At 50.7% G+C, this 61,919-nt stretch overlaps 3 protein-coding genes across 17 annotated transcripts; 2 read left to right on the forward strand and 1 right to left on the reverse strand.

Moving 5' to 3' along the window:
- Positions 1-2,338: 2,338 nt before the first annotated feature.
- LOC102422665 (cancer/testis antigen 1) lies at positions 2,339-3,547 on the forward strand. The gene is made up of 3 exons (XM_006087771.1): positions 2,339-2,640; positions 3,004-3,132; positions 3,409-3,547. The coding sequence occupies exons 1-3, from the start codon at positions 2,339-2,341 to the stop codon at positions 3,545-3,547; spliced, it is 570 nt and encodes a 189-aa protein (XP_006087833.1).
- A 23,021-nt stretch (positions 3,548-26,568) lies between these two features.
- On the reverse strand, positions 26,569-42,207 carry IKBKG (inhibitor of nuclear factor kappa B kinase subunit gamma). 9 transcript variants are annotated; one of them, XM_014454853.2, is made up of 10 exons: positions 42,031-42,207; positions 39,904-40,079; positions 38,236-38,447; positions 36,591-36,709; positions 33,231-33,383; positions 32,057-32,153; positions 30,221-30,364; positions 29,801-29,943; positions 29,556-29,608; positions 26,569-29,302 (listed from the first exon to the last, which is right to left on the reverse strand). In XM_014454853.2, the coding sequence occupies exons 2-10, from the start codon at positions 40,049-40,051 to the stop codon at positions 29,166-29,168; spliced, it is 1,206 nt and encodes a 401-aa protein (XP_014310339.1). In that variant the 5' UTR covers positions 40,052-40,079; positions 42,031-42,207; the 3' UTR covers positions 26,569-29,165. The 9 variants fall into 9 exon arrangements, with proteins under 9 accessions (XP_014310339.1, XP_006087699.1, XP_014310338.1 ...); XM_006087637.3 differs by having other exon boundaries at positions 39,904-40,152; XM_014454852.2 differs by having other exon boundaries at positions 41,923-42,207.
- Positions 42,208-42,533: 326 nt separating this feature from the next.
- On the forward strand, positions 42,534-58,394 carry G6PD (glucose-6-phosphate dehydrogenase). 7 transcript variants are annotated; one of them, XM_006087642.3, is made up of 13 exons: positions 42,534-42,673; positions 43,573-43,700; positions 51,583-51,620; positions 51,713-51,821; positions 53,222-53,439; positions 54,403-54,561; positions 54,700-54,825; positions 55,923-56,016; positions 56,502-56,688; positions 56,949-57,184; positions 57,315-57,391; positions 57,506-57,598; positions 57,686-58,394. In XM_006087642.3, the coding sequence occupies exons 2-13, from the start codon at positions 43,581-43,583 to the stop codon at positions 57,774-57,776; spliced, it is 1,548 nt and encodes a 515-aa protein (XP_006087704.1). In that variant the 5' UTR covers positions 42,534-42,673; positions 43,573-43,580; the 3' UTR covers positions 57,777-58,394. The 7 variants fall into 7 exon arrangements, with proteins under 7 accessions (XP_006087704.1, XP_006087705.1, XP_014310335.1 ...); XM_006087643.3 differs by having other exon boundaries at positions 42,545-42,673; positions 43,570-43,700; XM_014454849.2 differs by lacking the exon at positions 42,534-42,673 and adding an exon at positions 42,711-42,732.
- Positions 58,395-61,919: the final 3,525 nt, after the last annotated feature.

Raw genomic sequence — 61,919 nt, forward strand, 5'->3', positions numbered from 1 at the left:
GAGACATTTTTTTACAGACCGAATGGTAAACACAAAACAAAAATCCAGAACTGAGAATAAGAAACATTAAAAAAAAAAAGGAAAGGAAATGGAGGGAGGAAGAAAACATAGAAAACCACAAAACCAATATATCAGGCAGAAACATGAGGGAAAAGAAACAATGGAGATATACAGCAATCAGAAACAAAAGATAAAAGGGCTGTAGTAAGTCCTCATAGTGAGTGAGAATTATAAGAGTTAGAATTCTAATAAACTTCTACACATATGTATATGCATACTTTCCAATTTCCCCACCTGCCCACACACCAAGAACAAGCTGCCAAGCATTTACCGGCATGCCACAGCCACCAAGGGGTGGTCAGGCACCAGGAAAAAAACATCTTCCCAGTTTATTCCGTTTTTGTTAATCCTCACCCCAGGAAAAGCCATCTTCTCTATAGCAAGCCTAAAGGAGCAGGGAGAGGGGTCAGTGCTCCTGCATCCCATGAGAGCTGAGGAATGCAGCCACTCCCAGAACTGCAGGGAGTCCCGGAGGAGGTGTGAGGAGGAGGTGTGACAAATGCCCTTGCTGCTCACTCCTCCCACCCTCTGGTCTCCACTGGCTGAGCCCAACCGGCATCCCGGACAAAGGAGCTTCCTGAGTGGTGCCATCCACCTGGGCCAGCTCTGGGGCACAGAGCAGGGCTGGGTAAGGACAGTCACCAGGACAGCAGGTAGAAGGGGGGCCCAGAAGCAGCAGAGAGGAACCGAGACATGGCCTGCGACACCTCCTGGGCCTGAGATGTGAGGGGTGGGGCCTGGCACAGGAGCAGGAGCGTCAGCACCCCTGGTGCACACAGCTGGGGACACAGGGTCCCCCAGGCCCGGAGCACAGGGGAGGAAAGGGCACTCCAAGGTGAACTTGAGAGGAAGCAGTGTAGCCATCATCACAGGTCTGGACCTCCATAGCTCCTGTGATTCCAGGAGCTTCATGAGGGCTTTTGGGTTTGGATTGCTTTAAAAATTGTATCACAAAATCTTAGTTCACTGTCTCTGTCCTGTCCCTCAGCTGGGAGTACCTGTGAGACCCGAGTACCTCCTCCTGCCACACCTCTCCCAACAGCTAGCTGGATTCCCCATCAGTAAAGACGCTGTTTGCATGCTTGGTCACATCGGTCCTTGGCGCCCCGTTAAAAATAGTCACACCCACATAGATGGAGTCAAGGAGGCGCACTCTGCTATGGACTGAATGCTTGGGTCCTTCCCGCTCCCGGAAAACCCATGGATAGTGAAGCCCTGACCCCCAACAAGATGGTATTTGGAAACGGGGCCTTTGAGAGGTAATGGGGCGCAGATGAGGTCATGAAGGCGGGGCCTGCACGAGGGGATGAGTGCCCAGCCCTGAAGACACCCCTCAGGGCAAACCTCCCAATTTCGGGGGGACCCCTTTTCTTGGAGATCTCGGGCTTGCCCTGATGTTTCTGTTCAGTCTTTGGATTTACGTGGGGGAGGGTCAGGGGGTTGTCGGGGTGAGGCGGTACCCCTTATTGCCTGCCTGGAGCAGCACGGTTTGGAGAGCTGCTGTGGCGGCCGAGGAAGGGAAAGCCTACATTAATCTTTTGGGGTCTCCATGGACACGTGGGCCCTTTCGCCACCCGTCCTCAGGGGCAGTGAGTTTCTGGGTTGCCCCGAGGGAACTGGCTGCTTGTGGGACAGGAGCCCATCAGTACATTCTGAGAAATACTATTTAGTCTCAGATTCCTAAAAGTTTGAGGCTGGCAGAGGCTTTTAATATGGCCAGTTTCCCCCAGCGGGTCACCTGCCCCTCGCCATTTCCCGAGGGACACACAGTGTGCCCACAGGGACGTGGACCATGTCCTTCCCTCAGGGCATGGCTCTCCATGCCCGAGGCATGGTGTCCCTGCACGGCTCAGGCGGCCATGTCTTGACCCTGCTTTCCCTGCCACATTCTACCCACCTTTCTGCTCTCCTTCCTGTGGACTCACTCCGCCTCCAGGCATCCGGGCCTTTCATTCCAACCTGGCTCTTCCAGGATGGGCGGGGCCCGCTGACGCACGCACAGAGGGGCGGGGCTTCGTGAGGACGCCCAGCCGCTCCTCACGCAAGGTTTCCCTGCAGGGCCCTCACGCTCCTCACGCTCCTCATCCAGTGCCAGGAGCCACCTCCTCGCCCCCTGGGCAGACTGTGGACAGGAACCAATCCAGTGCCAGGAGCCACCTCCCTCCCGCCCCCCAGGTCTGTGTGCGCAGGCGCAACCTGAGGGGGCAGGGCTTCTTGGGAAGCCATTGTCTCAGTGTGAGTGAGAGGGGACTTCCGGTGTGTGGCGGGCAGCGCAGCCATGCAGGCTCCCAAGGAGGAGGAGGACGACGGCAGAGGCAGCATGGACGGTGGTGCTGGGTCACCCAATGTCCCAGGGGGCGCCGTGGGCCCTGGAGACCAGGACAGCACCAAAGAGGAAAGCCCTGCCGCCGAGGGAGCCCCCCAGGTTGAAGGGGCCTCACAGGTCGAGGGGACCTCGCAGGTCGAGGGGCCCCCCCTGGTCGAGGCGGCCTCGCAGGTCGAGGCGGCCTCACAGGAGTCGGGGCAGGCTGCAGTGGCCTCTACCTCCCACAGAGGTCCTGGACGCCGACTGTCGGAGTTGTATCTTTTCCAAGGCGCCCCCTCCCCCTCCCGTGGGAGGGAAGGGTGAGGGGATGGGCGGGAGGTGGGGGGGCTCAGGAGAACGGGCAGGATAGGCTTCGGGGGCTGCGGGTGGGGAGGCCTGAGGGGCTCATGGGACCGAGGTGGCTGGGGAAGCAGCTGTGGTGGCCTGGAGACCTGGGGCGTGGCCCGGAGACACGGCAAGTGGCTCACGAGGGGCTGCGGTCCAGAGTCCTTGAAGGGTCATCCTGGAGGGTCTTGGGGGGCCTGAGGGGGGGCCTGGGGCAGGACCGGCCTCTGGTGGGCCAGGGCGCCTGACCCACAAAGTCCGTGTGGATGGAGCCTTTACCTTAACTCCACCAGCGCCCTCACGGTGCCTTTCCTGACCTACGTGGATGCGGAGGTGGCCCGCAGATACCTGATGGCAGGGGCCGAAACCTACCACGGGAGGGTTCACTGGGACCTCAGAGTGGCTGACAGTGACCTGTTCATGTAAGTTCCAGAAGGGACGGGGAGGGAGTAGCAGCAGGAGGCGGGCGGGCGGGCGGGCGGGTCTCGGGCCCAGGGGCGCTCTGTTGGCGATGTGGGGACCCCAAGGATGGGGGTCTGAGGATGGCCGCGGGGCGCCGGGTCACTAGAGGGTCTGCCGCAGCCTGAGGACCTCTCTAATGGAGGAGTAGGTCTGATTGCCACCTGGGGGAGGGGTTGGAGTGAGGACGGCGCCGAGTTCTCGCCTCTAAAATGCTTTTCTTCTCCCTTCACTCTTAGCCGCTTAACTGCTGAAGACGCTGACCTCCTGCAAATTTCTACTGCTTCCTTGCTTCACCGGCTTTCCATCGTGGTGCAGACCATGCAGCATTTTGTGCCCCACTTTCGTCCTAAGAGTCAGTCCCAAAAGGGGAATTGAGGCCCCAGGAGTGTCCCGTCCTAGGAAGTACATCCTTCCCTGGGGCCATGGTTTTTGCAGTAGCTGCCCTTTTATTTGGGGGTGCCGGGTTTGTTGTTTGCCTACACTAGCCCTTGGGCACTCTCTGCCCTCTTGTTTGAGTAATGCTTAAATATTGCCTAAATCCGTAATAAAAGTGAGTTACTATTTTGTATCTGAGTTTCTTTTCAGCATCCAGCCTTTCTTGCCTTTGTCCTTGGGTTGGAGGGGAGGTTCTGGGGTTCAGATAGTCAAGTAGTACAGGCAATGGAAGACGGTTTAATGAATGAAAAGTACTTGGATCTTCTCATTCAACAGTTTGGAACACTTTTATAGTTTTAGAATTGTTGGTCTACATTAAATGTATAACAGTTGTTATGCACAAGTAAGATTTTTCCGTTAGCATTGATTTTTTTTCCCCCTGAAATTTTCTCATCTAATATCTGGGCCTTAGGTCTTATTGAATGGATGCATAGAAGATGCATCATAATGTCATTATTCAACACGTGAATTATTTTCATTTTCCCTATTACACATAGTGTATTAATGGGCTTATTGTATATAATCTCTGCATGAATGGTGGTTTTCTTAAGATAGATTCCAACAGGTAGATGTACAAAGCAAACTTGATTTCCAGAAAATGTGCCCACCCACGCCAGAATGCTGTCCCCACATCCCTGTCACTGCTGGAATTGTTTCCTGCCACCAAACACACACACACACACACACACACACACACACACACACACAAACTCAGTTTGCATGAGCAGAGCAAAGAATCCAGAAACACTAGAATAAGAATTGTGTGCTTGCCCTGGCTGGTTTGGCTCAGTGGATAGAGCGTCGGCCTGCAGAACAAAGGGCCCCAGGTTCAATTCTGATCAAGGGCACATGTCTGGGGTGTGGGCTTGGTCCAACGTGCAGGAGGCAGCCGAGCAATGATTCCCTCATCTTTGATGTTCCTATCTCTCCCTTCCTCTCTGAAATCAATAAAAATATATTTTTTTAAAAGAATTGTGTGCTTTACTGTCCTTGTTCCAGGTCAGAGAAGAAAAGTGCTGGGGCAACTGGTTAAGACTTGGGGAAAATATAACTAAAAACAAAATGCTCTGTATGCCAGCACTGTGCTATGTACTTACCGACATTGTTATATATAATGCTCACAAAAACCCAGTGAGCTAGATACTATTATACCTTTTGAGGCTCAGAGAAGCTAAGTAACTTTCTCAAGGTCACCCAGCTAAGAAGAGTCAGAGGCTGGATTTGAATTTTTATTTGATTCAAGCACCCACCCTCTTAGCCACGGTGTCATACCTACCTGAGCACCGCCACCTGGAGCCACCAGGACGCTGGGGTAGCGCTTTCCCTCCCGGTGGCTCTGGGGGACGGCCATGTGACTAATGCCAAGTGCAGGAATGGACAGATGCAGGGCAAGCAGAAGAGAAAAGAAGGTTGGTAAGAACCCCCGCCCCCTTTCAGGTGGCTTTCCTATTCTCCCAGGTCCTTTAATATCTTGAAACACTTGACCCTCTTTGAACTGGGGGTACAATGCTGATACCTGTTTCCCTGCCCCCCGCCCTCTCCTCAGCTATGAAGAGGGCTCTTTTCGGGTACTTGTAGTAGCTGAGAAATAAAAAATAGAACTAAATCTTCTGCCAACCCAGGAAACGTCTCCAGAAAGGCAGCAGAAAAGCCGTTTTGTTGTTGCGTAACCATTGCACCAGGACCTGGTGGACATCCCAGACAATGTGCTAAGAGATTCCAAGGACAGAAAGAAATGTAACCCTTTTATCTAGCAAGCCGATATTCTCCGAGGTGCGGGGCCATGGGCCCCTCCCCCCCAACCCCGCTCCCACCCCCACCGCCGCCTGTCGGGGGACCTCCGCACTCCGCAGCCCCGCCAGCCCCCGCCACCCCGCGCCCTCGCGCCCTGTAGACCCCGCCACATACAGGTTCTCAACATGTGCGGATCTCGTCCTGAAATAAGAGAACCTGACACCACCAGGGCTCACATGTAGTTCATCCTAAACTTACCTGATAACTGGGGTGACCGTGTGTATCAGATCACTGGGTTTTTCTGTGTTGTTTTGTATTTAAAAACTGTTTTTACTGATTTCATGGATGAAGGAAGAGGGGGAGAGAGAGAGAGAGAGAGAGAGAGAGAGAGAGAGAGAGAGAGACTTCAATGATAAGAGAGAATCATTGATCCGCTGCCTCCTGTCCGCCCCACACTGGAGATCGATCCCGCAGCCCGGGCACATGCCCTGACCAGGAATCCAACCGTGACCTGTTCATAGCTCGGCGCTCAACTGAGTCTCATGGGCGAGGCAGGTCACTGGTGTTTTGGACCGAATGTTTGTGTTCCCCCCATTGCCTCAAAGTCACATATTGAAGCCCTAAACCCCGTGAGGCTGTACTGGGAGATGTGGCCTTTTAGGAAGTAACTCAGGTTAAATGAGGTCCTACAGGATTCGCCTCCTTATAAGAAGACAGCAGAGCTCGCCTGCACTACCTCCCTCGACTCTGACTTTTCCCGTCCCCCTCTTCCTTCTCTCTCTCTCTCTCTCTCTCTCTCTCTCTCTCTCTCTCTCTCTCTCTCCATCCCCTTGCACGGAGGAAAGGCCATGTGAGGACATAGGAGAAGGTGGCCACCCGCAAGCCAGGACGAGTCCTCCCAGAAGCTGAATTTCCTGGCACCTTGATTGTGGGCTTCTAGCCTGCAGATCCCGAAGGAAGTAAATGTCTGTTGTTTAAGCCACCCCCGCGTTGGTATTTTGCTAGAGCAGCTCGCTGGCTAATGCAATTGACATGGTCCAAGCGGGGAAATGAACACCTTGTATCTGTTTGACAGGAGCGAGTTTTGCAACTTGGAGCCAGGTGTCCACTGAAGTTTGGCTTCTACCCTCCCACAGAAACCCCAGGACGGGGCGCCAGCTTGCCTGATGTCTCCATTCCGAAGAGCTGTTTCCCAGGCCCTGGAAAAAGATCTTCCCGGGTCATAAAGCTGGCGAGAGGCCTTCAGCAATAGCGACCTGCCTCCTGCACTGGACCGCGGGTGCGGGCTGCCTGCGCCCTGGGCTGGATGGTGCGGGGAGAGCAGCTGCTGAGGGCATTCCCCCTGTTTGGAGGGCCCACCCCTGTCTCGTCCACACCCTGAGCGTCCTCGCCTGTCTCACCACCTTCTGATGCCCTGGCCCCTGGGGTCTGGCTTATTGAGTGCGTGGCTCAGAGCTGGTTTGTGCGAGGCCTCACCTGGGAGAATGGGAGTGGGTGCTGCCTCAGGCAGCGCACGGGTTGGGTGTGGAGCCACAGCTGTGGTCTCCTGACTCTGGTCCCCAGCTTTGACAGCTCTGGGTCCTTTTCTGTGCCCGCGTTTGACGTGAGGACAGGCTGCCTGTGCCGTGGAACGCAGGCAAAGGACACGTGGGAAGGCTTTCCTCATATTCAGAGGACCCGCCCTTGTCCCTTCCTGTGGGACAGCCTTAGGGGCTGCCAGGGCCTGAGCATGAGCCGCACGGGGGGCACGTGTCAGTGCATTTACACCCTAAGACTTGGACTCCCCAAGTGGCTTTCTGTTGCTGAGCATGCTGGTTTTCTGCACATGTAGGTCGGCCGATTGTCCAGTCACAGGCTGCTTCTTGTCTCCTGCAGGAAACGAAATTTACACGCTTTCCAAGAGGCAGAGAGAGAAGTTACAAGCTTTCTGAAGTAAATGCTTTCTGAAAGGGGGAGTGGGGGTGCCTCCTATGTTAACAGGGAGAACTAAGCCTCTTATTTTTAACTTTTCCACCTTCTTATAGTTGCTCTCTCTAAAAAGATGTTGCATCCTGCAAACTTGCTAAACTCCCTGATGAGTCTAGTAGTTCCTTTGCAGAAACCATCAGATTTTCTCTGCTGCAAATAACGGCCGTGTTTCTTTCTTTCCAGCCTTTTCTTGCATGATTCCTCTCCTCATTATTGGCTGTTGTTGTTGTTTTCTGCTTCTGGTAGGTTTCTGGATGCCAGACATTACGATTTCCCCCTAACTGCTGGTATCTTTATAGTCCTAGACGTACAGTGTAGGGCAAAAGTAGGTTTACAGTTGGGAGTATGTGAAACCGAGTTTATTCTTATGTTATTGTGTATTAGTTATTGTTTAATTTTCCATATGGACAACTGTAAACCTATTTTGCCCCACCCTGCATTTTTTTGAGCTTTGTTCTGGATGCTGTTAAGTGACTTGGAAATAGTTGGATCCTTTAGAGTCTGGCTCCGAAGATTTGCTGTGTTTGTGTTCCCCCCCATTGCCTCAAAGTCACATATTGAAGCCCTAAACCCCGTGAGGCTGTATTGGGAGATGTGGCCTTTTAGGAAGTAACTAAGGTTAAATGAGGTCCTGCAGGATTAGCCTCCTTATAAGAAGACACCAGAGCTCGCCTGCACTACCTCCCCCGATTCTGACTCTTCCCCCCTCTTCCTCCTCCTCCTCCTCCTCCTCCTCCTCCTTCTTCTTCTTCTTCTTCTTCTTCTTCTTCTTCTTCTTTCTTTCTCTCTCTCTCTCTCTCTCTCTCTCTCTCTCTCTCTCTCTCTCTCTCTCTCTCCCCCCCTCACTTCCTCTCTCTCCATCCCCGTGCACCGAGAAAAGGCCATGTGAGGACATTTTCCCCACACTACTGAGGCAAGACCCTTCTGAGTGCCCTGCCCCATGCCTCCCGAATTGTGAGGTCTGCCATCCTGGCCGGTGGGGACAGCCACCAGCCCCTGTCCTGCGTGAGCGCTGGGCAGTAGCACCTCTCACCCCTTCAGTGGCTCTTGCCCAGCCTCACGTAGTCCCCTCACGCACGTGTGCTGATCAGTGGTCAGTGGGATACTCCAGGGGGACCCTCTGTGGATACGCAGGGTTCTCACCCTCTGCCACCTTCCCTCTGCGCCTCAACCCCGCAAACTCCAGGAGCTGAGAACTTCAGCTCCTTCTCCTAAACGCGGGGTGGCCACTGGCCTCTGCCAGGAAACTCCCTCCCCAGACAGTCCTGGGGCAAGTGCTGGGCACACCTCCTGTTTCTCATCGCCCAGACGGCACTGTCCTTCCTTGTTTGATGCCCATTTTCTTTACAGCCTGCGCTTCATACCTGCAGCTGCTGTAGTGGCTACAGGGAGGGTCTCCATCCTTCCTCCCTCCATCCATCCATCCCTCCTTCCCTCCCCTCCATTTTTTTGTAATTGGCTTTTTTTCTTCCTTCCTCCTATTATTCTTGCTTCCCTTCCCCTCTCTTTCTTCCTTCCTTGCTGTCTTCCTCCTTCTCTCTTTCTCTTCCTCCCTTTCTTGCTTTTTTCTTCTTTTTCCTTTCTTGCCTCTTATTTTTTAGAAATTATCACTGAACAGAAGAGAATTCAGCCATTTTACAACACTGCCCACTCTCTTCTGCTCCTCACTCTTCCATTATGGTTCTAGTACATTTTGTTCATTTATGAAAATTTGGATATTTATTGGTTAAAATAGTACAGTGCATGGATGTTCTTTGTGACATTGCCAACAAAGGGCACATGAGGACTCCAGGGCTCCATTCCTCTACGCAAGCAACTAGTGAGCTGGCAAAAATATCAGATCAACATTTACAGAAGTCTGGAATCTAGTCAAAAATGTACCATGAGGGCCTGGCCGGCATAGCTCAGTGGTTGAGTATCAACCTATGAACCTGGAGGTCACAGTTCCATTCCCGGTCAGCACGTACCCAGGTTGTGGGCTCAATCCCCAGTGTGGGGCGTGCAGGAGGCAGCCAGTCAATGATTCCCTCTCATCATTGATGTTTCTCTCTCGCTGTCTTGCTCTCTCTCCCTTCCTCTCTGAAATATATATATATTTAAATGTACCAGTAGGGAAAAGCTTGGTGAAAAAAGAAGGTGCTGATTTGTGGTAGGGGAATGTGGTGACATTTTAAATTGCCTCCCCAACATCCTTAATATCCAAATCAGCAGAGGCTGGAGCAGGCAGCCAGCAAACCTGGTGCAGGTTGCTTGTGCCGTTACCATCCCTGCCCCATTCTCCTTTGAGCGGAGAGGCTTACACAGGGTGTACACAACAGGGATTAGGATCTGTGTGAATATCCTTAAATTCTACCCTCCACGGAAAAGGATTGAGGAAAGGCCATGTCTGTGAATTACAATTTCCGCCTTTTATGCTTTTGTATCATGGAAGTTTTTGACTTAGAGCACTTGTCAGTTTTTAAATGAAGAACCAATGAATATTAAGTGTATCCTATATAATAAAAGCCTAATATGCAAATTGTCCCCTCTGGCGGTCGTTTGCCCAGGAAACCGGGAGTTTGGCCGCTCGCTATGATGTGCACTGACCACCAGGGGGCGGCACGGAACATGGTGGGCATCTGCGACACGCTATGACCTCTCACCGGCTACCTGGAGGCGGGGGTGACAAGGATGGAGGTGCAGTGAGAATGTGGGGTGTCCGCCGAGCTGGCTCTCACTCCCCCTGCTACCCTCCCCTGGGATGCCAGAGCTCACACACCAGGGAAGCCCCTGCACTCAGGTGCCGGGCGCCCACAAGGAGCCCACCCCGCACCCACGTGGCCTCTTCCGGGTGAGCCGGGCCACAGCCACTGGGACCACAGGAGCCAGTCGGGCTTCCCTTGGGTTCATGCAGGAGCCAGCCTGCAAGGCCGGCAGGGAGAGAGCATGCTGCCCTCCCGGCTTCTGTGCAGCGCTGCTGAGTGGCCCATTGGCCCACGCTGCACCCCGGCCTACGGTGTCCAGCCTCACTCACTGCAACTCTGCGTGGGGACTCGGGCACCGTGACTCAGGCAGAGGAGGGTACACAGGGTCCTGGGGACCCAGGTGCTGCCCAGGGCCCAGAGGTCAGCTGGGACCTGCCCTTCCATGCAGATGCTTGCACTTTGATCACCAGCCAGGCCTAGGACCGCACCCATGCACAAATTTTGTGCACCAGGCTTCTAGTGTGTATATATGCATACATGTGAGGAAGTTGGGGCAGTAGGGAGCTTTTGAATGGTGTCAGGGGGGAATCAGGGAAGACTGATAGGTTCCAGGACAGGCCTGTACCATGTACCAGCATTCTCTACTCATCCTGGCTCAGACCCTCCTGTCCTGAACAAGGTGTTTTTCTCCTGGGATCTCTAGACTGGGCCTGCTGTCTGTTTCTCTTTCTTCCCTAGTCATGTGCTGTCAGGCACGCAGGATAGTAAGAGGTTACCGTTGGGCACAATTTACTTAACGTCATGGAGCATCACTGGCTCAAAATAAAAGCTTGCCCTTCATGGAGAGTGTTTGAAGTAAAAACTGTTCTTTTCATTTAAATCACTTCTGATCTTTTTGTTAATCTCTTCCCTTGCTGCCCTGAGACACACTGCCACTTGATCACACTCTCAGGTCTGGTGGTTGAGCTGGAATGTCTGAGGGGTGTCCTAGATCCTAAGACTGGTCAGGAATGTCTGGCCAGCGGGCTGTATAAGGCCCACGAAATAATTTGGTCTGGCCCTGCCAAGGCATTAGGGGTGAGTTAATTAAATGTTTGACCATATATATAGCAGCCTAATTCCTAAGTTGATGATTTTGTATGGCCGGTGAATGATGTTATACAATATCCAAATGGCCCTTGGAGGAAAAAAGGTTCCCCACCCCTGGTCTAAGATAATAAAATCCTGTGAACCCCAGCCTTCTCTTTGCCCCAGAGAGGTCACACTCATCCTTTCCATTTTGGGGGTGAGGCTTTTCGTTTGGCTCTCTAAGGTCCCTCAGCAAGTTTCCTAAATAAAAACTGGAATCCAAATGCCTCCTCTGGCATCGTCCTCTGCCCCAGGGCCTCCCTGCCCACCCAGCCCAAGTTCGGGTGCTGGAAGCAGTCTGACAGGTAGGACAGTGGCTCTGAGCGTGGGCTCTGTAGCCAGACTGCAAGGACTCCGTCCAAGGCCCTCTCCTGGAGAGCTCGGTGACCTTTGACCAATAGCCACCAGCTCTGGACCGAGGCTTCTGGGTCTGGCGACTGGAGATGGTAGAATACCTGCCTGGCAGGGTTGTCTTGAGAAGTAATTCAAGTGAATATGGTTAAGGTGCTTGGAATAAGGACCCACACAAAGTCAGTGTCGTGTGAAGGTTAGCAACCATATTTCATTGTTTTGCTGTTGTAGCCATCACTATAGCTGCATAAGAAATCACCCCCAAAGTTAAGCCATTTAAAACAGCCCCATGTTGGGGTGGGGGGGCTCAAGTTGTTGGCAGAGTAAGTGGATCTTGCTTGCAACTCCTCACAGAACCAAACTGGAAGTTACAACTAAAGTGGAAAAAATCACCCTGAATTACCAACTAAAAACTATCTGAAGAGGAGACTTTTAACCGAGGACTGGCAGAAGAAGCCACCTCGAGACTGTTAGGAAGGGCAGAGACCCTAAAGGGGCTGGCCCTGCTCCTACAGGCGGCAGGCCAAGGTTATGGAGGGATATCTCAGCTGTGGGAGGTTCCCTCTGAGGGGCGTGAAGTCTAAACTCCAGACCAGGCTCCCCAACCCGGAACACAAGAGCCAGGAACAGGCACCCTCATAGCATTCCGCTGTGAAAGGCCGCAGGGTTTATGTCCACCAAGGGGAGGCAGAGCCTGCTGGAGACAGCCACCCTTTTAAAGGGCCAATGCACAATTTTTCACAGCCACTTACCCTGGGCTCCTGCAGAGGAAGGGTGGTGCAGACTGGAGTTGTCTGAAGAGAGTCTGGGTGGCTTTGGGGAGAGATGTGGGAGAGCAGCCGCTAGGATCCCAGGGCTGGGTCATCCTCTACTACTGCAGCGGCTGTTTTTCTTGGAAGAAACAATCCCCTCCAAGCGGCATCAGCCTGGAGAAAAGCAATTACCCCACCCTGCATCTTAAGCCCTGCTGAGGAGTCAGCGGCATCGGCTAGGCAGGCATAGAGGTCTGAGTGGTCTCAGGGGGTGTCATAGACCCGCTTTGGTGGAGGGCATTCCCCCCACTTTCCCATGAATCTGACTGGCACTTCCCCCTCTCAGGAGATCAGATAGAAAGACCCTTCTGGCTTCAGGCAGACCCAACCTCTGTGTTCCAGAAATCCCACCCACTTAACTACTAGGGGCTCCGCCCTACTGAGGTCATGGAAAAAAATCTGGGACAGACTCAGACATGTGGCTCTGGGGCAAAGAACACATCCACCATCTTCCCTGAAGTCTGAACAGCACCTCCCCCTCACAGGAGATCCAATAGTCCCATCCTCCAGATTCTGCCAGAGGCTCTTTCAGAGACAGCCTTTTCAGTGACTAAGCCTAACAGCCAGCTGGCAGGCTGAGGCAGGCAGAGGCGGATTCCTGGGCTGCCTTTGGACATTTGCTGACCTTCCCCTAGGCCCTGTGCTGGTAAAACCAGGCCTTGAAACATGGCTTGGTCCTTCCCATGTTCAACCAAGCCCAGCAGAGGCAGCCACAAATTATGGATCACTTTTCATTTCAGACAGGTTGCCAAGGGCAAAGCATAGACAGTGTCTGACATTGCTTTACACCAGAGAACCTCCCCTGAGGCCTAGAACCAACACACCAAGTGGCCAGCTTCAGACAACATTGGAGTGGGATCCAACAAGCTTCACAAACAGCATACCCACGGGGAGATCACAGCAGGCACTAAACTGCTGCAGAAAACTCCACTTTATTTTTCTTTATTCTTTTCTTTTTTTATACTTTTTTATTTTTTTCTTTTAATCTGTTTTCCTTTATATTTCTTACTAGAGGCCCAGTGCACAAATTCGTGCATGGGTAAGGTCCCTCAGAGTGGCCTGTGGGGATCAGGCCCCAGCTTGCGCCCCCCAGCCTCACAGCTCTGCAGCCCCACCTGGCACCCCGCCTTGGCCTGGCACCGCCCCCTCACCTGCTCCACCATCCCGCCTGTGGGGCGATCAATCAGTGGCCAGCCCCCCCCCCCCTGCTCCCTCATTGCCTGGGAGCTGGGAGGGTGGCCCCGCCCCCTGCCACCGCCACCGCTGCTGGTCACTGTCTGTGGGATGATCAGTGGGGCAATCAGGCCTCTGCTCAAACCCGCCTTGGCCTGGCACTGCCGCTCACCTGCTCCACCATCCTGCCAGGGTCCCACTCTTGTCGGGGCCCATTGGGGCGGCAGCACCTCCACTGCCACCCACTGCCAGCACTGTGTTGCCAACGCCCGCCATATTCCATGCCACCCCCTGGTGATCAGTGCACATCATAGCAAGCAATCGAACTCCTGAGGGAACAATTTGCATATTAGGCTTTTATTATATAGGATTTTTCTCTTTCCTTTTCTTATTCTATTATTTCTTTTCTCATCCTTTCTTTTCCATTTTCTTTTCTATTCTTTATGTTTTTCCTTCTTTCCTTTCATATTCTTTTCTTCTTATATTATTTTTTTCATTTTTCTTTTATTATTCTTTTTTCTTTTTGGTTGTTGTTTTTTGTTGTTAGTGGTGGGGTCTTTTGTTTGTTTGTATTTGTCTGTTGTTTTGTCAGCACCTGTACAACAGCTTGCATGATGTGGTCAGGGTTAAGCCACACAGTCAGTCAGCCTGAGGGTCAATCTCACCCATGAACAGGCCAACAGCAATCAAGACCCAATTACAACAGGAGGGCCCACATAACCCACACAAGGGACATTCCTTGAGCATCCAGCTCAGGAGATTAATGAGACTGCACCACTGGGTCCCACAAGACACCTACTACATAAGGCTACGCCACAAAGACTGGGAGTCATAGCAGGTCCATATAATACATAGAAACAAACAAAGAAACAGCTAAAATGGAGAGACAAAGAAACAAGCTCCATAAGAAAGAACAGGAGAAATCTCCAGAAAAGGAGCTAAATGGAATGGAGGCAAGCAATTTATCGGTTATAGAGTTCAAAGTAATGCTTATAAGAATGCTCAAGGAACTTAGTAAGAATTACAAGGAACTTAGTGGGAACTATAACAACATGAAAAGATGCATAGAAGCTATGAATAAGATTCAATTAGAAAAAAAAAGAGTATCAGTTGGAAATAAAGAATACCATATCTGACATCTAGAATACACTGGAAGGGCACTGCTGGGTGGCTCAGTTGGTTGAAGCTTTGTCTCATAAACCAAAAATCTGTGGGTTCCATTCTTGGTCAGGGGCACATACCTAGGTTGTGGGTTCAGTCCCTAGTCAAAGCGGGTATGGGAGGCAACAGATCAATATTTCTTTCTCATATCAGATTAGTGTTTCTCTCTTTCTCTCTATTCCTCTCTCTCCAAAAATCAATAGAGTCATGTACTCGGGTGAGAATTTTTAAAAAAAGAATATAATGGAAAAAATTAAAAGTAAGTTGAATGAAGCAGAGGATTGAATCAGCTATTTGGAAGACAAGGTAGAAAAAAAACACCTAATCAGGACAGCTAAAAGAAAAAAGGACTAAAAAGAATAAGGATAGTTTAAGGGAACTTTGGGACAATATGAAACATAATACCATCCGCATCATAATGGTACCAGAGGAAGAAAAATGTGAGCAAGGAATAGAGAACCTATTTGAAGAAATAATGACAGAAAACTTCCCTAACTTGGTGAAGGAAAAAGTCACACAAGTTCAGGAAGCACAGAGAGTCCCAATCAAAATGAATCCAAACAGACACGCAACAAGACACATCATAATTAAAATGGCAAAAGCTAAAGACAAAGAGAATCTTAAAGGCAGCAAGAGAGAAATAGTTACCTACAAGGGAGTTCCCATAGGGCTATCAGCTGATTTCTCAACAGAAACACTTCAGGCCAGAAGGGATTGCATGAAATATTCAAAGTAATGAAAATCAAGGACCTGAAACTAAGACTACTCTATCCAGCAAGGCTAGAATTTAAAATAGAAGGTAAAATAATGAGATTCCCAGACAAAAAAAAAGGTCTAAAAGAGTTCTATTACCACCAAACCAGCATTACAAGAAATGTTAAAGGAACTGCTTTAAGAAGATGAAAGAGAGAGAAGAACATAGGTATAAAGGAAAAATGGCAATAAATAAGTACCTATCAATAATAACTTTAAATGTAAAAGGATTAAATGCTCCAATCAAAGGAAATAGGGTAGCTGAATGGATAGGAAAACATGACCCATATGCCCACCTCAGAACAAAAGATTCACAGAGGCTGAAAGTGGAGGGATGGAAAAATATATTCCATGCAAATGGAAACAAACAAACAAAAAAGCTAGGGTACCAATACTCATATCTGACAAAATATACTTCAAAACAAAGGCCATGAACAACAGCCAAAAAGGTCACTACATAATACTAAAGGGATAACTCTAACAAGAAAATATAACCCTTGTAAACATATACACACCCAATATATGAGCATCTAAACAAACTCTTGGTAGACTGCAAGGGAAAGATCAATAGCAATACAGTCATAGTAGAGGACTTTAACACCCCATTGTCATCACTGGATAGATCTTCCAGACAAAAAATCAACAAGGCAATAGTGACTTTAAATGACAAACTAGATCAGATGGATTTAATTATATTACAGAACATTTCATTCCAAAGCTCAGGATATACATTCTTCTCAAGTGCATATGGGACATTCTGAAAGATAGACCACATGTTAGGACACAAAATAAGTCTTAACAAATTCAAGAAGATTGAAATCATATCTTCTTGGATCACAATAGCATGAAATTAGAAATCAACTATGATAAAAATAACTCAAAAACACTTAAACATGTGTAGGCTAAATCACGTTATTAAACAATGAATGGGTTACCAGTGAGATCAAGGAAGAAATTTTAAAATGACCTGAAAACAAATGAAAATGAATACACAACAACCCAAAATCTATGGGGCACAGCGAAAGCAGTCTTGATAAGGAAGTTCATAGCATTACAGGCCTACCTCAAGAAGAAGCAAGAAAAATATCAAATAAATAATCTAACCTTACAACAAAAAGAACTAAAAAGAGGACAAGGAAAGCCCAGAGGAAGCAGAAGGAAGGAAATAATAAAGATCAAAAAGAAAATCAATGACATAGAGACTAAAAACAATACAAAAGATGAATGAAACCAAGAGCTGGCTCTTTGAAAAAATAAACAAGTTTGATGAACCTTTAGCCAGGCGCATCAAAAAAACAAAGAGAGCCCTGTCCAGGTAGCTCAGTTGATTAGAGCATTGTCCCCGAAATGCCAAGGTTGTGGGTTCAATCCTCAGTCAGGGCACATACAAGAAACAACCAATGAATGCATTAATAAATAGAACAACAAATTGATGTTTCTCTCTCTCCCTTCCACTCTCTTTAAAATCAATCTTTTTTTTAAAGAAAAAGGTACACAGAGAGAGGAGCCAAATAAATAAAATCAGAAACGAAAGAAGTAAAATAACAACTGACACCATATAAATACAAATGATTGTAAGAAAATACTATGAACAACTATATGCCAACAAGCTGGACAACCTGGATGAAATGGACAAATTCCTAGAAAAATATAATCTTCCAAAACTGAATCAGGAAGAATGAGAAAGCCTGAATAGGCCAATAACAACTGATGAAATTAAAGCAATAATCAAAAACTCGCAGCAAACAAAAGCCCTGGCCCGGACAGCTTCACAGGGGAGTTTTAACAAATATTCAAAGAACTAACCCTTATCCTCCTCAAACTATTCCAATAAACTCAAGAGAAAGAAAGACTTCCAAGCTCTTTTTTCAAGGCCAGCATTATCCTAATTCCAAAACCAGATGAAGACACTACAAAGAAAGAGAATTACAGGACAATATCCCTGATGAACATAGATGTTAAAATCCTCAACAAAATATTAGTAAATTGGATCCAGCAATACAGTAAAAAGATCATACACCATGATCAAGTGGGATTTATTCCATGGATGCAAGGTTGGCACAATATTTGCAAATCAATAAATGTGATACATCATATAAACAAAATGAAAGATAAAAATCACATTATCATATCAATAGATGCAGAAAAAGTATTCGATAAAATTCAACACCCATTTATGATAAAAACTCTCAGCAAAGTGGGATACAGTGATCATACCTCAACATAACAAAGGCCATATATGAAAAACCTACAGCCAACATTATACTCAATGGACAAATACTAAAAACATTTCCCTTCAGCCCAGCTTGTGTGGCTCAGTGGTTGAACATTGACCTATAAACCAGGAGGTCACAGTTCAATTCTCAGTCAGGGCACAAGCGTGGGTTGCAGGCTCGATTCCCAGTATGGGGGCATGCAGGAGGCAACCAAACAATGATTCTCTCTCAACATTTATGTTTTTAGCCCTCTTCCTTCCCCCCCTGAAATCAATAATTAAAAAAAATTTTTTAAGCATTTCCTTCCAGATCAAGAATAAGATAGGGATGTTCACTTTCTCCACTCTTATTCAATGTGGTACTGGAAGTCCTAGCCACAGCAATCAGACAAGAAGAAAAAATAAAAGGCGTCTAAATTGGAAGGGGGAAGTAAAACTGTCATTATTCATAGATGACATGATATTGTACATAGAAAACCCGAAAGACTCCATTAAAAAACTACTAGCTCTAACAAATGAATTTGGCAAACTAGCAAGACACAAAATTAATATTCAGAAATTGGTGGCATTTTTATATACCAACTAGAGGCCCAGTGCATGAAATTCATGCACTCGGCAGGGGGGAGGGGTCCCTCAGCCCGGTCTGTGCCTTCTTGCAGTCTAAGAGCCCTTGGGGGATGTCCAACTGATGGCTTAGGCCTAAGTCATCAGTCGGACATCCTTAGCGCTGCTGCAGAGGCAGGAGTCACCACTGCGCTTGCCAGTGTGAGCCCGGCTTCTGACTGAGCAGTGCTCCCCCTGTGGAAGTGCACTGACTACTAGGGGGAAGCTCCTGCATTGAGCATTTGCCCCCTGATGGTCAGTGCACATCATAGCAACCAGTCGTTCTGCCATTCGGTTGATTTGCATATTAGCCTTTTATTATATAGGATAATAAGCTATCAGAAAGAGAAACTAAGAAAACAACCCCATTTACTATTGCAACAACAAAAAATAAGTTACCTAGGAATAAATTTAAACAAAGAAGTAAAAGACCTGTACTCAGAAAACTATAGGACATTGAAGAAAGAAATAGAGGAAGACACAAACAAGTGGTAGTATATACCGTGTTCATGGATTGGAAGAAGTAACATCATTATAATGTCCATGCTACCCAAAGCAATATATAGATTCAATGCAATTCCTATTAGAATACCAATGGCATATTTCTCAGATCTAGAACAAATATTCCAAAAGTTTATATGGAACCAAAAAAAGACCCCAAATAGCCTTAGCAATCTTGAGAAAGAAGAACAAAGTTGGAGGTATCACAATACCACATATCAAACTATACTACAAAACCATTATAATCAAAATAGTCTGGTATTGGCACAAGAACAGGCACATAGATCAATAGAACAGAACAGAGAGCCAAGAAATTGACCCACACCTTTATGATCAATTAATATTTGACAAAGGAGACAAGAGCATACAATGGAGTAAAAGCAGTTTCTTACATAAATGGTGTTGGGAAAATTGGACAGATACATGCAAAAAAATGAAACTATACCACCAACTTACACCATACACAAGAATAAATTCAAAATGGGTAAAAGACTTAAATATAAGTTGTGAAACCATAAAAATCCTAGAAGAAACCATAGGCAGCAAAATCTCAGATATCTTTCATAGGAATATGTTTACAGAATATGTTTACAGATATATATCCTAGGGCAAAGGAAACTAAGGAGAAAATAAATAAATGGGACTACTTCAAAATTAAAAGCTTCTGCACAGCAAAAAAAAAAAAAACCATCAACAAAATGAAAAGGGGACCCACTGTATGGGAGAACATATTTGCCAATAATACAGCTAATAAGAACTTATACAACTCAACACCAGGAAGACAAACAATCCAATTTTTAAAAATTGACAAAGGACCAGAATAGACACTTCTTCAGAGGACATATAGATGGATAATAGACATATAAAACAACGCTCAATGTCACTAATCATCAGAGAGATGCAAATTAAAACTACAATGATTAAAACTACAAATCACCTCATATCTGTGAGAATAGCTATCATCAATAAATCAACAAATGGCAAGTGCTAATGAGGATGTACAGAAAAGGGAATCCTCTTGCACTGTTGGTGGAAATGCAAAATAGTGCAGCCACTGTGGAAAACAGTATGGAATATATCCCAAGAATTCTGAAGCATCAATTAGAAAGAACATATGGCCCAGCCAGCGTGGCACAGTGGTTGAGCATTGACCTATGAACTAGGAAGTCAGGGTTCGATTCCCAGTCAGGGCACATGCTGGGTTGTGGGCTCGATCCCTGGTCAGGGATGTGCATGAAGCAGCCAATCAATGATTCCCTCTCATCATTGATGTTTCTATCTCTCTCTCTCTCCTTCTCCCTTCCTCTCTGAAATCAATAAAAATATATTTTTTTAAAAAAAGAAGGAAGCGCAGAGAACCCCAAACAAAAGGAATCCAAAGAGGACCACACCAAGACACATCATAATTAAAATGCCAAGAGCAAAAGACAAAGAGAGAATCTTAAAAGCAGCAAGAGAAAGACAGTCAGTTACCTACAAGGGAGTACCTATACGACTGTCAGCTGATTTCTCAACAGAAACTATGCAGGCCAGAAGAGAGTGGTAAGAAATATTCAAAGTGATGAATAGCAATAACCTACAACCTGGATTACTTTACCCAGCAAAGCTATCATTCAGAATTGAAGGTCAGATAAAGAGCTTCACAGATAAGAAAAAGCTAAAGGAGTTCATCACCACCAAACCAGTATTATATGAAATGCTGAAAGGTATCCTTTAAGAAGAGGAAGAAGAAGAAAAAGGTAAAGATACAAATTATGAACAACAAATACGCATCTATCAACAAGTGAATCTAAAAATCAAGTGAATAAATAATCTGATGAACAGAATAAACCGGTGGATATAATAGAATCAGGGGCATAGAAAGGGAGTGGACTGACTATTCTCAGGGGGGAAAGGGGTGTGGGGGTGTGGGAAGAGACTGGACAAAAACTGTACACCTATGGATGAGAACAGAGGGTGGCGGGGGTAAGGGCAGAGGGTGGGGTGGGAACCGGGTAGAGGGGAGCTATGGGGGGGAAAAAGAGGAACAACTGTAATAATCTGAACAATAAAGATTTAATTAAAAAAATTAAAAAGCTCACTGTTCAAAGCTGTAGACTATTAGGTATCATTGTCTTTATTCTGCTCACTGACACTGCAGAGAAGTTATTCTTCATCACTGCTCAGCAAAATCATATATGCTCACTGCTTAATCATCACTTGTACTTTTTCATTTCATTTTTCCAGCTTCCTTGCATTATTATAGTGTCACTGGATTTTAAGAGCTTGTTTATAACGAAAGATGTTAACCATTTCTCATGCATTGCAAATGATATACCATGTTTTTTGTTACTATTTTACTCTGCTGTTTTACTTTTTGGTTGTATCAAAGTTGTGCATTAAATATAATCATATTCTGTTTTTAAAAAAAAGAAAAGAATATATACACCCCTGTGTTCATAGTAGCGTTATTTATAATAACCAAGATCTGGAAACAGCCCAAGTGACCTGTAAAAAAGGGAAGGAACTCTTACCCTTCGTGAGAGCATGGATGGAACTGGAGATTATTATGCTAAGCAAAATAAACCAAAGAAAGACAAATACCTCATGATCTCACTTATATGTGGAATTTAATGAGCAAAATAAACTGACAAATGAAATACAAGAGGCATGGATGCATGGAATGGTCTGACAAAGGTCAGAGGGGAGCTGGTTGGGAGACTGGATAAAAGAAGATGAAGAGATTAACCAAGAACATATATCCATAGCTCATGGATATAGACAAGAGAGTGGTGAAGGCCAGAGAACGGGGGGCAAGGAAGGGTGAAGATGGGCAAAGAGGGGGGAAATGGAGGACATCTGCAATAGTGTCCACAATAATGAAAATAGCCACCTGTTGTGCACACAGATCAGAGCCTGTGGGTCAGGACATGGGCTAGAGGGGAGTGGCGATGTGTTTGTTGTCTCTGATCCACCGTGTCTGTGTCTGGAGCCTCTGCTGGGACTCAGGCAGGTGTGAGCTGAATCCTCTGAGGGCCCCCTCCCTCCCGTGTCCTGTGGTCCTGGGACAACTGGGAGGCTGGGGCTCTGTGGACAACAGCGCCTCCCCACGGCCTCTCCATGCAGCTTGGCTTCTTCACGGCATGGCAGCCTCAGGTGGCCCATCTTTTCTCAGGCAACTCAGGGTTCCCAGAGCACACAGTCCAGGGAACAGTCCAGAAGCGGTACCACCTTCCACGACTCAGCCTTGGAAGTCACAGCATCACCTCCACTGTGCTGCATTGGGGCAAGCAGTCATGAGCCAGCCTACATTCAAGGGTCGGGGACACAGACACCCCCCCACCGCTCAGGGGAGAAGGCAAAGGCATTCGTGTAGACTATTATGTCCATCACTTGGAAAAGATACTTGGCCACACTGTTGTGATTCCTGTCATATGCACGTGTGAAGATATGGTGATGAATCCATTCTCTACACTTGAACTTGGAATAGTCATTGTGACGTCACAAGTAAGTCTGTGGCCTGGGCAGTGTGTGGAGATGCCACGGTCCAGGCAGGAGTTTGAAGGGGCACCATCTCTTCCTCCACTTGGCTCACAAGCCTGAGGAGTGTGCCATGAAGTCACAACCCATGCATGTGCAGCCACCTAGTGACAAGGGCCTCCAACTGCAGATTTTTTTCCTCTTCAAAGTCACAGGAGCCTCTTCAGTTCCACCCAACAAGTCATTCTTACACCAGCAGAAGGTGAGAATGCCATCCCTTCTTGATGACACTCTCCATCAGGCAACACACTCAGAAAATTCGAGGTGGTGTGTGTGATGAGCAGTTCCTTATTGGGTCCAGGTGGGGATAGACTCCATTCACATTGCAGGAGAGGGAAGCAGACAACCCAGCTGTCACCGTCACCAGTGGGCAACTGGGACCAAGTGCTCTGAAGGCCAGCTCTGGGATTTGGGTAGAGGCTGCGTGAAACCATTTTTAAAGGTGACGCCTGGGTAGACCGTCACTCTGATGGTCTCCAGACCCGGAAAGAACCTTCTGCCCCCCCCCAACCTTGCTGATGGGGTCCCTTAGTGCATGTAGCTAAAGGGTTGAGATGCCAAGGAAACCCAACCGGAAACGTATCCTGAAAGCTATGAAAGTACAGTGGTAGTTGCATTCCCAACTCACTCTGTCTCTGTCATGAATACAAGAGCACCAATTCCCCCCCAGTTCTCATGGGGAGAACTGAGATTGTTGCGAAGACTTGGAGAACCACCGATCCCTCCAAAATGTCACCCAGCTGAGAGTTCTGTGAGTCTTGCTACCAGCATTCTCAAGAAACCTGTTTTTTTCTGCTAGGATCTCTTCTCTTTTCTTCTCTCTCTCTCTCTCTCTCTCTCTCTCTCTCTCTCTCTCTCTCTCTCTCTCTCTCTCCTCACCCCATTCCCCACACCACCTACTGTATCCTTCCCATCACTCCCTCAGAGGTCATCCTGGAATCACCCAACCTAAATTAGCTGGAAGAACAAATATGCAAGAATTTGGTGCTGGGGATTTATAATTTGGTGAAGATGACATTTCAGCTCAGTGGGGAAATATGGGTTATTCAATAAATGGTGTTGGGACCCCTGACTCAAACTTTGGAGAGAAAACAAAGTTAGATCCCAATGTCCTTTATCACTGACATTAGTTTCATAGATGACTAAAAAGTTAAAGTACTAAAGGATCTTGTGAGTGGAGAGTTTTATAATTTTATCATTACTTTTTTGTAAGACAAAACATCCAGGGAACATCTTGAAAAAATTGATCACGTTGAATACATTTACATTTTTTATTTATGCATGGAAAAGGACGGTGAACAAAGTTAAAATGCATCAATGAGTAGGGAACGTATTTTCCAATTAGGATAAAGATTTGATATTCTGAACATGTACAGAGCATTTCCCAATCAATATGAAAACCATGACTGTCCCAAATAGACAGTTCTCAGACGACGAGATGCCACTGGACATATGTCACACACATTATCATTCAATTACATTAAAATCAACAGGAAAGTGGAACAACACTGAGATGTGATTTTGGTTACTATATGTATTTAGTTTTACAAAAATGTAAAAGGTTGAACATATTCTGTGTGAGGTGGGCGGTAGGAAAATGGCATCTTTCATACACAATTGGTTAGAGTTCTAATTGGTGCAAACTTTGGGAGGCAATTTGATGATATGTATCAAATACCTTTTCATTTTGTTTTGTTTTGAATATTGTTGGAAGTATTACATATGTCCCCTCTTTTCCCCCATTGACCCCATCCAGCCTGCCCCACCCCAGGCCTTCACCACCCTATAGTCTGTGTCCATGGGCTATGCATATATGCACACAAGTTTGTTTTTTTGAAGGGTATCCATTTTATTTTTTTTCTGTACAAACTATAAGAACATAACTTTATTCACATTTTAAAAAATCATCTTTAATTTGATTTGACCTACGCATCCCCATCTCATTTCACCAATTTCTTAAATCTCTCATCACATCACCCACACCTTCACCAGACTATGGAATCTACAAGTAATTAGATCTAACACCTAAATAGAGCTTAAATCGGTGATGGCGAAACTTTTGAGCTCAGCGTGTCAGCATTTTGAAAAACCCTATCTTAACTCTGGTGCCCTGTCACATATAGAAATTTTTTGATATTTGCAACCATAGTAAAACAAAGATTTATATTTTTGATATTTATTTTATATATTTAAATGCCATTTAACAAAGAAAAATCAACCAAAAAAATGAGTTCTCGTGTCACCTCTGACACGTGTGTCATAGGTTCGCCATCACTGGCTTAGATAGTTCTCTCTCTCAAAGGTTTTCTCACTTCCCTGATAATTCCTCAAAAAAGAAAATAAATGCTCTTCACTCGTTCCTTCCATGTCACTTTCACATTTCATCAGCACATCAGCACAACAGACTTTTCGTTTCAATCCAAACAAGGCTAGAAAGAAAGAAAGAGTTCCTCGCTGAGCATCTTGATGCTACACCCACAAGTCTGGGGCCCCTGGGTACTGTTCTGCTCTATAAGAAGGTCATTTAGTGGAATAAAAGTCTACATAATTTGTGGTCGATTTCAGTCCATACTGTGTTGTATAATCAGTAGAAGCTGGAAAGTGAACTCGATCATCAAAATAAGGATCTTCATAGCTATGAGGAGACTGCAAATACAATCTGTATGCATCAAAGTTCTTTCTGTGGGAGTCATCTTGACTATAACACAGCTGTTGATGCTGTAGCCATTTATTTTTTTTTTAAGGGGAGAATGATTTTTATTTTTTTAATATATTTTATTGATTTTTTACAGAGAGGAAGGGAGAGGGATAGAGAAACATCGATCAGCTGCCTCTTGCACACCCCCTACTGGGGATGAGCCCGAAACCAAGGTACATGCCCTTGACCGGAATCAAACCTGGGACCCTTGAGTCCGCAGGCCGACGCTCTATCCACTGAGCCAAACCGGTTAGGGCTGTAGCCATCTATTTTGTTCTCTTGCTGGTGAGGAATAGGAACTGATGTAAACTGGTGAAGGTTTGCTGGAGCCTGACTGAATGATGGGTGACATCTGTTGGTTGGTGGTAGACAAGGAAGGGTGAATCGGTCTCTCTCTAACATCGACACAGGTGTAATAAAATGGTTCTGATTCCACCCATCCTTTTTATAAATGCCCGGAGGTCCCGATTTTGCCATAATGTATTCAAGACCTGGGCTGCTGCCTTCACCACTTTCAGAGATGATCTGTCTCCTCTGCCCTTGGTTATGTTCACCAGCTTTTTGATGCCTCAGAGTCGGCCAGGGCACACAAGTTCTTTAGTTGATCTCTTCCCACCCTCCCCCACCTTCCCTCTGAAATTCTGCAGTCTGTTCCATGCTTCCATGTCTCTGGATCCACTCTGTTCATCAGTTTATTATGTTAATTAGAGTCCACATATGAGTGAGATCATGTGATACTTGTCTTTCTATGACTGGCTTATTTCACTTAGCATCATACTCTCCAGGTCCCTCCATGCTATCTCAAAGGGTAAGAGATTCTTTTTTACAGCTGCATAGTATTTTATGTACCAAATACTTTTTAAAGGGTTTATACTTCAACCCAACAATTCCCCTTCTAAATATCTATTGCACAAAAACAAATGTACCCGGATATTTATTTCAGCACTGTTTATAATACTAAAAAATGAGAACAGCATAAAGGCCTATACATCGGGGACTGGCTAAAATAGCTATGGAATATACATTTGTGGATTATTATATAGCCTACTGCCCAAACCCTGCCTCCTGTTTGGGGAGAGAGAAACTTAAAGCACAAAAAGGTGCCCAGCCAGTGTGGCTCAGTGGGTGAGCGTTGACCTATGAATCAGGTCACGGTTCAATTCCTGGTCAGGGCACATGCCCAGATTTCGGGGTCAATCCCCAATGTGAGGTGAGCAGGAGGTAGCCAATCAATGATTCTCTCTCATCATTGATGTTTCTATCTCTCTCATCCTCTCCCTTCCTCTCTGAAAGCAATAAAAATATGTATTCTTTAAAAAGCACAAAAAGGTGTGGGAGGAAGGGAGAGAGAGAAAAAAAAACATCCATGCAAGAGAGGAAACATTGATCAGTTGTCTCCCCTACTCACCCTGACTGGGGATTGAACCTGAAACCCAGGTGTGTGCCCTGACCAGGAATTGACCTTTCTATGCACAGGACAATGCTCCAACCCACTGAGCAACACTGGCCAGGGCTGGAAACATTTTTTAAAGGATTCCCCAGACACCTTTGAAAAAAGAAAAAAAAACTAGGCAAACAGCTGGAAAGATTGATTTTTTTTAAAGTTAGACATTATGAATAGAAATGTTAGGAGTAAAAAGTATATAATACAGTATAGCAGAGATTTTTAAATGATAGGATAAATTTATTGCAGTAAATCTGAAAAGTGATTAACTGAACATTGTGCTAAGAAAATATAACTTACTCATGAAACAAAACACCTGAGTACAACTAAATTCAGTTTCGAGGAAATTGAATCAGTGGTTTAAAATCTACCCTCACCCACATGAAATCCATTAGATCTAAGCCGTTTTACCAAGCATTCAAAGAGCAGCTATTCCTAATGTTATGCAAACATTTATATAGAAAAATTGTAATGTTCTCACAGCTCACTTAACAAAGCATCATATAATTTCATGCATAAATACTGCAGTTTGTGGCCTTAAGAGAAAGGGCCTCGTTCTTGTTCAAAAGACAATGACAATACCATTTTCCCACCCAAATGGTTGCAGGGTGTGCATCTGCAGCTGTTACTGTTTTATTGGGGTCACACCTTATACATAATTTTGTCTACTGGCCTTTTCACACCAACCTGCTGCAGAGCGGGTTCCACACTGCAAGATGTTCACAACCCTGGCTGTGTGGGCCCATGTGGTCCAGAGTGTAGCCTCCTCTTTCACCACAACTTTTGGCAGCTACAAATGATGACGCAGCCCGGCCAGCGTGGCTCAGTGGTTGAGCGTCAACCTATGAACCAGGAGGTCAAGATTTGATTCCCAGTCAGGTTGCGGGCTCAACCCTCAGTGTGGGGCGTGCAGGAGGCAGCCAATCAATGATTATCTCTCATCATTGATGTTTCTATCTCTCTCCCTCTCCCTTCCTCTCTGAAATCAATATTTTTTTTAAATTTTCAATGATGGTGCAGTGAGCATGTCTGCAATGTCAGAGTCACAGTACCTGACTATCTCTTACAGTTAAACAGGCTGAGAATGTCCATTCTGCCAAACCGGTCCACCCAGGAGTGGCACCACAGGCCTGTCCCCTGCACCTTGCCAGCAGGGCCGCAGACATCATTTGTTGCACTTTTGAAATTACTTTCTGTTCAGTTGGAGTCTGTGTTGTTTTAGTTACTGGTGAAAGAGAAACGCTTTCCTATTGTGCTAACTGGCCATCTGGATTTTTCTTAAAGCATCGAGCAGCAGGTGTGTGAGCAACAGGGAACAACATAGGTTCCGGCAGGATGTGCTTCTAGCTATCTATCTACTTCCCAAAGCCAGGCTCATGAGAACCAAGGGGCCACAGCTAAGAAGGCAGGCAAGCTACTTCCCTCACCGGAAGAATCCCACCACTTGTTCTGGAAGCTCAACCAGAGTAAAACCAGAAAGAAGAAAGAAGAATCCCTCTTCTGGGCAAACAACCTGGTTCAAAATCTCTGGTGTAGAATGCAGAGTTGGCCCCTACAGAAGGAAGCAGGCAAAAGGGAAGGTTCAAAAGAGCAGTGGTTGCCTGGCCAATGTGGCTCAGTGGTTGAGCGTCAACCTATGAACCAAGAGGTCACAGTTCGATTCCCGGTCAGGGCACATGCCCGGGTTGCAGGCTTAATCTCCAGTGTGGGGCGTGCAGGAGGCAGCCAGTCGATGATTCTCTCTCATCATTGATGTTTCTATCTCTCTCCTTCTCCCTTCCTTCCTAAAATCAATAAAAAATATATATATTTTTTAAAAAGTGTACTTGGGAGAAGCATCCCCCCCTGCACCCCATCAGACCATGAGGTGGCCACAACTCCAAACCCAAAGCAGTGGAGGAAGGGTGGGTAAACGTCACTACACAAAGATAACAAACTTCAAGTCCAAACCACGCTAGTACCAAGTCACGGTGGGAAAAGATCACTGCAACTTCCACCACACGGAAGAGCTGACCCCACTAATGACCAAAGCGCTCCTACAAAGCGAGGAACAGAAGACTAACAACCCAAGAGCAAACTGGTCAACAGATACAAACAAGCCATTCACACCAGAATTGAAAAGGACCCCGAAGCTCTGAAAGACGCTCACGCTCACTCTTAATGAAAACTACATGATGGCAAAAGCCCACCGGTTGACACCCCTCACCAGGGCAAGGCTCTGGGGAACGAGGGGAGAGCAGGAAACCACACTGGGGGGCACCGGCACCATCTACCCTGTTTGCAGATGCTCAGTGTGGCCGCTTCTAAGAATCTGACCCAAAGACACACAAGGTTGACCCAATGCATTTTCACTGTGGCATTATTTATGACAATAAAAAGACTGGCAACAAGGCAAATGCCGTGGTGCAGCCTCCCAGCGGAAGAGCACACAGCCCAGGACTGTGCCCGCAGCGCATGCGCAGGAGCTGGGCCAGAAGGAAGGGCTCCCTCCCATCTCAGGCTGGGAAGCAGTCCTCTCTGAGAGCCTTGACCTTGATTCCTGACTTCCCCAATGGAGGTGGAAGAGGGAGCCCAAGAGGCAAGTGGTTCAAGCAGACAGAACGGACAAAAAGAGCACAGCATCAGGACTGGCTGGGACCCCGTGGGCCCTAAAAGAGGCAAACCAGCAGCCGGGGAAGCTGAAGCGGAAGTCCCTGCAGCTAGCTCGTGGCGCTCAAAGAAGCAGCCTGCTCTTCGTCACCTCGCCTGGAACGAGGCAGGCGGGAGAGGGAAGCGGAGATTGCACTGTCCTGGGCTGGTCGCCGGCAGGCGGCTCTACTGAATGCACTCCATGACGTGGATCTGCAGGGTGTCCATGTCAGGAGCCTGATACTGGCACTTGGGGCAACAGAAGTCAGGTGGCTCCTCGGGGAGCGTTCTCTGGATGAACGCGGGGTGAAAGGACTGGTGAGCTGCAGAAGGAGAAGAGGCGCTGGTTACAGCACAAACTGCAGGGGGGGAGGGGCCAGAAAGTACTGAGACCTGATGGGACCATCAGATCCAATTACCAGGGTCACTGCCACTAGCACCTTCCCTTTAGCAACCCTCTGGGGGGGTAGGGGGGGAGTGTACCAATGAGAAGCAGCCCATTTGAGCTCCCACCGCCCAGGCTCCCCAGGCTGCCAGCACCCTACCCTTCCCAGCCCCTCCTCCTGCAGCTCTCACCTTGGGCAGGGGGCTGGGCAACCTCTACATGCCGCTTCCTCATATCTTCAATCCTTTGAGAAGAGAAACTATGCAATCAATACGTGCAAGCCAAGCTCTGAGTGGCGTATAAAGCTGATGGAAGGACAGGGCGGCAGGAGGAGAGACAGAGGGCCAGGAGCCCTCAGTCTCTTGCGCTCACTGCTGGAGCCCCCACAGCCCCCATCCCGCTCTGCTCTGCATGCGCCACGTGCTCCAAGACCTACCTGGCCGACTCCTGACAGCTGACCTTCAACCTGCTGTACTCCCGCTGCAGCTGCTCCAGCTGCTCCTGCAGCAGCTCCTTCTTCTCGGCCAGCTTCTCCCGGGCCTGCCGCTCAGCCTGGAAATCAGCCTCGTAGATATCCGCCTGGCAAAGCCAAGAGAGAGGAACGTGCCCACCACCCGTCAGCCACTCCTTGGACACTGTGCCGGGCACAGGGGCGAAGGCAGAGCCCGCTTCCACCCTCCCATGGCCATGGCATAGAGAGAGTCCCCAGGTGCACTGAGAGGCCAAGGAATAGTCAAGAGGTCAAGGGGCTCGAAGAGCTTCTGAGAAGCCACTGCAAAATGACACCAGAGACATGCCAGGTGCCAGCGCCAGCAGGCCCGGCCTGCTCACCCGCATGTAGGCCACAGACCCTCACCTGGGCCTTGAGCACCGGAACGGTCTCCATCACAATCTTGTGCTGCTCAGCCTCTTCCTTCAGCTTATCAATCAATTCCTGCTTAGCCACCAGGGCCTCCTCGGCCTGCTGGAGCTGCTGCTTGAGATCTTCCAGCTGCATTCCCTAGGGATGGGCGAGGGGAGCTGATGAAGCCCGAGCTGGCCCAGGCCTGGGGTCGTGCCACCCCCAGGCCAGCTGCTACTTCAGGCGAGAAGAACTAAGAGGAACAAAAGATCGGACCCAGGTGGCCCGCCAGCCACAAGATATCAGTGTGTGCAGGGCATGGGAAGGTGGAGGCTGAAGAGGACCTCTGAGGTCATCTGGCACAAGCTCCCACCCAGGCCAACACTCCCTTCCCAGAATCCCAGCTGGACAGCCCTCCTCCAACCCATCAAAGGCCAAGAGCCACACTCCCTCCTGAGGCTGCCTGCTCCACGCTGAGCTGTTCTCCCAAACTAACACTCCACCACCCACCCACTACACCAAAACGCATCGGTCCTTCCACTCTGCCACCTGATCAAAGGTCTGCTGGTCCCTCCCAGACACCCATATACACACACACTCACACAGACACTCGCACTCAGACACACACATACACACACACAGACACTCACACTCACACACACACATACACACACACTCACACACAGACACTCGCACTCACACACATACACACACACTCACACAGACACTCGCACTCAGACACACACATACACACACTCACACACAGACACTCGCACTCAGACACACACATACACACACTCACACACACTCACACACATACACACACATACACACACAGACACTCGCACTCACACACACACACACACACACTCACACAGACACTTGCACTCAGACACACACATACACACACTCACACCACGACACTCGCACTCATACACAGACAGATCCACTCAGTCATAGCACAAATACACGGGCACACAAACAACATACAGACACATACAGATAGACACATGCACAGATACACAGACACAAGCCCACATGCATGCACACACACCACCCAACCATCCCTCTGGAGATCTAAGGGCCACAGTTTGGCAACTAACTCTTTCTGTGTAACTGGTTTCAGGCTTTACCCTTATAAGTCTCTTCTGCGTATATTCGTGTTTGACCAGGCTGAAGAGGACCTCTGAGGTCATCTGGCACAGGCTCCCACCCAGGCCAACACTCCCTTCCCAGAATCCTTCTTAAAATGTGATCACTAAAAACGGTACTCAGCCCAGCCGGCATGGCCCAGTGGTTGAGCGTCGACCTATGAACCAGGAGGTCATGGTTCGATTCCTGGTCAGGGCACATGCCCGGGGTTGTGGGCTCGATCCCGGTGTTGGGTGTGCAGGAGGCAGCTGATCGATGATTCTCTCTCATCATTGATGTTTCTCTCTCCCTCCCTCTCCTATCCTCTCTGAAATCAATACAAATATATTTTTAAAAAACAAAAACTGAACCCAGTAGAGGTCTCATAAGGACAAACTAGCAAAGGGCTCCCCTCTGACTTCAACACTGGGATGGAAACATTCCCTGAGAAATCTGAGCCAGGAGCCAAACTGGTGACGGCTAGCAAGAGGACCCAGCCCAGGGAGGGGGTGGAGACCCAACCCAGGCCACCATAGGCAGCGAGCAGCACAGGCCAAGTGTCCCCATCTCCCCGTAGTCTACCCTAGCCATCACACTGCAGCCTTGACAAAACTCGAAGTCGAGTATCCCTCCCTCGCATTTGGGAGAGCAGGCCCCATGGGAGAGGAGCCGGGTCAGCTCAGTCCTAGGCAGTTCCTGGGGTGTGCCCGCCATACTCACTCGGTTTCGCTCATTGCTCCCTGGGCTGCTCTTCATACGGTTGTCATAATCTTGGAAGAGCTGGTGATAGGCTGCCTGGAGCTGCGCCAGCTTCCGCCTAAGAAAAAGGAGCTTTCGCTGGAGGAACCACCTTGTCCTGGACCAGCCACAGTTTTTCCTGCTTCCAACTCCGCCCCTCTTTCTTCCTTCCACTAACCCCCGAAACGGGGCTCCCAGGGGCACATACGTGCCCTTTAGAGGGCCATCAGTTCCGAGGCACGCTTGGCTAAATAGTTAATATTATTTTCCTCATAACTAGCATATTTTGAAGTATGAAAAGAGATGTTTATAATAAAATGGAGCTGTCTGCACTCTTTAAAAAAGTCAACTTCATACCCTAGCCAGTAAGGCTCAGTGGATAGAGTGTCAGCCTGTGAACTGAAGGGTCCTGGGTTTGATTCTGGTCAAGAGCATGTACCTCGGTTGCAGGCTCGATCCCTGACCCTGGTTGGGGCACGTGTGGGAGGCAACCAATCGATGTGTCTCTCTCACATCAATGTTTCTCTCTCTCTGTCTCTCCCCCTCCCTTCCACTCTCTCTAAAAATCAATGAGAAGCCCAGCCTGGTGTAGCTCAGCGGTTGAGCATTGACCCAGGAACCAAGAGGTCACCAGTTCAATTCCTGGTCAGGGCACATGACTGGGTTGTGGGCTCAATCCCCTGTGAGGGGCATGCAGGAGACAGCCAATTGATGATGTTTCTCCCTCATCAATGCTTCCATCTCTCTATCCCTCTCCCTAGAAATACTAAAAATCAATAAAAACGTTTAAAAAATAAATGAAATAAAGAAAGAATCAATGGGGAAAATATCCGCAGGTGGCGATTAAAAACAACAACAAAAGTCAACTTCATGAAAAACAGAAAGGCAGGACTAGTCAAAGGTATACCAACAAAAGGAATGAAGGACCCTGGACCAGACGCCGTTAACACGTGGGCCAAACAGTAGAGTCTGAATATGGCCTGGAGAATGTTGTCATTTCAAGTATGAATCACTTGGATGTGATAATGGTTAAGGAACTGAATCCGGCCCTCAGCCACAGACAGTCCCTAGAAGGGCTCTCCCACAGGTAGAAAGCCACCGACATCCCTCCGACATCCCTCCGGTCTCCATCCCTCCCATGTCAGGCACCACTCACTTCTCCTCCGAGGCAACCTGGCGCTCCTTGCGCAGAGCAGCCTCCATGCTCTGGTTCTGCATGCGCAGCTGGTCCACCTGCACGCTGTGCTGCTGCTGCAGCGCCTCCCGCTCGCTCTCCAGCTGCCGGGCCTGCTCAATGGCTGCCCGGGCCCTGCATGGGGGAACAGGGAGGTCACAGTGGGGCCCCAGCAGGAGTGAGGGTGCTCACAGGAGCCCTGCTGTGCTGAGAAGGACTGCCGGCGAAAGGCAGGTGGGAGCCAGAGAGCACTAGAAGCTCTGCAGTCTGAGGAGAGAGGACGGGCCCTGGGAGCATGGGGAGGAGTCTTGGTTCAGAACATCCTGTCAATGCAGAGCCAACACAGTGTGAGAAAGAGAGAGGTTGCCCTAGCTGGTTTGGCTCAGTGGATAGAACATCAGTCCTTGGACTGAAGGGTCCCAGGTTCAATTCCAGTTAAGGGCACCTAACTCAGTTGCAGGCTCGATCCCCAGCCTCAGTTAGGGAACATGCAGGAGGCAACCAATCGATGTCTCTCTCTCACATTGATGTTTCTCTCTCTGTCTCTCCCCTCCCTTCCACTCCCTCTAAAAATCAATGGGAAAATATCCTGGGGTGAGGATTAACAACAACAAAAAAGAAGAAAGAAGCCGAAACCGGTTTGGCTCAGTGGATAGAGCGTCGGCCTGCGGACTGAAAGGTCCCAGGTTCGATTCCGGTCAAGGGCATGTACCTGGGTTGCGGGCACATCCCCAGTAGGAGATGTGCAGGAGGCGGCTGATCGATGTTTCTCTCTCATCGATGTTTCTAACTCTCTATCTCCCTTCCTCTCTGTAAAAAATCAATAAAAATATATTTTTAAAAAAAAAAGAAGAAAGAAAGGAGGAGGCACTGTCACTGGAGACAGCGACAACTGCAGGGCACCAGGTTTGGGGCAACGTGTTTGTGTCAATGCAGGGACCCAGCCAACCACCAAGTGCAGGTGCCTAGGAAACCTGGGTCTCAGGTTCAGGCTGATGCCATCCATTATGGAAGCCCCTTCAAAGGTGAAGCAGTGATCCCAGAAGAGGATGCTGCTGCGGCCAGGGGAGAGAAGCTCTCAGGAACCACCCCTTAGGGGCCAACAGGCGGGGGATGGGGACCCAGCCAGAGCAGTCTCCGTGGAGGGGCCAGGAGAGATTGGGAGGAGAGGAAGTGGAGGCAGCCAGAAAAAATAAGCCTTTCTAGAAGGTGGCGGGGGGAGCAAGGTAAGAAATGGTTGGGCCCTAACCGGTTTGGCTCAGTGGATAGAGCGTTGGCCTGCGGACTGAAGGGTCCTAGGTTCGATTCCGGTCATGGGCATGTACCTTGGTTGCGGGCACATCCCCAGTAGGGCGTGTGCAGGAGTCAGCTGATCGATGTTCCTCTCATCGATGTTTCAAACTCTCTATCCCTCTCCCTTTCCCTTTCTCTCTATAAAAAATCAATAAAATGTATTTTATTTATTTATTTTTTAAATATATTTTATTGATTTTTTTACAGAGAGGAAGGGAGAGAGATAGAGAGTTAGAAACATCGATGAGAGAGAAACATCGATCAGCTGCCTCCTGCACATCTCCTACTGGGGATGTGCCCGCAACCCAGGCACATGCCCTTGACCGGAATCGAACCCGGGACCCCTCAGTCCGCAGGCCGACACTCTATCCACTGAGCCAAACCGGTTTCGGCAAAAATCAATAAAATATATTTTAAAAAGAAAAGAAATAGGTTGGGGGTTGTCCGGCTAGCGTGGCTCAATGGTTGAGCATTGACCTATGAACCAGAAGGTCACGGTTCGATTCCCAGTCAGGGCACATGCCCGGGGTAGCAGGCTCCATCCCCAGTGACTGCATGTGCAAGCAATCCATGATTCTCTCTCATCATTGATGTTTCTCTCTCTCTCTCCTTCTCCCTTCCTCTCTGAAATCAATAGAAATATTTTTTTTGAAAAGAAAAAAACGGGTGGGGCAACTGGAGGGGGAGGCAGGGTCAGTGTGCTCAGGCAACTCTTTCCCTCCCAGTCACTATTCTAGAAGTGGCAAGGAAGTGACTGGCCCACCTCAGTGGCTCATTTGGAGACCCAAACATCCATCCCTGTGAGGAGAGCCTCCCACTGGCCTGCCTAGGGGGCAGCAGTAGCCTGGGCAGGAAATTCCTCTTTCCCTCTGTACTCCTGCTGTAGCAGCTCGTCTCTTCTCCCCTGGGTCCCCCCACAGCCCCCAGTCTTCCGATTCAGGCCCCGTATTACCCCATAGCCCCCAATCTCCCGTCTCCACACTCATATCCCCCTAAATCTGCAGTTCCAGGTTCCGGCATGTCACCCTGCCGTCCTGAGGCCTTCCATAGGCCCCAATGTGAGGGCAACAGTGAGTGTTTCTGGATGGGGGCAGGTTACTGGGGTTTTTTTCCCACACCTGTCCAAATATATATATATACTACTATAGATATACATTTACATTTACACTTACATATACATATACATATACACGGAGTGGCCAGATTATTATGACTGGCCAGATTATTATGACCACCCCATCAGTACTTCGTTGGGCCACCTTTTGCCTTCAATACTGCGGCGATTCTTCTTGGCATTGACTCCACGAGACGGTGAAAGGTGATGCGAGGAATCTGACACCATGCCTGATGAATAGCACTGTCCAGTTCTGTGAGATTTGATGGTTGTGGAATGTGCTGCCTGATGGCTCTTGTAACTTCGTCCCACAAATTCTCAATTGGATTGAGATCTGGTGATTGTGGGGGCCACCTAAGCAAGGTAAAGTCTCCCTCATGTTCTTGAAACCACTCCTGCACAATACGAGCACCGTGGCATGGAGCATTGTCTTGTTGGAAGAAGCCATCTCCATTGGGATACACCATCAACATGATAGAATGAACTTGATCAGCAATGATACCTAGGTATGTTGTGCTATTCAGACGTTTATAATGGTCTAGCCCTCTAGCAACTTCAGCATGAAATAGCTAATTTGCCTACAAATGTCAGGTGATCATAATAATCTGGCCACTCAGTGTATATATACATGTACATGTACATGTATATGTATATGTATATGTAACACACATTTCCATCTGTTACCAGATAAAAGTTAGGTGCTGATGCCCAGCCAGCATGGCTCGGTGGTTGAACATCGACCTATGAACCAGGAGGTCACGGTTTGATTCCTGGTCAGGGCACAGCTCAGCTAAGCACCTGTCTCCATGCCCCTGTGCTCACTCACAGTCCTCCAGTCCCCCCTCACAGAGTAACCCCCGGAGACACCTAAATGGCCTCAGTCTTCTCAGGTGCCCTGACAGAGGCCTCCAGGTGGGCGTGTCCTCGCCACTCACCTGGCTTCCAAAGCCTGCCGATCCTTGGTGGCAGCCTCCAAGCGACTCTGGCTCTCCTGGAGCTCCCCCAGCAAGGACGTCACCTGGGCTTTCACCGAGGCCTTGTCCTCAGCCATCTGCTACATGAAAAAGAGCCACTTCCTGTCAGCAATGCTTTCTCACCAGCTGCCCACCCTTGGTGGCCCCAAACCCTGGGGCAGCCTGCAAGTGCTAAGATGCGCCACCCTGAGGGCTTCTCTCCTGCCCTTGGCACCCCTACTCATCTCACCTCTCGCCTTCAGAAGTTGCCAAACCCCAGCCAGGCAACTGATGCAATGGAGAGGGGTCGAGTCCCATGAGCCCCTCCTCACCTCTGCGGATGGGGTATGATGAGACCCAGCACAGAACGGCCTCAAGTCTCCTAACACTGACGACCAGGCCGTGAGGACTGAGCCCTGCAGGAATCTCTCAGCCTCTCTGAGACAAGATGCCAAGGGAGGCGAGACACAAAGACAGCGACAAAAGTACACGCTCTATTCCACAGGCCCCGGGCCACTAGAAGGTAAGGTGTTAATGACACCATTCCCAGAAGACCTCTGCCAGCCACAAAATTCAAAAGTTGTCTAGCCCAGCCGGTTTGGCTCAGAAGGTGAGCATCGACCTATGAACCAGGAGGTCATGGTTCAATTCCCAGTCAGGGCACATGCTGGGTTGCAGGCTCAATCCCCAGTGTGGGGCGTGCAGGAGACAGCCGATCAATTATTCTCTCTCATCATGGATGTTTCTATCTCTCTCTCCTTCTCCTTCTCTCTCTGAAATCAATAAAAATATTTTTAAAAAGAAAAAAAATATGTAGATCAAGTTTTCAGGCTAAATAGTAAAAAAAAAAAAAAAAAAAAAGAGCCCTTGCCGGTTTAGCTCAGTGGATAGAACATCAGCCTGCAGACCAAAGGGTCCCGGGTTCCATTCCAGTCAAGGGCACATACCTGGTTGCAGACTCCTCCCTGTCCTGAGCCCTGGTCGGGGCTCGTGCAGGAGGCAACCAATCGATGTGTTTCTCTCACATTGATATTTCTGTCTTTCCCTCTCTCTTCCACTCTCTCTCAAAATCAATGAAAAAATATCTTCGGGTGAGGATTAAAAAAAAAAAGAGTTGCTTAGCCGGAGTGGCTCAGCGGTTGAGTGTCAGCCTAGGAACTAGGAGCTCACGGTTCCATTCCCAGTCAGGGCACATGCCTGGGCTTCGGGCTCAGTCCCTGGTAGGGGGCGTGCAGGAGGCAGCCATTCGGTGATTCTCCCTCATCATTGGTATTTCTATGTCTCTCTCACTCTCTCTTCCTCTGTGAAATTAATTTTTAAAATAGGTTTCTAAACAAAAGATGTCGAAACTCGCAATTGCCTGATCTCCCTCATCAAACAGTCCGGACCAGATCCCCGTAACCTCAAGCTGCTCTAGCCCAGGGTTGAGACTCAGTCCTCCCCATCACTGACCCCTGGGCAGTAACCCCTCCATAGTAACCGCCACTCCTGAGGGTGCTCTGGGGGACCCCTCTGGAAACACTGACATCCCTGTGGGTTTGCAGAACGCCTGAGGCTGGTCGCACAGGTGGCCAGAGCCCCTAGCTTGGCCGCTCCTGGGAGAAGGCCTGCCTGCCCCCTGGGCTACCTGCTGGCATCTCTTCAGGTGCTCCACCTCCTGCAGGGCCTGCTCCCGCTGCCTCTTCAGGTCCAGCTTCTCCAGGTTCAGTCTCTCCACCAGTTTCCTGGCCTCCTGGAACTTCTGCATGAGGAACTCCTTCTCCTCCCTCTGGCTGCCCTGGAAACGCTGCAGCTCCTCGCAGCACTCCCGCAGCATCTGGTTGCTCTGCCGGATGGCATCTGGCAGCAGAGGAAACAGCCGAGGGGAGGTAAGCTCTGGCAGCCAGCCTGCCAGCCCCCTGGCCTGGCACAGTGCATTCCCCATAACACCGAGCCGCCTCTCACACAGAGTCTCATTGAATAGGAAGCTAGAGATGCCACCTGGGCACCTGGGGCTACACCTAAGTACCAAAGGAGCAGATTTGGAGCCCCGGAGGTATGATCAAGGGGTGAGGCCTTGTCACACAGAGGAGGGAGGATGCACCACACCCAGGGACAGCCATGGTATGGTGCCTGAGGGGCACAGTACAATGGCCACTGGGACCTGGAGAAACTGCCCCCGATTCAGGTGAGGATGTGGGGGGTGAGAGTGGGGGCTGTGGTGGAGACAGGGAAGGGGTGGCCAGGAAAAAACTCAACCCCCATCCACATGTGGGGAGGAGGCAGCTGGAGGACGGCCTTCAGCTGAAGGCCCTTCACAGAGACACCTGGCCCGAGGTGGCCCAAGACTCCTCCCTTTCTTTCCCAAAGCAGCCCATAGGCCCTTCCCAGGGCAGGCCACGCCCCTTCCCAGGGCAGGCTACGCCCCTTCCCACAGAAGGCCATGCCCCCTTCCCAGGATAGCCAGCGCTTAATGACTAATCAGTATGGAAGTATAAACACCTGGCCACATTGGCCCAACTTGGGACAACTCAGAAGGGTCATTCCAGCTCCAGAGCTTGGCCTGCACTGCAGCCCAGCTTCTCCCTCTGCCCACCCCTGCCTCTTCCCTGTCCTTCCCTTCCCTTCTCTTCCTCTTCTGGTCCTCAGAGCATTCTAAATAAACTTCCTACCCAGCCGGTGTGGCTCAGTGGTTGAGCATCTACCTATGGATCAGGAGATCATGGTTCGATTACCGGTCAGGGTACATGCCTGGGTTGTGGGCTCGATCCCCAGTGGGGGGCGTGCAGGAGGCAGCTGATCAATGCTTCTCTCTCATCATTGACGTTTCTGTCTCTCTCCCCCTTCCCCTCTGAAATCAATTTTTTAAAAACAGAAACTTCCTGCACATTCATCTCTGTCTCACAGTATGCTTCCAGGGAACCCCACCTGAAACACTGAGGGAGGGTGACTGAGCTTGAATTGCTAGCTGGCTCTCAGACGTCTGCCTAGAGCAGCGGTTCTCAACCTGTGGGTCGCGACCCCTTTGGGGGTAGAACGACCCTTTCACAGGGGTCGCCTAAGACCATCGGAAAACACATATATAATTACATATTGTTTTTGTGATTAATCACTATGCTTTAATTATGTTCAATTTGTAACAATGAAATTGGGGGTCACAACATGAGGAACTGTATTAAAGGGTCACGGCATTAGGAAGGTTGAGAACTACTGGCCTAGACCCAGCAGACACAGAGGCACAGGTGATCAGAATAAGCCTTCCCCCAGCAGGACTGGGTCCCCTGACTTTTTACTCCACGCCCACTGTCCTCCTCACCTCGGAGCTCTTGATTCTCCTCCAGGCAGCGCTGGAAGGTCTCAGGAGCACCCTGCTCCGAAGGCAGGTGGAGCATGGCCGGCTTCCCCAGAGAAGACTCTTCACCCATGTCCTGGTCCCCAGCCGGGCCACCGCTGGGCTGCACCATCTCACACAGCGGACTCTTCCAGGGGGGCCTGCTCATTCAACAAGTCAAGGTTTGGAAGAGAAAGGCAGCAGGAGCGTCACACGGGACCTGTGCAGATTCCCCTGCAGGACAAGGAGCGCAGATGTCAGCAGCTCTGGGGCCATCCTGTAAGCAGAATGCCAAGCACTCTGTCTAGTGTAACAGGATGTGAAAATGGGCTTTTTGGTCTAAGAGGTGACCCATACTCCCATTCCAAAGGGAGGTGCAGGCCCATATGTGGGACTTGGAAAAGCCATGGTTCAGCACTGATTAGAAACTCTTGTCTAGCACCTGTCTCTGGGCTGTAAGCTGAAATTAAGAATTTCATGCCCTGGCCGGTGTGATCAGTGGTTAGAGCGCCAGCCCACACACTGAAGGATTTCTGGTCAAGAGCACATACCTCGGTTGCAGGTTCTATTTCCAGCCTGGCCTACTACAGGCAACCAATCACCAATTGATGTGTCTCTCTCACATTGATGTTTCTCTCTCTAGCTCTCCCCCTCCCTTCCATTCTGTCTAAAAATCAATGGAAAAATATCCTCAGGTGAGGATTAACAAAAAATAAAAAAAGAAACAAAAGACCACATATTGTATGATTCTGTTTATATGAAATGTATAGAATAAGCAAATATATAGACAGAAAGCTGCCCTGTTGGTGTGGCTCAGTGGTTGAGCATCGACCCATGAACCAGGAGGTCACTGTGTGATTCCCAGTCAAGGCACATGCCCAGATTGTGGCCTTGATCGCCAATAGGAAGCATGCAGGAGGCAGCCAATCAATGATTCCTGCTCTCCCTTCCTCTCTCTGAAATAACTAAAAAACAAAAGTTTAAAAAAAAGAAAGCTTAGTGGATGTTTAGAGGTACTGGAGATGGAGTGATGGAGGTGATAGCTAAAGGGCACAGGGCTTCTTTTTGAATTGATGAAAATGTTTTGGAATTACTAGTGAGGATTGTACAACTCTGAATATCCTAAAAACCAGTGAATTGTACACTTTAAATGGGTGAATTCTGTGGTGTATGAATTACAACTCAATAAAGCTGTTCTTGAAAAATAATAATAATGAGACAGGATTATAAGGGGTATAAATGAAACAAAATTAGCCATGAGTTGATAATTGTTCAAGCTGGGATGTGGGTACATGGAGTTTACTATACTATTCTTCCTACTTTTGTACATCTTTTAAATTTTCATAATAAAATGCTCAAAGTTCCATATCTCTCCCTTGGATTACTGCAATAGCCTCCTAACAGGCCACCCTGTTCCTAACCTTGCTCCCTACAGTCGGCCAGAAAAATCAGCCTAAAAGAGTAATTCCAATCACGTCCCTGCTCTAATCAGACGCCTACTATGGCTCCTCATTGCCCTCCGTGTAAAAGCCAAAATTCCTACTAGAGCCTAAAGATCCTGTACCATCTGATTCCCCATTACTTCCTCTCCAAGTGCCTTACTCCGCTCCAGCTATAGTGGCCACTTTGCTGTTTTTAAAACATGCCAGGATGGCCCATTCATTCTCGAGTCTCTCTCACACACACACACACTCACATGGTATGAGGTCGGGTAGACATTAATCGTTTTTGCAAAGTGAGCAAACGGAGGCACGTGGAGGTAAGATAGCTGCCAAACTGTATTGGGACCTTATTAAAGAATTTAACAACCTCAAATGCAGTCAAGTTTGATGAACAGAAAATGTCTCCGAACTAGAAGAATCATCCACGAACTAGGGGCGTGGTCAAACTCCGCGGCCGCGGAGGAGGGACAAGCGGAACAGTCAAGCTCGCCGCCAAAGTAATCTGGGTCCAGCATCGGCCCCGCCTGGGCCAGTGCCCTAGCAGCGGGCGGCAGAAACGGACCTGGGCCCAACAGGAGTAGGAAGCCTGGACGTCCGGGGGAATCTAGGAGGCGGCGGAACGCCCACCGATGGTACCCTGTCTTCCTGTCTTCGGGGAAGAGGGCCACACCTGTCAGCAGAATCGATCCGACGTGAGAAGGGCGGGAGCAGCGGGTCGCGAGCGCCCCTCGAGCCCGTCACTCCAAGCAAGTCCCGACTCCGCGGTAGCTCTTCCCTTCTCCGGCCGCTGAAATCCCCACTTCCGGCTTCCGGTGTCGTTGCTGTGGTACCCGGAAGTAAAACACGCAAGCCCCGCCCCACCCAGGAGGCCGGCAAGAGGTGTGAAGGAGGCTGTTTCCCAAGAAAGCCCGAACCCGCCAGCCTCAGTCGGCCCGCAGTACGTTCCCTAGTGACGTGTACCACCCGCTGCTTTTCCCGGCGTCAAGCCCACACTTCCCCTAGTCTCTCCAGCGGCGGCATCCAGCCCCCGGTCGCTCGGCCGTCCCGCCCCCGCAAGGGGAGGAGCCACGACGAGGCGATTTAATAGGGCTGGTTTGACCCCAGCCGGCGACCTGTCTGGACCAGGAGGCGGGGCCATGCCGTAAACGGGGGTCCAGGAGGCGTGGCCACGCCGCCGGCGGATGTGGAGCCCTTCGCGAGGGCGCAGGGCGACCGGGGTCGGAGGAGAAAGCCGGTTGCAGGGGCCGGGCCGAGCCTGGGATGGATGAGTGAGCGAACGGCGCAGAGCTGCGCCCGAACCTGCTAGGCATCAGGTACGCGGAACAGCGGCGGCGGGAACAGCAGCCTGACTGCGGCGCAAGAACCGGCGCAGGTGCCCAAGGGGCGGGGCGGGCAAAGGGAGGAGACCTCGCGCTGGAGGGGGCCCCGCCCTCGCGCAGCCTGGGATGCGCGCGCACCTGCCCGCGCCCCGCCCCCGCAAGGGCGGGGTCCGTGGAGGCCCCGCCCGCGCGCCTCGCCTGAGGCGGTCAGCTCAGCTCGGGCGCCCGCCTCCGCTAGTTAAATGGACCGGCGGGTCTCAGCCCCCGGAAACTGCCAGGAACTCCAGGGCTGCGAGCGCGACGGGCGGCGGCAACGAGGCACAGGTAACGAAGCGGGTGAGTGTCACGCCGTCCGAGGCGCGTGCTGCGCCGCGAGGCCCTCCGATGTGCCGCGCTGGGTAGCCGGGCAAAATCAAAGGGTCTCACATCCAATCGTCCCCATTGGACCCCTCAGGAGACTGAGACCCTGAGAGGGACAGGGACTTGCCGGAGTCTCCCAGCTTGGCCGGAAGACGGCTGGAGCTGCAGGGTCTCACATGCTCCATCCAGCTCATTGGGGAGTTTCCACCTGGTTTCCTGGGTGAGATGCTCCAGCAGAGTTTTGCTCACTCCCCAGCATTGAGGCTCCAGTTGGAATCCACTGGTGCTTTGTGTAACTTTATAACGTACACTGTGAAAGAAGGCTGCTCTGGGGAGTATGGCCAGAACCCACAGCCAGAAGTTTCTAAAACCCCCCCCCCACCCATCTTGCTCCTGCCCCCGGCATTCACAGCGAGTGGTTTCAATCATTAGACCTCAGCTGGGTGAGAACCCAAAAGACCCCTTAAGAGAGGGACCAACTTCTCAAAGCTTTTCTGCTCTCCTGCCTTGCCAACAAGTCTTTCTCTCAGCAGAGAGCATCATGGCAGAGCAGGTGGACCTGAGCCGGACCCAGGTGTGCGGGATCCTGCGGGAAGAGCTGTACCAGGGTGATGCCTTCCATCAATCCGAAACACATGTCTTCATCATCATGGGGGCATCGGTGAGTCTCCCCTAGGCCCTGCCTCTGAAAATCCAAAGTTAGAGCGCGATATTGCTTAAGATCCTTTCCTGCTGAGTGCCGGAGCTTTCCCACCTGATTGTTGGGGGGCCACTTGGGCTCTCCCTTTTGTTCCTGCCTCTGTGCCATTATCACCCCAGCCCCACCTGGAATACACTCACTTCCAGGCATATCTGAAATCTCTGCACAGCCCTTGACTGTAGACCTTGACTGTAGACCTGTGTCCTAGAGCTGGGAGGTCCTTAGGGACGGTCTGATTGGGCTTCCTCCTCCCTGGGGAAAAGTGAGGTGCAAACAGGGGAGGCTATTCATGCCACGCCTGTCTTTTTCAAACCTGTTTGTGACTTGACAAATGTCACACAGTCAGTTAATTCCAGAGGTAGGATCTGAGGTCCTATCTGCACCTTTGTCTCTGCTACCAAGTCAAGTTCCCCGGGAACAAACACTCATCCTTTCTTTGAATGTTGTCTCCTTGCCTCAGCTTCCAAAACCTGCTGAAGAGCCCCATTGCCTAGCCAGTAGCACCGTCATTTTGCTCTGAAAGGAAAGACCATGACTCCCACCCTAACCCCCCCCCCCCCCCCAGTGTGAGGTGCAGAAGGGAGATCTGCCGGGTGGCAAGATGTGTCCATGGGCTGGTAAGATGAGCTGCCAGAGCTTCATCTGGAAGTCAAAGTGGCCTCTTCATTTTAACCCTGCTCATGACCAAGAATCTACTAAGCAGCGCATGACCATATTTGTTTGGAACTTATTATATAATCTTGAGCCAGAATTCTACCAAAAGTCCTGGCCAGTGGTTAGAGTGTTGGCCTGACGACTGAAGGGTCATGGATTCAATTCCCAGTCAAGAGCACATACCTCAGTTGCAGGCTCGAACCCCAGCCCTGGTTAGGGTGCGTGCTGGAGGCAACCAATCAATGTGTGTCTCTCACATCGGTGTTTTCTCTCTCTCCCTTCCCTTCTGCTCTCTCTCTTCTCCATCCCTTCTACTCTCTCTAGAAATCAATGGAAAAATATCCTCGGGTGAGGATTAACAAACAAACAAAAAAAGAATTCTACCAAAACTAGTTAGCTCTTGACAGCGTAGGCATTGTCTCCCTGCGCCTTTCACGTCATGGTCTCCTCAGCTCTGGAGGACCTTGGTCCTTTGTTCATGTAGCATAGCGTGCTGCTGCCCTTCGCAGAGCCTACTCCCTGCCAACTTGGTGATTCTGCTCACAACTTGGAAAAGGAGAGCCAGAATGCAGGGCTGGAGGCAGAGCCGGGGAGGAGGGTCTGCTGGTGGAGGGTAGGAAGGTCCCCCTTAAGCACCATCCTCTGCCTCCCCATAAGCCCAAGTCGGGGGAATGCACAGGAGGAACACAGGGAAGAAGGCTTGGCCTCCACCCTTGGCCCAAGCCTGGCCCCCTTAGAGGAGCCGCCAACTTTAAGGCCTAGGACTCTGACCCTTTGGCCCTTTGTCCAGGAAATAGTTTGGAAGGGAAAGTAACTCAGGATTATGTCTCCTCCTTTCCCTTATCCCCATACCAGCCTGTCCCAGGATGCTCCAACAGAGCATCCCAGGCCACAATAAATGGCTTATAGCTCCAGGCCCTCACATTTTAGATGTTTCATTGAGAGCATCCAAGCTTGCTGTGTGACCTGGGGCAAGTGTCTCCCCTTCTCTGAACCTGTGTTTCCACATAGTAAATGAGGGCTTTTTTTTCATATCTTTTTATTGATTTCAGAGAGGGAGAGAGAGAGAGAAACATCCATGATGAGAGAGAATCATTGATCGGTTGCCTCCCACAGCCTGAGCATGTGCCCTGATGGGGAATTGAGCCGTGACCTCCTGGTTCATAGGTCAACATTCAACCACTGAGTCACAGTGGCTGGGCGCAAATGAGAGTTTTTGAAGCAAATGCCAGGGGTCCTTGGACTCGCCGAGCTGATTCTGTGACTCCTCACTGCTTTCACCTGTGACCAGCTTGGGGTTGGGCAACTTTGTTTCTTTGCAATTGGTAGGGTTCCCCTTTGCTCTCCTCTGCCTGAGAGTGACAACCAGAAGCCTCCAGAGCAGAAATGGGAAGTGCCGCTCCAGCAGGTGGAGTGGGGGAGCACAGGGTGTCCGTCCTCCAGAGAAGGGCTCCTGTTCATTTCTCCACCTCCTGTTAGAGGGGCTGGAGCTGAGTGGGCCAGCCTCCCATACTCAGCACTTAGAACAGCTCCCAGAGTCAGGCCTCCCATTGCCTGCTCCTTCCATGTAGGAGGTAGGTAGGGTGGTACTGTGGGAAACCAGTGAGTTTTCTGTTCATTCATCCAACAAATGGCGATCAAGTGCCTCCTTGCAGCTCAGAGACAGGCCCCGCCCTCCCCCTGGGACCTGTGTGCTGGGGGCCCGGGACCCAAGGTGAGTTAGCAGCCCAATAAGAATTCAGAGTGGCGCATGTAATAGAAGACACAAGCAGGCCCTTGTGTCACCTACCCCATCCCTCAGCAGCCAGATCTCAAAGGAGGGGCCTGCGGAGCCAGGGCTGGGGAGCATTCCATGCAAAGGGAAGAGCAAACACAGAACCCCCAGTGACTGGTGGGCCCCTCGGGGCAGCCCTTTGCCCCTTCCTCCTCCCCCACCCGCTTACCCAACCCTTGCCACACACCCAGCTTCCTTCCGGGATATTGTAATGCTGGCTCATGGGGTTACCCAATGGGCTTGAAGCTGCTGTCTGTTCCCCCTTCTGTGTAGCCACTTCCCCCCATCTCAGGATTCCCACCCCAAGTAGGAAGAGCTTGTAGGTACTTACTGTCCCAGTCCAGAAAACTTTGGGATAAAAGAAACCAGTTTCTGCCTGGCCGGTGTGGCTCAGTGGTTGAGTGTTGACCTATAAACCAGGAGGTCACGGTTCCATTCCTGGTCAGGGCATATGCCTGGGTTGTGGGCTCAATCCCCAGGAGGGGGCATGCAGGAGGCAGCCGATCAATGATTCTCTCTTATCATTGATGTTTCTCTCTCCCTCTCCCTTCCTCTCGGAAATCAATAATAAAAAGAAATTTTTAAAGAAAGAAACCAGTTTTTCTTTACAGGCAAGCATGTGGGGAAGAATCTTGGGCCCAGCAGATTCTTTCCTTCCCCATCTGGTAGGACCTGGGCCAGCCTGGAGTGACTCTTCCCTCCAGGGATATAGAGAGGAATGGGAGTAAGAGAAAGAGATAAGACTGGGAATGGACTTCGACAGGATTGGCTTACTGCCTGGTTCTCAGCCCCTCGTCTGTCTGGACCACAGAGGCCATGGGCTCAATGGGTGCTCGGGACCCATCCCAGTGACGGGTACAAAGGATGACCTGACAACCCGGCACCTCCCTTTCCTCGGAATTTTTCTGGACTGCCTTCCCCTTGGGCCGATAAGATTCTTGCTGTGTCATGATGATATTGGCAACACACACGCCCCCCCCAAAGTCCTGGTGATTCACCAGCCCCAGGGTGGAGTAGGGAGGCCCTTTTGTTGGCTTTGCAGCCAAGCCTACCTCAGCAGCCCCCAGTTATCTCAGCCCAGTGGCCAAGAGCCAGCTGGTCCCCAGCCAGGGCCCAGGCTCCACCCCAGGAGACCCAGCAGGTCCTTTTTAAAAAATGTGTTTTTATTGATTTCAGAGAGGAAAAGAGAGAGAAAGAGAGAGAAACAGCAATGATGAGAGAGAATCATGGATCGGCTGCCTCCTGCACACTCCCCACTTGGGATCGAACTTGCAACCCGGATGTGTGCCCTTACCAGGAATTGATCAGTGACCTCCTGGTTCATAAGTCAACTGAGCCACGCCGGTCGGGCACCCAGCAGATCCTTGACTTCAGTGACCCTAGAGGGATGGGATGGCCCACCCTTTGGGGCCTTGAGCTGGCAGCCAGTCCCTGGAGCTCTCTGTCACGCCTTCTGCCATAAAACCCTCACAAACAGACCTCAGCAGTGGTTTGGGCTTATAAGACAGGATACAGAAGTCAAACCTGGGTGGCAACAAGCAGGTGGTGGCCCAGGTTCCTTTGCCCCAGCCAAGCCAGATACTGGTGGCTGGAGATCTCAATAAGGTCCTGCTTCTCCAGCTAAGTCACCATGTCCCCAGGCAGCTCCTTCCCCGCTGTGGTTCTCCAGCAAAATGAAGGGTTTAGGCCCCGGCCAGTGAGGCTCAGTGGTTGACTGTCAACCTATGAACCAGGAAGTCACACTTTGATTCCTGGTCGGGGCACATGCCAGGGTTGCGGGCTCAATCCCCTGTATGGGGCATGCAGGAGGCAACCGATCAATGGTTCTGTCTCATCATTGATGTTTCTCTCTCTCTCCCTCTTCCTTCCTCTCTGAAATCAATGCAAATATTTTTTTAAATGAAGGGTAGAGGAAAGATTGCCGCATCTCACCTAAAGCCCCTGTAATTGCTCCACGCCCACGTGTGGCATGCTTAGATTTGATCAATGTCTTCCCACATTCCTTCTTGCAGAGGAGTCCAACCCAGGCCGGCCCAAAGAGAGCAGCTGCCAGGCCCCCAGCCCCCCACTGCCCTGGGTCCTATGTCACCTCTTCCTTAGGTGACTTGGAGCCCAGCAGACCGCTGGTTGCAGGGGCTGAGCGGAACAAGACAAGCAGGTTCTATTGCTAATTAATCCCAGAGAGAATGGCAAGAACAAACAGTCGGGGTGTGGGGCACCGTGACTCAGCAGACAGGAAACTAGTCCCTTGCCACCACTCCATTGCCCTCAGCCTGTCCTGATTCCCCACAGCCTGCTGGAATGTGATGGTAAGCAAACGGCTCCTGCCATGAGGCATTTGCAGGCCGAGTTTCTGATTATTTTTCCTCCGGCCTAGTCCCCAGCAGGCCCTCTCTTGAACAACAGGCCAACACTAAGCCAAGGTGACAGAAGCAGAGTCCTCATCCAGCCCCACTGATGGGAGAAGCCAGAGGCGGGCACTGCTATTCGCTATGGGTATTGCCACTGTGGGGGCTCCTGGGCGCTGAGGGACAGAGAGGGGAAGCTCGGAGCCCAGATTGTGCTCAGAGCTGGACCTTAAAGGCCCGGGGAGGGCAGCCATCTGATGCCGCTATGGCAGTGCTTCATGTGGAAGGTGGCAGCTAGGGACGCGCTCCCAACCGTTTGGAGGTCAGTTGTGAGCAGTTGGCAGGCTTGGGCAGGGGCAATGGCGCAGCATACCCTGGTTTGGGAACGACCCACTTTGCAAGTTTGGGGTCCCGACTGGAGATGGCCAGTCCACACCTGCTTGTGTGAGCCTGGTGCTCAGCGAACTCAGCTGGAAGACACTTGGAGTTGTCCGCATGCAGGTCCCCACCTTAAGCCCTGGGTAGAGGTCAGGTCACCCAAGGACATTGGAGACGAAGCAAAGGACAGGAGGAACATGAACAGTCAAGGCACCAGGCCTTCCCCCACCTCCACCCACATAGGGATTCCTCCCCCAGGAGGCCCCCCCCCAGGCCTCCAGTGCCTCCTAACTGCCTGTCTTTGGAGGGATTTTTGTTATTTATCCTAAGGTGCCACTAGACTTCTTTAAATACATATTTTTAATTGATTTCAGAGAGGAAGGGAGAGAGAAACATCAATGATGAGAGAAAATCATTGACCGGCTGCCTCCTGTACGTCCCACACTGGGGATCAAGCCCACCACAACCTGGGCATGTGCTCTGACTAGGAATCGAACCCTGACCTCCTGGTTCACAGGTCGATGCTCAACCACTGAGCCACACCGGCCAGGCTACAGAGGGATTTTAACCAGGTTGGGATTGCGTTGGTCCCAGTCGCATGGCCTCCTTTTTTTCTGCCTGGGGCGAATTCAGATCCATCCCAGCCTAGCATGTTCTCCCCCTGCCACCCCCACCCCACTGATTGGCAACGCTGAGTAGAGCGTGGGTCGTGCCTGGGCCCGTCCCGAGCTTCAATTACAGGGCAGGCAGATGAAAGGGCTCGCTGCTCTGTTCCTCTCCAGGAGCCTGTGACCGTCGGTGCCCGTCCTCTCCCAGCTGGAGGGGAGGATTCCATCGTCGGCTTACAAAGTGAAAGCTCGTGAGAATGCCCACAGCCACTGGACTGGAGCTTGGGGAGAAGGAACTTTGATTCTCTCTAATGAGTCTTCTGTCAAATTTGTGGGGTTCGCCATATCGTTGCTCACAGTTGCCGTGTATCACACCCTTGCTTTTCTTTTGGAAATTTTCACATGCACACAAAATGACAGAATAGCTCTATGAATGGCCACTGTCCATGACCCAGCTCCCACAGTGCTCTGCCATCTTGCTTTACCCACTCTCTACCCTCTGCTCAATTCTTGTGTGTTTTGTTTTACTATTTTTTAATTGATTTCAGAGAGCAAGGGAGAGGGAGAGAGAGAGAGAAAAATCAATGATGAGAGAGACTCATTGATTGACTGCCTCCTGCACGCCCCCCACTGGGGATCAGGCCTGCAACCCCGGCATGTGCCCTGACCGGGAATCGAACCCGGGACCATTCAGTCTGCAGGCTGATGCTCTAACCACTGAGCCAAACCAGGGAGGGTTTTATTAGTCTTTTTTAAAAAAATATATTTTATTGATTTTTTACAGAGAGGAAGGGAGAGGGACAGAGAGTTAGAAACATCGATGAGAGAGAAACATCGACCAGCTGCCTCCTGCACACCTCCCACTGGGGATGTGCCCGCAACCAAGGTACATGCCCTTGACCGGAATCGAACCTGGGACCTTTCAGTCCGCAGGCTGACGCTCTATCCACTGAGCCAAACCGGTTTTGGCTATTAGTCTTTTTCAAGCACCAGCTTTTGGCTTTGTTCATTTTTTGCTTTGTTTTCCATTTTATTAATTCTTCTTTATTTCCCGCCTTGTAATTTGTTTGGCTTGAAAATTCTACTGTGCTTGCCCTGGCTGGTGTGGCTCAGTTGGTTGGAGCATCATCCCATGCTCCAAAAGGTCGTGGGTTTGATTCCCAGTCAGGACATATATCCAGGTTTGCGGTTCGATCCCCAGCCCCAGTTGGGGGCATGTGCAGAAGGCAGCCAGCTGATCGATGTTTCTCACGTCAGTGTGTTTCTCTCTCTTTCTCTAAAAATCAATGAAAACGTCGTCGGGTGAGAAATTTTTTAAAATTGTCCTATTTTCTAACTTCCTAAATTGAATGCTTAGCTCATTAGTTTCGAGCCATTCTTTTTTGCCAACATCAGCACTTAAGGCCACATCGCACAAGTTTTGATATGTGCCGTTTCCACTGCCATTTGGTTCCAGTGAGTGGGAGTATTCGGGTTTCCTTCTTTAGCCTCGGAACTGCCTGGACGTGGGCTCTCTGGTTGGGGGTTGGCTCCCCTTGCTTGCACTGAGGCCAGAGACCATGGCCTGTGTGATTGCAGGGTGGCCAGGCTGGTCGTGGTGCCTCCTGGCCAGCACAGGGTCCATCCACTTCAAGGTGGCTCCTGCGATACGTGGGTGCTACTAGTTCAGGGTCACGGTAAAGGGCTAGCACAGGCTCTCATTCAAGCTCCTCTGACTACATTAAGGAGGAAGACAGGTATGCTTGTGGTTGAGTGCTGACCCTGAGTGAGGACCCAGGCTCAAAGTGGGGAGACAACCTAGGTCATGTCCCCAGCTTCTCCTTTTAAAACATATATTTTTATTGATTTCAGAGAGGAAGGGAGAGGGAGAGAGAGAGAGAGAAACATCAATGATGAGAGACAATCATTGATCGGCTGCCTCCTGCACGCCCCCCCCCTGGGATCGAGCCTACAACCCGGGCATGTGCCGTGACAGGGAATGGAGCCTTGACCTCCTGGTTCATAGGTCAATGCTCACCCACTGAGCCACACCAGCTGGGCTCCCCAGCTTCTCTTAACCATGCCTGTTCCCTCTGCCACAGGGTGACCTGGCCAAGAAGAAGATCTACCCCACCATCTGGTAAGCACCCCCCTCCACTAATCCCACTGCCCTGAGCCTTCCTGGCCTTCCCCACCCTCCCCACCCTGCCCACAGCCATGCTTTGCCCTCAGGTGGCTGTTCCGGGATGGCCTTCTGCCCGAAAACACCTTCATCGTGGGCTATGCCCGCTCTCGTCTCACGGTGGCTGACATCCGTAAGCAGAGCGAGCCCTTCTTCAAAGTGAGTAGCTTCTGGGATTTGTGAAGGGGTGCCCTTCCCTCCTCCCGTTCCCGCTCTCTGCTTCTCCTCCCCCGAGGCCCGGCCCTCCTCTCCGTGTCCTGACAGAGGGTCAGGCCTTGTTAAGACCGTCACCTGGGGACCCTCATGCCCAAGCGTCTCATCCTTTCCCTCCTCAAAACCACCCACACCACTCTGCCAAGTTGGCACAGAAAACTCTGCCTTGCTGCTTCTGCCACTTCCACTTCCTTGATGACAGGAGGCGCGCAGAGGGGGGTGTAGGAACCCTCCGAGCCTGAGACTCCTGTTTCCCAGCTCCCCCTCATGGGGACTCGCTGTGCCCCAGGACCAGGAGCAGAAAAAGCCTCTAGACCAGGGGTGGGGAACGTGCGGCCTGAGGGCCGTATAAGGCCCACAGAATCCTTTGATCCGGCCCTGCCAAGGCATTAGGAGTGAATTAAATGTTTGACCAAATATACCAAGCTAATTTTCTTAAAAGTCACTTATTTATTTATTTAGATCTTATTGTTAATTCTCACCCAAGGATATTTTTTCCATTGATTTTTTTTTATTTAACTTCTCTAGATTCCTTTTTATTTGTTTCATTGTTATTGATTTCAGAGAGGAAGAGAGAGAGAGAGAGAGAGAGAGAGAAACATCAACGATGAGAGAGAGTCATCGATTGGCTGCCTCTTGCACACACCCCTACTGGGGATCAAGCCCGCAACCCAGGCATGTGCTCTGGAGAGGAATCAAATCTGGGACCCTTCAGTCTGCAGGCCGATGCTCTATCCACTGAGCAAAACTGGCTAGGGCTCCATTGATTTTTAGAGAGAATGGATGGGAGGGGGAGAGACAGAGAGAGAGAAACTTCAGTGTAAGAGAGACACATGGTTTGGTTGCCTTCTGACGAGCCCTGACCAGGGCCAGGGATAGAGCCTAGCAAGCTAATTGTTAAGTGGATAATTTTGTATGGCCCTCGAATGATGTTATAAATATCCAAATGGCCCTTGGGAGAGGAAAGGTTCCCCACCCCTACTCTAGACCATGGAAATCCTAGATTTGCGTTTTCCCAACACACCAAAGTTTGGAGTAATGACTTTAGAAAGAGCGGTCTTTCTCCAGTGTGTTTCTCCCAGGTCAAACTTTCCTGAAGTCTAACTTCTGTCTTAGGGCACAAGGTCCCCAGGGGTGACTGTGGCCATCCTGGCCCTTGCTTGGGACTGCGAAGCCCCATCTCCTGCAATGATCCATGCTGCCTTGGCCTCCCCTTCTGGTGTGCGAAGCTGACAAAATGGGGATGTGAACCTAGTGTGGGGCTAGGCTGATTGACCCCAGAGGAGCCTGCCCTGGCTGCGGGATGGGTGAGAAGGGGCTGACATCCCTGTGTCCGTCTCCCCCAGGCCACCCCCGAGGAGAAGGCCAGGCTGGAGGAGTTCTTTGCCCGCAACTCCTACGTGTCTGGCCAGTACGATCAAGCAGCCTCCTATCAGCACCTCAATGACCACATAAACGCCCTCTGCCAGGGGTCACAGGCCAACCGCCTCTTCTACCTGGCCTTGCCCCCCACTGTCTATGAGGCCGTCACCAAGAACATCCGAGAGACCTGCATGAGCCAGACGTAAGGCTTGTCTTTTGCCCTTCCTTCCTGCCTTCTCCGTGTGCCCTACCTGGAGCTGGCCTGCCCTGGCAGCTGTCCATAGACCCGGGCACACTAGTCTAGGGCAGTGGTCGGCAAACCGCGGCTCGTGAGCCACATGCGGCTCTTTGGCCCCTTGAGTGTGACTCTTCCACAAAATACCACATGCGGGCGCACATGTACAGTGCAACTGAAACTTCATGGCCCATGTGCAGAAGTCGGTTTTCGGAAAGGAGATAGACGAAACAAGTATACAAGACGAGTGTGGATGGGAGAGTTGGAAGAGGTCGACCTCAGTGAACGTACCTCAATCAGATTGAGGACGTTTTAGTAAAGGCCACCTTAGGAGTACCCTAATTAAGTTAATAACAGTGTACCTACCTATATAGTTTAAGTTTAAAAAAATTGGCTCTCAAAAGAAATTTCGATCGTTGTACTGTTGATATTTGGCTCTGTTGACTAATGAGTTTGCCGACCACTGGTCTAGGGAGTCGCAAAAAGGCTCGACATGAATTAGCTCCACAAAGAATGGAATAGGCTGCAAACACGGTAGCTTTCCAACATTCTTACTGAAAATGCTACCACACGTATTTACATTCCAATGTCTCATGTGGACCCTCAAGGTTTATCTCACTAGAAATCCAACTTCCTGTACGCAATCCCCAATAGCACCACAAGGTGGCAGTATGGTTCCATGAAACTGCCCATTGTGGGCCTGGTCACTCCCTTGTTTTCCCAAAGCCACAGCCATCTCTTTCTTTGGCCTGGTTTTGAATACAGAATGCCATGTTAACTCTCAGTGGGGATTAACAAAGAAAGGGACTTTTTGCCATTTTAAAACCCACAGAGATAATTGTCCCCTCCCCCTGCTCCCCCACTAGCTGAGGTTCTGGCCACTGCTCCCCAGGGAGGGTGCGGGAGTCATGCGGCTCTGGGCTCCTGCAGGGGCTGGAACCGCATCATTGTAGAGAAGCCCTTTGGGAAGGACCTGCAGAGCTCCGATCGCCTGTCCAACCACATCTCCTCCCTGTTCTGTGAGGACCAGATCTACCGCATCGACCACTACCTGGGCAAGGAGATGGTCCAGAACCTGATGGTGCTGAGGTGCAGCTGGGGCTGGGGCTGGGGGATGGGGTGAAGGGAGACTGGGTCCGGGGCGGGCACTGGGGGGGGGGGTGCTTAGCCTGCCCTGTTGCTGCCCCATCGGATGCAGCGCCAGCCTCTGCCCTGCCCCTCCTGCAGGTTTGCCAACAGGATCTTTGGCCCCATCTGGAACCGGGACAATGTCGCCTGCGTCATCCTCACCTTCAAGGAGCCCTTTGGTACTGAGGGCCGTGGGGGCTACTTCGATGAATTTGGGATCATCCGGTGAGAGCCCATCACCCCTTCCTAGGAGGCCTGAATGGGCATAGGGCGAAAGCCTGCCCCCCGGCAGGGTTCCTCTTCCCCACCCCAAAGTTCAAATTCTGCAGGAGTGATATCAGTCAGCAGTAGCTATGAACGGAGGGAGACACTAAGGATTAGGAAACGAGCCTCGTAACTTGCGGCTCAGAGAAGGCCCACTTGAGCCCTGGCTGGTGTGACTCAGTTGGAGCATCGTCCCATATACCAAAAGAGCACAGGTCCAATTCCCAGGGTGCATACCCAGATTGTGGGTTTGATCGCCAGTCAGGGTGTGTACAGGAGGCAACCAATTAATGTTCCTCTCTCACATCTATGTTTCTCTCTCTCCTCTCTCCCTCCCTCTCTCTCTCTCAAAAAGAAAAAAATCAGTAAAAACATATTCTCTGCCTAGCCGGTTTGGCTCAGTGGATAGAGCGTCAGCCTCCAGACTGAAGGATGTTGGGTTCAATTCCAGTCAAGGGCACGTGCCTGGGTTTTGAGTTTGCTCCCCAGTGTGGGGAGTGCAGGAGGCGGCCGATCAATGATTCTCTCTCATCATTGATGTTTCTCGCTCTCGCCCTCTCCCTCTTCCTCTCCCTTCCTCTCTGAACTGAAATCAATAAAAATATATTTTAAAATATATATGTGTATATATTATATATTTCATATATATAATATATATATATATATATATATATATATATATATATATATATCTCCATATCATCTGGTGAGGATTAAAAACATAAAAATTCCCACTTGACAAGGGTCCCGGGTTCGATTCCGGTCAAGGGCATGTACCTGGGTTGCGGGCATATCCCAGTGGGAGATGTGCAGGAGGCAGCTGATCGATGTTTCTCTCTCATCGATGTTTCTAACTCTCTATCTCTCTCCCTTCCTCTCTGTAAAAAATCAATAAAATATATTTTTTTAAAAATAAAATAAAATAAAAATAAAAATTCCCACTTGAAGCTCCAGCCCCCAAAACCTGGCCCACAGGGAGGGGGCTGAGGCGGGCTCACTCCTCACACCTCCCTTCCCACCTGGAAGCCCTGACCAAGTTCCGCCTGCTTCCCTGCCAGGGACGTGATGCAGAACCACCTGCTGCAGATGCTGTGTCTGGTGGCCATGGAGAAGCCGGCATCCACGGACTCGGACGACGTCCGCAATGAGAAGGTGGGTGGAGGCACACCCTCCCGGTCCTCGCTGCCAGCTCTGATGAAGGCGTGCCCTGGGCTGGGAATCAGAAGACCAAGATGTCATGTTGCAGGACTAACAGTGACTACTGTGTGACCAAGGGCTGACCTATTGCCTAAGACTTAGCTTCTCCTTCAGAAAAAATGAGGGTTTTCTGGGGGCTCTGGGGTCATGTGGCTCATGCTATGCTCCATCTTTTTTTTTAATACATTTTTATTGATTTCAGAAAGGAAGGGAGGGGGAGAGAGAGATAGAAGCATCAACGATGAGAAAGAATCATCGATTGGCTGCCTCCTGCATAGCCCACACTGGGGAGCAAGCCCATAACCCAGGCACATACCCTGACTGGGAATCAAACCATGACCTCCTGGTTCATAGGTCAACGCTCAACCACTGAGCCACACTGGCTGGGCTAGCTCCATCTTTTTACTCAAGGGACCCCTCTCTCACTGCCTCTATCCCAGGTCAAGGTGTTGAAATGCATCTCAGAGGCGCAGTTGAAAAATGTGGTGTTGGGCCAGTATGTGGGCAATCCCAAGGGAGAGGGCGAGGCCACCAAAGGGTACCTGGACGACCCCACGGTGCCCCGGGGATCCACCACTGCCACCTTCGCAGCTGTTGTCCTCTATGTGGAAAATGAGAGGTGGGATGGTGAGTAACACGTCCCCGCCTGGCGGGCAGGCTGGCAGCCCTCACAGAGCGCTTCTCCCCGGGGTCTGACCACTCAGGGGCAGGGGACGCCAGAAGGGAAAGGGCCAACAGGGTGGGACCCGGCCGCCTCACTACACAGGGCCATGCACACGCCTTTGCTCTGAGCACACACCCTGTCGCACACCCGCTCCCTGTCACACACACGGCACCGGCCTGGGCTGCGGCAGAGCCAGCCCTGAGGCAGCCTCGCTCCCGCCCAGGGGTGCCCTTCATCCTGCGCTGCGGCAAAGCCCTGAACGAGCGCAAGGCCGAGGTGCGCCTGCAGTTCCGCGACGTGGCTGGCGACATCTTCCAGCAGCAGTGCAAGCGCAACGAGCTGGTGATCCGCGTGCAGCCCAACGAGGCCGTGTACACCAAGATGATGACCAAGAAGCCCGGCATGTTCTTCAACCCCGAGGAGTCCGAGCTGGACCTCACCTACGGCAACAGATACAAGGTGGGCACCCAGCCTGGCGGGGGTCGCCCAGTCCTGGGGGGCACCCAGTCCTGGCAGTGGGGGGCACCGAACCCTGGGGGTGAGGGGGCTGGGGGCACGTGGGTAGCCTCAGTGACACCCTCTCCTACAGAACGTGAAGCTCCCCGATGCCTATGAGCGCCTCATCCTGGACGTGTTCTGTGGGAGCCAGATGCACTTTGTGCGCAGGTGAGGGGGTTCCCGTGTTCCTATGTGCCAGGGGGCTGGGCTCCAGGCGGTGGGCACAGCCTGCACCCGCCCTTTCCCCCACGTCCCCCCAAAGACACACGTGTGTCCCCTCAGTGACGAGCTGCGGGAGGCCTGGCGGATCTTCACGCCGCTGCTGCACCAGATCGAGCGCGAGAAGCCGCAGCCCATCCCCTACGTTTACGGCAGGTGAGGAGCGGACAGGGCGGGGGCAACGGAAGGGGACCCTGGAGCTCGGGGGGACACTCATGTCTCCCCTCTGCCCATCTCTCTCAGCCGAGGTCCAGCGGAAGCAGATGAGCTGATGAAGCGAGTGGGCTTCCAGTATGAGGGCACTTACAAGTGGGTGAACCCCCACAAGCTCTGAGCCCTGGGCCCCTCCCCACCCCCTGTTGGTTTCTGCCCTTCCCACCTCCCCACCGCCTGACCCCACATCGGGAGGACTTCGGGACCATAGGCCTCAGCTTCACATTCCCGGCCTCGGGCCCAGCTACATTCCTCAACCACCGACACTCCCGCTGTGACCATCCCTGGCCACCACTGGCCGCGCCTGAGCCAGCCTCTGTCTATGGGACTGAGCCCGAACAGAAGGAAGAAGAATGGCCCTTCCGTTTGTCCCAGGCTCCTCCTAGGACAGGAGTCAGGGACGAGGGGGAGGATCAGTGGGTGGGCCTCACTGGGCCCGTGGTCGGCCTACCCCTCCGCTGGCTGTGGGCAGGCTCCTCAGAGCCCGGGGAAGGGCGCCAGCGTGGCCATACGAGCCTCAGGGCCACTCTACATTCCTCATCGCCCGCTGGAGGGGACTCCATGCTGCCCAGCAGTCGCCCATGTTTTGGGCCCCCTGACCGTCCCTGTGCCCCGCCAGGCCAACTCTGCACTCCATGGCCCACCCCCATAGGTGCCCCTCTTGCTACTAGAAAAGCAGAAGCAGCAGGTGGGATGCCCCACCTCCGCCCTTCCCATTAAATCCACGAACACACCTGTCCCCTGGCTGTTTCCTTTCTGCCTCCTGTGACCACGAGGCCAGTCCACCTGGTGGGGGCCTCTGGCTCCCTGCCTTTCTCGGGACCCAGCCCTCACCCCCCCCGTCAGCCACTTCCCTCTACTGGCTGGTCCAGGAACCTGAGTGTGCTTCACCTCTGCCCCCTGTGTCCCGTCGTGACCCCTTCCTGCATCCCAGCACCCCCAGAGTCCCCCTCACCTCTGTGCCTTCACCCTGTCCCACTCCACAGGACACAAGGATAGAGCGAGTCCTTTCCACCTGAATGCTTCCATGAGCGTGCTGCCCACACGGACCTGCACCCTGAGTGTTCCTGCCCGGCCAGGTCACTGCAGGGACTCCATGAGGGCCGTTGGCACATTGCCAGTCCGTGGAAGTAAGAAGGATTTAGGAAGGAAAGGCAGCAAGGCTTGTGACTAACATCGGAGGCCAAGAGGGAGGAGGTAGTCCAGGGAGGCGCCACAGCCTGGCCACTCTGAGGCAGACAGCTGGGGTCCTGAGGTCATGGAGGCTCCGCTTGTGTTTGTTCCCCAGGGCCACCATAACAAGCATGCACTGGGGGCTTATAACTTACTTATCCCGTCACAGTCCTGGAGGCCAAAAGTCTGAAATCTAGGAGTGGGCAAGGCCGCACTGCCTCCAAGCTAGGGGAGGGACCTTCCTTGTCTCTTCCAACTTCTGCTGGTGGCGAGCATTCCTTGGCTTGTAGGCACATCCTTGTCTGCCTTCATCTTCATGTAGCCCTCTCGCTGTGTGTATCTCTCTCCTGTTTTCTTAAACTTACCTTGACTACCTCTGCAGACACACTATTTTCAAATAAGGTGGCATTCCAAAGTTCCAGGGAGACACGGATTTAGGGGGCACACTGTTCAACCCAGTATGCTCGGAACAAAGGCAGCACCCCTTGTGTGGCTGTCTCCCCTCCTCCCCAGCTCCTAAGCTGAGCACTGGAAAGATGGCAGGAACCAGCACTATGATCCCTGCATTCATAGGCCTGGGTTCCTTTAGGTGCAGCCAACCAGAAACAAAAGGAACAGATAAAATGATCAGATGGCCCTGGCCAGTGTAGCTCAATGGTTAGATCATTGGCTCTATTCCCGGTCAAGGGCACATACCTAGGTTGCAGGTTTGATCCTGTGTCTCACATCAATGTTTCTCTCCCTGCCCCCTCCCTTCCACTCTAAAAAAAATCAATGGAAAAAATGTTCTCCAGTGAGGATTAGCAAGGACAAAGTAATCAGATGGTGGGTAGTACATTTTCTGGAGGGAAGAAACCAGCAACCCAGAAAATGACCAGGGGAGGAAAGCTCCAGTCCCAGGGAGGTGAGAACACGTCCTGAGGCCCTGCCACTGACAGGGCTAGGGTTCCAGGATGGGGAAGGCCCTCAAGCTGTTAGCAAGAACATGACCACCACAAATCCTCCAGCTTGGCCTGTGCTCCCTCTGTCCCCCACCCCTGCTTGGGAAGCAATTGCCTGGGGCTCTTTCCTCCCACCATCCTTGGTCTGCCATTGAAAGCCAACTTCTTACTCCTGCACAGTCCCCCTGGGCTGGGATGGCAGCAGTTGGGAGTCCCATGCAGTTTGACAGGTGGAGCGCCAGGTAGGAGGGATGAACTGAGGCTCTGCTTAGGTCTCTGCAGAAGCAATATATAGAGGAAGAAATTCACATTGTGGATCAGCCTATTGCCATCCCACAAGCGAGGATGGCGCATCACCCCACACATACACAGCATATACAAACCATCTCTGGGCACCATTCCTTCTCTCCCCATCTCCTCCATCTCACCATGGGAGGCGGCACCTCCAGGATGTGGGAGGAGGGAGAGAAGTTCACCTGGACCCCATTGAATAGGGAAAGGAGCTTTATGGGACAGGGACAGGTCACAGACCCTTAAGTAAGGTGGCTTTTCAAAGCTGAGTGTGGACCGTTAGGTCCACGCAGAGCACCTGAGAAGGCTCCATGTGGACAAGATTGGAGGCCAGGCTTTGGCCAGGGGCCATGACCTTGGTCCTCACCCCTGTGCCCTGGAAAAGGGGCAATGGGCCATCCTAGGGACTCAGGCTCCCTGTAACCCTTTGGCTCCGGTGTGGCTACAGAGGGTCTTACCCTTGACTCTGAGGTGCAGTCACGTGGCCGCGATGGGGGTAGAGGAGGCTTTGCAAAAGGCCCAGGATGGCACAAAGAGCAATGAACCCCCAGATGGTGACCTGAATGGTGCAGAGCCAATCCCTGAAGACGCAGCCACGCCTTCCCCCTGCTTACCACCAGAGGGCGCTGTCAACCCTGCCGGCTCGCGGAAAATCCCCACCCGCCCTGGCCTGCACTCCTGAAACCCAAATCCTCAAAATACAGACCTGAGGACATCAAAGCCTTGGGGGCAAAAGCAGATAAGCAAAGGTGCAGGGGCCCTTCCTAACCCCGCGGGGGTCTTCATGCTCAGAGCCCTTTCACAGAGCCCCCCCAAAAAACTTTACAGACTTTAAGGGGCCTAGCAGATCTGTGTGCTAGGGGTAGTCCTTCCCTGGGGAAGGTGCTGGCATGGCATCACCGAGGGGACCCCTCTAAGAAGTGTGAGGATCCGAGTAGGGGCAGCAGCAGGGGCCATGGAGGGGGCCCCCAGCTCCTCCCAGGCCCCCAGCACATGATGACCGTGTGTGAGCAGGGAGGAGGGACTGTGGGGACCTCCCCATCTGATCCTGCTCTGGGTGTATCCGCTATGACATGGATCTGGGTGCTACACTGGGGCATAAATGTGAGGACCCTGGGGAGGACACCCAAGTGTCACCTGACCTCTGGGTGCCTATGAGGGAGAAATGGGTGAAAGTGCTGATGGGGACAGCCAGCTGTCATGTCAGCTCTGGGAGCCTGCAATGGGGAAGAGGCATGAGGTCCCCGGTAGAGACATTCAGCTGTTACCTCCGGTCCGGGTACCTACAATGAGGCACAAGCATGAGGGATCAGGTGAAGACAGTCACTTGTCACTTCATCTCTGGGTCAATACATTCTGACACAGACCTTAGGGCCTCACTGAACTGAGTCAAATGTCACCTCAGCTCTGGGGCCCTCCAATGTGGAACAGAGGTGACAGACCTGGTGAGGAGAGGCGTCTGACATACCTGTGTGCTTACACTGGGACAGATGTGACAGCTCTCGGGTGAGGAAAGACACCTGTCACCTCAGCTCTGGGTGGCGACATTGGTGCTGAGGTACACGGCTTGCAACTGGCACCGAATCTGTACACTGGGGACCAAGCAGAAGGGCCATGTGAGGACAGCCAACAGCTCCCTCCAGCTCTGGTACCTAAAACTGGGGGTCGAGGCATGGGACTGATTGGGTCCAGGGTTTGACATTTAACTTCTAGATGCCTAGACTATATCAGGGCTTAAGGGGCTCATGAGGGGGAGCACTTTTTCTCATCCATGTTTTTGTGGGTTGGGGGCGTTTTTTTATTGAAAAAAAAGGGAGGGTAGAATGGGGGGAGGAAAAAAAATGGGTATTCCACCCCTT

The sequence above is a fragment of the Myotis lucifugus genome, unplaced genomic scaffold (genome assembly GCF_000147115.1).
Source record: "Myotis lucifugus unplaced genomic scaffold, Myoluc2.0 scaffold_40, whole genome shotgun sequence".
Classification (NCBI taxonomy): Eukaryota; Metazoa; Chordata; class Mammalia; order Chiroptera; family Vespertilionidae; genus Myotis; species Myotis lucifugus.

Bases quoted from the DNA above. Each gene is read 5' to 3' on its own strand.
- LOC102422665 (XM_006087771.1), top strand. From the start codon at position 2,339: ATGCAGGCTCCCAAGGAGGAGGAGGACGACGGCAGAGGCAGCATGGAC. The intron at 2,641-3,003 runs GTATCTTTTCCA...TAACTCCACCAG, and splicing joins GGACGCCGACTGTCGGAGTT to CGCCCTCACGGTGCCTTTCC. The intron at 3,133-3,408 runs GTAAGTTCCAGA...CTTCACTCTTAG, and splicing joins GCTGACAGTGACCTGTTCAT to CCGCTTAACTGCTGAAGACG.
- IKBKG (XM_023752995.1), bottom strand. From the start codon at position 41,637: ATGTCTACCCGACCTCATACCAT. The intron at 29,944-30,220 runs GTGAGGGTCTGT...TGGCTTTGCCAG, and splicing joins TTCCGGTGCTCAAGGCCCAG to GCGGATATCTACGAGGCTGA. The intron at 29,303-29,555 runs GTGAGAGCTGCA...CTCCTTCTGCAG, and splicing joins TGCCCAGCCCCCTGCCCAAG to CTCACCAGTCCTTTCACCCC.
- G6PD (XM_014454848.2), top strand. From the start codon at position 42,922: ATGGACCGGCGGGTCTCAGCCCCCGGAAACTGCCAGGAACTCCAGGGC. The intron at 53,440-54,402 runs GTAAGGCTTGTC...GGGCTCCTGCAG, and splicing joins GAGACCTGCATGAGCCAGAC to GGGCTGGAACCGCATCATTG. The intron at 56,017-56,501 runs GTGGGTGGAGGC...CCTCTATCCCAG, and splicing joins ACGACGTCCGCAATGAGAAG to GTCAAGGTGTTGAAATGCAT.